Source organism: Henckelia pumila, chromosome 3 (assembly GCF_033568475.1).
Source record: "Henckelia pumila isolate YLH828 chromosome 3, ASM3356847v2, whole genome shotgun sequence".
Lineage (NCBI taxonomy): Eukaryota > Viridiplantae > Streptophyta > Magnoliopsida > Lamiales > Gesneriaceae > Henckelia > Henckelia pumila.
Genome location: NC_133122.1, coordinates 67,038,305 through 67,110,393, shown reverse-complemented (window position 1 = coordinate 67,110,393; position 72,089 = coordinate 67,038,305). Strand labels below are relative to the sequence as shown.

The 72,089-nt window shown below is 37.9% G+C and overlaps 3 protein-coding genes and 1 long non-coding RNA gene across 5 annotated transcripts; 2 read left to right on the top strand and 2 right to left on the bottom strand.

Annotated features, from left to right (window-relative positions):
* Positions 1–8,301: 8,301 nt before the first annotated feature.
* LOC140887495 (uncharacterized) lies at positions 8,302–9,786 on the bottom strand. The gene is made up of 3 exons (XR_012151907.1): positions 9,730–9,786; positions 9,559–9,633; positions 8,302–8,319 (listed from the first exon to the last, which is right to left on the bottom strand). It is a non-coding gene; the product is annotated as an uncharacterized lncRNA (long non-coding RNA).
* A 3,382-nt stretch (positions 9,787–13,168) lies between these two features.
* Positions 13,169–22,913, top strand: LOC140888946 (uncharacterized). The gene is made up of 3 exons (XM_073296640.1): positions 13,169–13,212; positions 13,786–14,012; positions 22,483–22,913. The coding sequence occupies exons 1-3, from the start codon at positions 13,169–13,171 to the stop codon at positions 22,911–22,913; spliced, it is 702 nt and encodes a 233-aa protein (XP_073152741.1).
* Positions 22,914–60,706: 37,793 nt separating this feature from the next.
* On the bottom strand, positions 60,707–66,005 carry LOC140890637 (suppressor of mec-8 and unc-52 protein homolog 2). 2 transcript variants are annotated; one of them, XM_073298561.1, is made up of 11 exons: positions 65,733–66,005; positions 65,337–65,475; positions 65,196–65,245; positions 63,556–63,670; positions 63,288–63,336; positions 63,082–63,171; positions 62,898–62,966; positions 62,697–62,820; positions 62,001–62,353; positions 61,490–61,873; positions 60,707–61,180 (listed from the first exon to the last, which is right to left on the bottom strand). In XM_073298561.1, exons 1-11 carry the CDS (start codon positions 65,794–65,796, stop codon positions 60,902–60,904), a joined length of 1,716 nt encoding a protein of 571 aa, XP_073154662.1. In that variant the 5' UTR covers positions 65,797–66,005; the 3' UTR covers positions 60,707–60,901. The 2 variants fall into 2 exon arrangements, with proteins under 2 accessions (XP_073154662.1, XP_073154663.1); XM_073298562.1 differs by having other exon boundaries at positions 60,708–61,180; positions 65,337–65,480; positions 65,750–66,003.
* Positions 66,006–66,409: 404 nt separating this feature from the next.
* LOC140891383 (uncharacterized) lies at positions 66,410–69,628 on the top strand. The gene is made up of 4 exons (XM_073299842.1): positions 66,410–66,536; positions 66,607–69,117; positions 69,188–69,292; positions 69,370–69,628. The coding sequence occupies exon 2, from the start codon at positions 66,613–66,615 to the stop codon at positions 68,029–68,031; it is 1,419 nt and encodes a 472-aa protein (XP_073155943.1). The 5' UTR covers positions 66,410–66,536; positions 66,607–66,612; the 3' UTR covers positions 68,032–69,117; positions 69,188–69,292; positions 69,370–69,628.
* Positions 69,629–72,089: the final 2,461 nt, after the last annotated feature.

Here is a 72,089-nt window from a genome sequence, read left to right as displayed (position 1 = left end):
CCAACGACGCTGCCTCATGTTCAACTCAGCCTGAGTGAATAGATACTTCAAACTCTTATGATCGGTGAAGATCTCAAATCGTTCTTCGTACAAATAGTGACGCCATATCTTAAGAGCAAAGACAATGGCTGCAAGCTCTAAATCATGTACGGGATAGTTCTCCTCGTGAGTCTTCAGCTGTCTAGAGGCATAAGCAATCACGTGGCCGTTCTGAGTCAACACACACCCCAAACCCTGGAGAGAAGCATCAGTGAAGACTACAAAACCACCTGATCCAGACGGTAAAGCAAGAACTGGAGCTGTCATCAAACGACGTCTCAACTCACAAAAACTGTCTTCACAAGCATCAGACCAAACGAAAAAAACTTCTTTCTTCGTCAACTGAGTCAAAGGATTAGCTATCTGAGAGAAATTCTCCACAAAACGACGATAGTATCCTGCTAAACCAAAGAAACTACGAATCTCAGAAGCTGTAGTCGGTCGTGACCAATTCAGAATAGCCTCTGTCTTGCTAGGATCAACAGATATGCCATCCTGAGAAATGACATGACCAAGGAACACAACTCGGTCAATCCAGAAGTCACACTTATTTAGCTTCGCGTACAACTGTCTCTCCCTCAAGACCTGAAGTACAGTATAGAGATGGTAGGCATGCTCATCCATGCTGCGAGAATACACCAAAATGTCATCGATGAACACCACCACGAACCTATCCAGAAAGTCGCGGAAAACTCTGTTCATCAGATCCATAAAAACAGCTGGAGCATTCGTCAAACCAAACGGCATCACTAGAAACTCATAGTGTCCATACCGCGTACAAAATGCTGTCTTAGGAACATCCTCTTGTCGAACTCGCAACTGATGATACCCAGACCGAAGATCAATCTTCGAATAGACAGAAGTACCCTGCAACTGATCAAAGAGATCATCTATCCGCGGAAGAGGATACTTATTCTTCACTGTCACCTGATTCAACTGACGGTAGTCAATACACAACCGCATTGAACCATCCTTCTTCTTGACAAACAGTACTGGGGCTCCCCATGGCGAAACACTAGGTCTAATATAACCCTTATCAAGAAGTTCTTGCAATTGCTTCTGCAACTCTTTCATTTCTGACGGTGCCAATCGGTAAGGAGTTCTTGAAATCGGTGAAGTCCCTGGCACTAACTCAATGCCAAACTCAATCTCTCTTACTGGTGGCAAACCTGGAATCTCCTCCGAAAACACATCTGGAAAGTCACGAACCACGGGTATCTCTTGGATATCTGGCTCTCCTAAGGATGCGTCAATGGCGTAGATAAGGTAGCCTTCCCCGCCATACTCTAAAGCACGTCGGGCCTTCAGAGCTGAAACCACTGGCATCGGGGGTCGCGCTCCCTCACCATAGAAATACCATGACTCGTCATCCTCTGGACGAAACTGGACGAACCTCTGATAGCAATCCACTATCGCTCGGTAGGTAGTCAATAGATCTATCCCAATGATGCAATCGAAATCCTCCATCGATAGAATCATTAGGTTAGCACTAAGCTGATGTCCCTCAAAATCTAGAACACAACCCACAACTAGACGCTTGGCTAACACCTCGCTCCCCATAGGAGTAGAAACCACTAGCAACACGTCTAAAGGAATAAACGGAAATCTATACTTCTTAGCAAAACGTGCTGAGACAAAAGAATGAGATGCATCGGTATCAATTAAAACATATGCAGGAAAACCACATAAAATACAGATACCTGCAATCATCCGATCGGTGTCAGCCTCTGCCTGCTCCTGGTTAAGTGCAAAGACCTGACCCTGGGCACGTGGCCTCAAAGATGAATAACCCCGAGAAGGAGTCTGAGTAGGCTGTCTCTGAGACTGCTGCGGATGCTGGCGCTGCTGCGAATACTACTGCTGGAAAGGTGGCTGCTGGTACTGAGGTGGCTGAACCGATGCCTGAGAACCTCCGGAACCACTCTCTGCCCCAATCAGCATAGGACAATCTCTCTTCATGTGACCCTCCTGGCCACACTGGAAACATGCAGTGGTCGATCGACCACACTGCCCTGGCGGATGTCTGCGTCGGCATTGATTACACCGGTTCGGTCTCTGTCCACCAAAACGATGCACCCCACCAGATCCAGAGGAAGAAGAAGAAGTACCTCCTGGCTTTTTGAAGGACTGTTCTCTCGGACCCAAAGGACTAGAGCTCGCTGGCCTGGAAGAAGAAGAGTAAAGTCCCCTGTTCCTCTGAATACTGTCCTCGGCCTGGCGACAACGGTCCACCAAATCCTCGTAAGTCCCATCGCCGCCCACAGCAACCATACGATGAATGTCAGGGTTCAGAACCTGAAGGAAATGATCAAACTTCGCCATAGAACTATCAGCAATATGAGGACAAAAGGGTAGCAGATCAAAGAACTTCTGCTGGTACTCCTCGATCGTCATCGTCCCCTGTCGCAAACTCAACAACTCACTGGCTTTCGCCTGATGAAGAGCTGGAGGATAATAAAATCTCTGATAGGCAGTACGGAACTCAACCCAAGTAGCTGCACCTCTAGCTTCTATGAACGGTGCGGAAGTAGATCTCCACCACTTCCTCGCCCTGCCCTCAAGCATAAAGGCAAGGATCTCCATCCTATCCTCAGCCGTGCAAAGGAACTCCTGGAAGCACTGCTCCATCCTCTCCATCCAATCCTCCGCCTCTTCGGCTGTCTCACCACCCGTCAAAGGCTTCGGGCTAACTTCCTTAAACCTACGCATGCTCACTCGCCTGCGCTCCTCGTGCTGTCCCCGACGTCTACGATCATCTGGATCGCCCCCAACGACCACCGTCTATGCTACCGTGACTCTCGTCGTAATCTGCCATCTGTTACATAAGAACAGATAATTACTTAATCCGCTTTACGATATTCCCAGTGCAATGCGTCGCTCTGATACCAAAAATGTAGTGATCCAACCCGGATCCACTACCTAATCAGAGTTATAGTAAAAGCGCACGCAATAAAAGCTTAAAGCGTAAAGAGCGGATAATTAAAATACAACAAATCCAATCGGCAGAATACAACCGACGCTATCACAAGTGTATAAGTACTGTTATACAACCAAATCGAAGGTTTAGGGTAAATAAATCTCTACCCTCTACAACCTCGCACTCTCCAAAGCTCAATCCTGCTGAGAGCCGCCTGGACCGTCCAGCCTCAAACCTTCCCCACCACAACGTACACAATACCCAAACACAGGGGCGTGAGCTAGAACGCTCAATACGAAGCAATGATATAAATACAAATATGCGCACACAAATGATTTAAAACTCAAGTGAAAACACTTGCTCATGGCGCCGAGAATATACAGTACCGGCTAGAGAGCTACTCCGCGGGGTACTCGTATACTCCATATCAGGGCTGAGCCAACCCCATCCTGACCGGAATCCAAAACAGGATACAAGCCTCATATGAAAACTGTCATACTTGACTCGAGTCCAAAATAAGATCATTGTTCCCTATGGAGACTGTCAATGACTCACATATCTCCGGATACAATCACACGTAAAATCATGTATGTGCTAAGAAGGTAAAACATGCTAAAACATGATAAATAGCACATACTCATGCAACATATAAGCAAATATATCATGCCGGCTATCTCGGTCAGTACTTACGTACCTCTAACACTGCTGGTCAAACCTAGCTCCACTGACCTAGACTCTAAGCCTACTAGTCCAGTCTACTGCTACTACAATGAAAATATCCATGCATCAACAATTAAGCTCTAAAAGTCTTAACTAAGCTATTGCATACTCCTAAATATTTTTAGGATTCCAAAGCTATACCTGCGTCCGTCGTTAGCCCTTTGCTGTCAATAGCCTCAAAACTAGGCCGTAGCTCCGCGACGACGTCTAGATCACTAAGCCACTTCCGGATTCCCCATAGGACACCTAGATCTCCCTAGATCTGAGTTAGAAGGCTTAGGATTTGAGAGAGAAGAGAGGAAATTGGTGCGAGAAAATAAATTCTCGGACCCTCTATTTATAGGCAACGTTCGGAGCCTCCGAACCTGGTTCGGATAGTCCGAACACGATCGGAACCTCCGATCCCTCCTTCGGAGCGTCCGATCGCCCAATATTACGTCAGCCATGATGTCACCTTGCTGACATAAGCGGTGACGTGTGCCCTGGTCCTGATCGGAACGTCCGATCTTACCGACAGAGCTTCCGATCCACTTCGGAGCCTCCGATCCTGAGTTCGGATCCTCCGAACCCGTTCGGAGCCTCCTGACTTGGTTCGGAGCTTCCGAACCATCCGAACCCTTGGGACCTTCCCGGCTATTTTCGAGTGTCCTGAATCCATTTCTGAAGTCCGTTATCCCAACAGGAACTTACTTAATCATGTTTTACTTAATCTAAACATGATCACGTGATTAATTACTCATTAATCACTAATTAGAAATGCTGGTTACTACACTAGGCCTGCGAGTTCTTTGGGTTCCCGTGCTCAGTCTTTCAAGAAGTCCGGATCTACTTCTTCTTCCTCTGATTCCACTGGTGTTGTTCGTTTTGGGAAGAAGTACAAGTGCAACCATTGCGAGAAGAACCATCCGTCAGACAAGTGTCGTAGAGCTTCTGGAGCTTGTTTCCATTGTGGAGATGTGGGTCATCTCCGGAGGGATTGTCCACTATCTGGGGGAGGCGGTTCTGGTTCTGGTTCAAGATCGGGTTCTCAGGCCACCGTTCAACAGAGGTCGCAGGGAGAGTCTGCTGGAAGTTCTCATTTGAGGCCGCGGGCTTCTGGCCAGGTGTTTGCCTTGAGGCACGATCAGGCAGTGGAGGATAATGAGAAGGTCATCGCAGGTACATTTTTGTTATATGGTATACCTGCTCTTGTACTTATTGACACTGGTGCATCTCATTCCTTTATTTCTGCACGTTTTGTTAAGAGGCATAAGTTACCATGCATTGCACTAGACGTAGTAGTTTCTGTTTCTACTCCGACGGGCCAATCTGCTTTGGCTAAGCGTCTAGTGATGGGTTGCCCTTTAGAGTTCGAAGGAAACATTCTGATAGCGAATCTCATGGTTCTTGCGATGGATGACTTCGATTGTATTCTGGGGATTGACATGTTGACTACCTATCGAGCTTCAGTGGACTGCTATCAGATATTAATATGCTTTCATCCGGATGGGAGTGATAGCTAGTTTTTCTATGGTAAGGGAGCCCGACCCTCGATATCCTTGGTATCAGCTTTGAGAGCCTGTAGAGCTCTAGAGTCGGGCGGGGAAGGTTACCTCATCTATGCAGTTGATTTGTCCACTGAGAGCGTAGGGATAGAGAGTATTCCGATTGTGGATGAATTCCCAGATGTGTTTCCTGATGAGATTCCGGGTTTTCCTCCTGCTAGGGAAGTCGAGTTTGGCATAGAGTTGATGCCGGATACTTCGCCTATTTCTCGAGCACCATATCGTCTGGCTCCGACAAAGATGCGAGAGTTGAAGAATCAGTTACAGGACCTTTTGGACAAGGGGTACATTCGTTCTAGTGTATCTCCTTGGGGAGCTCCTGTTCTCTTTTTGAAGAAGAAGGATGGGTCTATGCAGCTATGTATTGACTATCGGCAGCTGAACCGAGTTACTGTGAAGAACAACTATTCTTTGCCTCGTATTGATGACTTGTTTGATCAGTTGCAGGGTACTTCGGTTTACTCCAAGATTGACTTGAGATCTGGGTATCATCAGATGAGAGTCCGAGATCAGGACGTAGCCAAGACTACATTCCGTACTTGCTATGGGCATTACGAGTTTCTAGTGATGCCAGTTGGATTGAATAATGTGCCGGCTATATTTATGGATCTGATGAACCGTGTCTTCAGGGAGTATTTAGACAAGTTTGTCGTGGTCTTTATTGACGACATCCTGATGTATTCGCGTAATGCGAACGAGCATTTTCTCACTTGCGGTTGGTACTGCTGACTCTTCGGGGTGAGCAGTTGTACGCCTTACTGAGCAAGTGTGAGTTTTGGATGCATAAGACACATAAGACATCAAATTCCTTTATGCTTCATTATACATCATTCATCACATCATTCCATCATCTTTTAATTGTGTTATCATAACATGTCATTCATTGTGAAGCATCATTGATGCATCATAATTTCCGTCATAACTATAACTTCATGAACATAAAACTTTACTCAATAACTTTATACGTGTCATAGATGATTAAAAATCATACTTTCATACTGAACATAGGTTTCATGAATGAAACTTAAACATGTACATGCATCACATAACGTAATCGGCCCACATAAGTCGTTCTCTCCGTTCTTGACCTTTAAACTTGAAATTTTTGCATAGGAACTCTTAAAAATATTTTATAAGCCTTAAAATATCATAACCATGAAATTAGGACCCTAAAATAACATTTAAAAAAAACTTGAATTTCGAAGGTCCGGCGCGGCCGCTCCACTTCTCGGCGCGGGTGCGCATGACCTGCGCAAATGGGTCTTCTGGTTCGCTCTGAAACTCTATGTTTCAATCCAAATTTGAAAACGTGGTAAAATTAAAAGTTGTAGCTCTTGATCATGTATTTCTAATGCAGAAAACCGCACCTCAATTAGAGTTTTCAGTAAAAATATATGCTCATTATTCCTAGATGTGTCACTGCCGGGAATTCAAAACACTCGACACAATTCGGGGTGATTTTGACCAATCTTCCAAAATGATTTTTACAAAACTCAAAACATGAAAGTTGTCGAAAAATGAGGTATCTTCCAAATACAATTGACCTCATATCATTTGGATTAGTACAGTAGTCTTAACCACCAAAATGGTAACTAGTGCCGCTAATCTGAGACAATCCAGCACATGCAACATTTCAAAGTTTTAACTCAAACTAACTCAATTCTTCAAAATATGATATTTTCCACTACTCTAGCTATATACTTTAAATAAAAAATCCCTTGAAACCTCAAGAACACATAAAAACTTAAATGAAACATGTATCTCTTGATTCAAATTCAAGAACATGACAAGAACGACTTATGCTTCACGATTTCATACCATCACATAACATGCTCTTCAAACCCTTAAAATCAAAATTTCATGCTCTTGAAATTCTTGAAAATCATGCATACATATCTCAACATACATCTTTTCATATCAAAATAATTATATTTTGAATGGTGGTTTCAAAACCTTTAAAATTGTACTTGCCTTCGTTATTTGAAGAACGAAACTATCTTGGACTTTGGTAGAGATATAGCCTTACTCAAATGGAATCGATACATGCTCAAACGGTAGCCGAAAGAAGATGAAATCCAGAAATTGGTTCAATTGTTCCTAAGCTCAAAATAAAACTTTTATATGGTGAGAAGACATCAAGAATCAAAGGCAAAATATTAGAAGAAAGGGAGTAGAAAATTTGTGCAAAAAAATCTTACAAAAAGTCTTTGGTCTAGGCAGAAACGACCACTACAAGAAAAACGGCCAAACACAACGCTTTTTTCGCGTTGTTAATGTCCCCGAAAAAGCGTTGTCGTAGCCAGTGTTGTAAAAGACCACGCTCAAAGACAACGCGAAAAAAGCGTTGTCATTTTTAGATACGACAACGCTTTTTTTGCGTTGTCTTTGTCACAAAAAAGCGTTGTCGTAGCCAGTATTGTGAAAGGTCGCGGTCAAAGACAACGCTTAAAAAGCGTTGTCGTTTTGAGCAAAGACAACGCAGTGATATTTGAAAAAGACAACGCTTAGTAACGACAACGCTTTTTCCACCTACGACAACGTTTAAAAAGCGTTGTCTTTTCTCAAATTAAAAACAAAAAAAAATTTAATTCACAAATTTTCAATATTATCACTCAATATTCAAAATTTTTGAAAATTAAATCTAATATACAATATTTCAATATTAAAAATCATTTAAATATAAAAAAAATCATTCAAATATAACAAACAATCGAATTCTTCATGTTCATCTCGGCCATGTCAAAGTTCATGTCTTATCACTGCAAATGGTAGTTGCTGATCCCATAGTTTCACAAGCTGAAATCCTACGCACCTGTAGATCAATTTGTATCAGCAATTTCTTGAAGAATACAATATCAACACTAAACAAAGCCTGACAGAAAACCATAATTAATGACATACCAAGGCCTTGTCAGCCACCATTTTCTTCATTGAGTACGCTAAGACTGTAGGAAATTAAAGAGAAATCAAGCTCATGAATAACAAGATTGGAGATGGGAAAATGGTAGGTGGCTGATAACAGACAACTTAATGACACACTTACGTCAAGGTTACTGCCAATGGAAGCCCTCCAAGAACCGCAACAACAACAATCGTGACCTATACCAAACTTCAGTCAGTGGACAGAAAAAAACTAAAGCATTACATTCCTTTACATGCCTAATCGATCTTCACACAGAGAAAAAGGAAAATAAATGTAATATTCTTAAGCACAGTTTGGTTTCTTTCTTTGATCTTGAGAAACATGAGAATGTTATTTCACGGTGGTCAAGAGCAAGAACAAGGGCTGCTAAGGTAAGCTTTCAATTAAAACATACATAAGCGTCCACAAAATATACTTTTTCTAATTTTCATTCATAAACTTATGCGATTTATCTTACCGATTCCAGGTTGGAAAAGGATTGTCAAAGAATGGGAAAGCTCAGAAACTTGCCTTACAACATTGGCTTGAAGCTGTTAGTGAATCAATTATCTCTTCTGTCTTTTAAAAACTTATATCAAACTGAAAAATATACTGATTTAACTGAATTGGTAATTGGTATCGAGCAGATTGATCCAAGGCACCGCTATGGGCACAATCTACATTTCTATTATGTGAAGTGGTTGAATTCTCAAAGTAAAGAGCCCTTCTTCTACTGGTAATTATCTTTTAAACTTCCATAAACTATTATTCAAGAGGCTGGCCTTCAATATTATTGTATTTTCTAAACGATGTAAATTCTTTCAGGCTAGACATAGGAGAAGGTAAAGAGCTCAATCTCATGGAGAAGTGCCCTCGGTCAAAGCTTCAGCAACAGTGTATTAAGTATCTTGGTCCAGTGCGTCCTTCATCTTCTTAAATTTTTTAACTTTGATAGAGCAGCCTGTGTAGAATTTAAAAAGTAGTAGAAATCTAGCAAAAATACACGAAACACGGCACGGAATTTACATAAGTTGGTTCTCAACCAATATATCTATGATGCAATGCTCAGATACATAAAACTCTATTAATTTCTCTTCATTTAGAAGACAATGATCACCTTAAAGGGCCTTAAAAACATTTCGGAAGCAAAAGAAAAATACCTACACAACGAGAAGAGAAAAAAGGAAAACCCAATGAAATCACAAAAACAAGCAGAAGTTCGTAAGTTTTGTAAAAACATAAAATGAAAAAAAATAACCTGAAGGAAAGAGTCACGTATATTCACTGTGAGAAGGAATAAATAAGCCATGTTTCTCTTGAACAAATTACCATGTTAACAAATGAACACACAGGCAGGATATTTTATGAGTTTGTAGTTCTCCTCTAGCAAGTTTATCTAGTTCCAGTTAGCAAAAAATTTAACAGAATGGGCTGACCTTTATTGATTTCACTGAGTTCTCGGGCCATAGCTTGGAGCTCCTATTTGTTCTTTTCCATGAATAAGACATGTCCTAGGGAATTCAGGATTAAACAATTCTTAATGTTATATTGTTGAACTGACCTTTTTAAAGTACAAAAAATTTAAATTCCTTTGAAAATGAGGGAACCTGAAAGCATTGGTGTGTGGTAAAACTTCTGATTGATTCGCTGATTCCCTATCGTTATTGATCTCATACAAGTCATTAAATTCATCAGGAAGTTTAAGCCTTCTGTTCCGGATGGCTGCGACACACACCTTTTTCGGACAAACATAAAATAAATTAATCAACTTTAGTCCATGTAAGAATATAAAACAAAGATTATTTTTTCTTTTACTATGTTCACCTGTACTATTTCAAAGAGGGCACTACTCCCATTTGTTACATGGATATGATACCGTGGAATCCTAGAAGCGAATACTACTCGCATGCAATCAGCTAGCTTTCTCCTCCTTCGGAAGCTTTTGTAAACCTTCAGCAAATTTATAACGGCTTCATGTTTGGGGCGTCTGGGATTAGGATAACAACAAACACCCAACAATTATGCACAAGAAAATTAAAGAGGAAAAAAGGCTTTCCTAGTACGTACCCCTCAACCAATTATGAATTCTCCTCCTTGTGGGGCTCGTTTGCTTCTTCCATCCAGAATCAACACCTTGTCCACTGTGGGAACATATTCAACATATCCCGAGAAGCTGCCAACATAATTAGCCATTCCAATAACCTTGCCCTGAAATAAGAGAAATATTTTCACTATAACACAATAAAAGACAAAATAACTTCAGTTTTTTTCCACATATTTTTAATTCCAAATTTTCCAAAATAACTATAATGGAGGAGGGACAGTAAAACATTATGGTTCCATAATTTACGAAAAACTAAAGATTATCAACCACGACAAACAATTAAATTGCATGACCGACAATAGATGAACTTAACATTCATCCACCTAAATAGAAAAGGAAAAAAAGGAAAAATCATTCAATGTTCATTACTTGAAATGAAAATCAGTGAGGTGCATGACTTGGTACTTAAATGAAAACAAATAGAGAGACAGCGAGTACACGTGTTTAATATCTCTTCCGCTTGAGATTTTTCAGCTGCCTGAAAACGTAGTGGATGACTTCATTCAAATTCGCCTTTCCGTTCCTTTTAAAGTTTTAAAGTTCAGGAACCTCATAGCATCCACTCAAATTATACTCGCGAAGCTCGATCAAGGCTGAGGTCACAGCCTCATAAACTTCACTGCCCCATTCATTTTTAAGGCTGATCAGCCTTTCTTCATCGTCCTTTAGAAATATCTAAAATGAATACTAGTGACTGTTATGCAAGAAATCAAATGAAAGGTTGTAAATAATATCTCGAAGGCAGTCACATTTAAGATGTTCAGAAAGAATTGGAAAGAGAAAATACCAGAATCTTCTTAAGACCCCTCCCACCAAAATTAGATAGCCAAAATGTTAAATCAAATGGAGTAAACATACTGTACGGTGAATGAAGATCTTTAAAATCAAGCAAACACCAAGATAAAGTGTTATGTGTGTGCATAAGGAACCAACTTGTCTGTACAGCTTTTTAAGGGAGATAGAGGGAAGATTACCTTTGATCCCAGGCACAACAATTTTTTAGGTACTGGTTCAAAAGAAGGCTTTGCTCGTGAGCATAGGACTTTGCTATCAGACAATGGATGAAATGTAACATTTCGATGGTCTATAATCTGTTAATAGGAAAAACGATCTCTATTATTATTTATTCCATCCATTCACCAAGTTTTAGAAAAAAAATAAAATGGGCAACTAAAATTACCACAGCTGGAGTGATATAAGCACTTGGATCTCCAATTTCATATAGAAGCTGTTCAGCACAAGTGCAAAAATTTATAACCCCACCAGTGCCCTATGCCTTTGCTACAGACACAGTCCCATCAAAAGTAACTTCCACAAATGGAAGAGATAAGACAAGCAAATTTTGGAGAAACATGCTTCAACTAAACTAACGAAATCTTGGCATATGTTTGAGACATCGTAGCTTCGGAGTGATTTCTCGGAGATCTCATCTAGACTCTGCAATTACTCGGTTCAGTCAAATGACAGATGAAATTGTGCTAGGAGCATATGTTACATAGCATGAACTTTGAATTAAGGTTTGCACTAGTGTGCCATGTGTGTAGAACAGGGAGTGAATACAGAGCCAAAACCAGTTTGCATAGCCATAACAGATTTTCGAACAATCTTTGAGGTGTAGATGAGAGTTCACAAAAAATTCATTTGCATGAGAAGGTCTTAAAGCGAATATTGTCCCGGCATGCTGCAAAATAAAAGTGAAAAAACACCTAAAACCGGAAGCGTTTCAAGCCAAAATACCTCTAAGCAGCAATGGAGATGTCGAGTACACTGTAAGAAGCATGAAACCAAACACCTTGCGGGCAGAAGTAGGCTACCAGTGCAGCAGCAGTGTAGGATAAATTGAAGGCTAAAAGAATATGAACAGTTGTGAAAAACTTTGTCAAGATATCTACATCAAAAAAACCTTTGTTTCTTTGCATAATTCGATGTCCGAAAACCAGGTCTCATCCATTACAGTACCCGGGCCACGGGGATTTCTGTTGAGTATCACTGCAGCTATAGAAGATGTCACCACAACTCGTTTGATAGACGGCAATTTGGCGCATTACTTGAGCAAGCTAAGCGTCCCGTTCACCGCTGGTTCAATCAGTTGTTCCTGATAAATTTGTGCCACGACTTGAAATATATCCTAGCTGGCTAACGACTGGCAACGAAAACAAAAACAAACAAGAACATATATATATATATATATATATATATATATATATATATATATATATATATATATATGCACGAACGAACCTGTGGATCAGTAATGGAATACAAGACGGGAGATGCACTGTGAAACACACCTACACAATCATGTACGATTGAATCGAAAGACCCTTCTTTTATCAAGTCGGCTTCGAACAGCTGCAGTCTCTCTTTGGCTCCTTCCAGTGCTTTTAGGTGCGCAACTTTGTTAGGCTCCCCTGCGTATTTTTTTGAGATGTCGAGTACACTGTAAGAAGCATAAAACCAAACACCTTGCGGGCAGAAGTAAGTAACCCATGGAGCATCAACAGTGTAAGGAAGAAATCTACCACAAACAAATGTAAAAACACCACCACAAGACTCTAAAAGACCACCAAAACCTACGTTCTAGCAGAAAACAATATCAAAGAAACACAGATCACGCCCTGCACAGATTTGTGCTCCTGCGAAATGGCAGCCCACAACAACTAAGCCCAATAATAGATGGAAAAATTAGCTAATGTAGTGGAAATCAAAACCCACCCTAGTCAAAGCAATCGCAACTTGTTCGTGAATAATAAAAGTTGGAGAATAATAAAAGTTTTCGGGAACATTGGTTACCTTCTTGGCATATTTTGGCATGGCTTGGTGGATGCTCACAACAGTGGAAATCTCTGTGACCCGTCAAAACTTCCCCAACCATTCTCGAAAACAAATCAGTACTCATAATCCCGGTCGTCTTCTTGACTCATTCAGGATGGAACTCGAACATGGAGAGTATTTCAGAAGGCGTACCGATTATTTGCTTTTTCTGGTAATTTTTCGCGGAGCAGCAGACGAATTGAAGATCGAGGGGATGTGACGCGGGCGAATATCGCGAAGACGGTGAGAGCTTTGATGGGGATCTAGGGTTCAATCGATTTCTTTGAGAGCCGGATAGCTGTAGTATATTTAATTATAATTATTTCTTTATATTTTAAACAAATTAAAGAGTTGTAGTATAAAAAACGTTGTAAAATAAAAAAATAATAATAAAAAAACGCACATCCACAACATTTTTGAATAAAGTGTTGTAAAAGAAATAAAAAAAACACTCATCCACAACGCTTTTTAAAAAGCGTTGTGGATGACAAAAAAAATGTTGTCTTTTATATATTAAAAAAACAAAGACAACACTTTCTCATAAAAGCGTTGTGTTTCTTTTTTTAACAATGCTTTTTGTAAAAAGCGTTGTCTTTCAAATGTTGTCAATGATCATTTTTTTGTAGTGGACCCTCAAAAATAGCGGTTCATGATTTAAATCGAAGTACGGACGCAAGGAAGATAACCCTTCAAACGGATTGAAGTTTGGACATTAGATGAAGGAGATATGAGTTATCTACTGCAGCTGCTTAAAGGGAGGCGAGTTGGAGAGTTTGGAGATTGAGAAGTGGAAGGAAGAAGATGGAGGAATCGTTAGGAACCTTGAAGCTTGGAGGAAAGATTACGGGAATCTCTTGAACTTGAGTTTCAGAAATGTAAAATGGAAGAGCATGACAAAACGTAGGATAGGGAGGGGAGACAAGGGACAAGGTATTAGTTGGGATGGGGTAGGGGAGGATAATGATAAGGGAGGTGGTTGGAAATACTACATCAAACGTAGTCTGTTCAACGCACCTCAAACTCGACTAATAAGATTTTCTCCTCTCGATGATTAAAATAAAATCATAACAATATTATACTCAAAATACTCGTAAAATCATTTACTACAATCTCGTGCATAGGCTATTCTCGTTTTATCAGTCCAAGATTAACTAAATCGTGAAAATATTTAGATCTCTTGTAAGAAATAAATATATATTAGGCATATACCTAACATCAATTAATTTAAATCATAAATCTGCACTTCATAAATGAAGTGCACAAAACCATTAAAATCATTTAACAAAATAAATAAACATATATTTTAATACATGAAATATCAACTTTTTTTTTTAAATCATTCACACAATACATAAAATTATTTAGTTAAGAATAACCATTAAATCATGATTAAATAAAATAAAATACTTAAAATTCATTTAAAATTCCTTTAATAAATCATGAATAGATTTATGGATGTTCCGGGTATTACAGTTTGTCTTCTATTTTTCAGCCTTGTACGTGAGAAATAATGGAGGATTTTTCATAAAACTCCAACACGCCATTTCTTTCATCTTTAAAGCTTTGATCCGCATCATCCAACCGGTAGATTTCAAAGATAATTACGAATTCGGAATCCTTGCATTGAGAGCTACGTTTCTACATAAGTATTGTGAAATTCTACCAAGTTCTAATTTTTAGGAGTTGTTTGATTCGAGATTTGATGGTATAAACATGTTCTTGAGTTGATAGAGATGATATATCTAAGATGATTTGAGAAAATACCATTGCTTGAGCATGATTTTCAGTTTTGGAGTATTTTTCGAAAATACCATATATGGGGGCTGCCCAATTTCGAAATTATGATGTTGGTTTGATGATGATATTGAGTTTAGATTGAAGTATAAATGATTTTGAGAATTATGGAAATGTCGGTTTTGGGTCGTTATGTCGCCGGTTCGAGTTTTAAATGATGTTTTGGAGTATTGATTGAATTTAGCATTGAAATGGGATTGTGAAATGATATTGAAATATTATGATATTCATTTCAGTGTTGAATTGGAATTCATCAAAATTTAATGTCAAGAATTCGAGTTTTTGGAACATTCTATCGAGGTTTGATTGATTTTGCCTTGAAATACAATTGTTTGAATCGAATGTATTGATATGAGCATTTACATGAGCCTTGCATTGTATATTTTCAGGGATTTGAACAATTTGGAAATCGATATCGAAGGTATGAATTGACAAGGAAAGAATGGGATTGAGCTTCGAGATGAGTTGATTTCTCGAGTCCCGAGAAAAATCACACACTTTACTAGTTACATGTTATTGCCTGATTTATTTGATTCACGTGATTTAAATGGCATGAGTTATTTTGATGATTTCTCGATGATTATCGGTGTTGTTTTTATGCCATTTACATGAATCAAATGTTATACATATGAGTTTGAGATGATTTGAAATGAGCACAAACTAGATGTATGAGTTAAATCATCGATATTTGTATATTGCATCATTTCATTCATATTGAGCCCGATTTATTTTAGTATTGATTGCATCGGTGGTGAGCTAAAACATCGATGATGAGTTATTGCATCAATGGTGAGTTTTAACATTGATGTCGTGTATCAATGGTGAGCTATAACGTTGATACCGAGACGCCGAGAAAGAGCATCAATAGTGAGTTTTAGCATTGATGCCTAGATTCCGAATTTTAGCATCTATGCCGGGGTCGGATATGAACCTCAATGTCTTGATATCCATCGTTTGGAAGCCAGCATATTCCTGAGCATGCATTTCACGAAAGCATCATATATTTTGAAATAGCATCGATTGAGTTATATAGATTTTGGAAATAGAATCGACGCATTTTATCGATTTCAAATGCATTGGAATTGTGATATTTGATGTTTATATGCTTTCGTTGTTCATACTAAGTTTTTATACTTACTGGTTTTCCGGTTGTTGCTTTGTCTTGTGTGTGTGCATTGCTACAGGTAATCCAGGGCTGAGTTCGAGAGGCCATTGAGGATTTGGTTTGAGTTTAGAAGTGGTACTCCGAGTTAAGCATGTCATGTTGGGATTGATTTGAATAATGTTGCATTATTGTTCGTCTAGTTTGCTTTTGAGACAATGTCGAGTATTTTCCATTATCAAGCATGGTTATATATTCATCTCATTTGCGATGTTTAAGCTCATTTTGAATGTAAGAATTGACCATGTATCGAGTTTGAGTCATTCAGGGTTTTCGTTTGAAAGTTTGGCCAAAATCACCCCGAAGTGTGTCGGTTGTTTCGTAAATTTCTACACTGACACATCTTGGGAGAATAAGTATAACTTTTCACTGAAAATTTAAATTAAGATGAGGCTAACAGCATTGGAAATCCAAGACAAAGATCTACAACTTTTATGTTTACCACTTTTTCAAATTTTACTTGCAAGAAGTCGAACCAGTAGCATCTTTGAGCTGCAACGACATTGTTTGCACCCTAGTGGTCATAAAATACGATAGTTTGGCGCCCGAGCGTTATGTTTTGGGCGCTCCAACGCCAACTTGGATTTTTCAAATTTTGTTCTTTTGGTCCTAAATTCATGTTTATGGTATGTTTTGGGCTTCTAAAAATATATTAAGAGTTCATAAGTGGGAAAAAAATTATATCGGAATTTTGGTATTTTTCATTGTTTGAGTTGTAGTTGAGCCCCGGATTCCCACATCTTATAGGCTTGGACTAGAGGTACAGTGTTGCTAGATTGTTTGAGTTGCTTAATAGAAGTACGAACGTACTATCCGAGATATCCTGGTTGAGTATGCATGTTATATGTTTGCATGGTTTATATGACATGGCTTATGTGCATTTATTATACCGCGGTTATTACTACTACACAAATTATTGTGTTGAGATTATACCTTGATATTACCAGTAGAGGGGTTGCTCAGCCCCGAGTTATTGTGGATGGATTCAATGGATTCGGGTCCAGTTACTTTTATCCACTTATTCTTATGGTATGGGGGTCACCTCATTATGCAACGGCCCAGTATGTTACATATCATGTCGCCATTTGTTTGAGCAAGAGTTTTTTACCGTGATAGGTATGGGGACCTCGGGTGCTAATCTCATCTTAAGGAGCAAATTAACATTTAATCATAAAGGAATCACACTTGAACGAATAAAATCAAAGACTAAATTTTATTTTTTTTTAAATTGCAGCTCACACACGGACCTTGGTCTGGACCCTGCACGGACCATTGCACGGGGTCCGTGCAGCTTCTGGACAAGGGTCCGTGCCTATGGTTGAAATCAAAAACAAAGGAATCGCGGAACAGAGAACACACGGACCCTTACCCGGAGGCTTACACGGGGTCCGTGCCTTCTTTTCTCAAAACAGTTTTAGGACAGAGTCCATCCGGACCTAGGCACATGGCATGCACGGGGTCCATGCCCTGCGTATAAAAATCAGTCTTCTTAAGCTATCAAGTCTAAAAAATGATATAATCTCTCATATAAGCTATCCAACATGATTCTACATAATTGACATGCATTTAAACATCAATATACATATCTGTAGTACATGAAATCTCAAGTATAAATCAATACTCGACAACAACATATACAAAAGTGCTTGTTGTTCTAACATGATTACCAAATTTATAAACTACATGTCATCTGCTTAAAAACCCGAGTCTCCACTTCTAATCTTTCAATCTCGTGCAATCCAAGTCAAGTCTGAATTGCTTATGTCCCAACCTAATGCAATGCACACATACAAACAAAGCAACAGCCGGATAACTCCGGTGAGAATAAATCTCAGTATGAACGACATGCATATACATCATTTAAGCATATTAAATCTATATGCCAAATGAATCTTGAATCTCAAATCATGTAATAACAGGTAAAACATGATAGTATATTTGTTCATCTATGATAACATAAAACCAAGCATATAAACTCATTCAATTCTTGAATGTCAAATACTAATATGCTAGCATTTATAAACGCATATTCTAAACCATAAAAATCTCTAGGTTAATGCATAAATGCAATGCATGTGCCAAGGAATAGGCTATAAAATCTGATATTAATAAATCGTAGTTCTGGGATCCCGGGGAAATAAAATCTTTAACCGACCACCGACTCTCCCCATCGAGGTGGTGTTAAATATCTCAATTTCCCTGACTTTGGTGCAACTATAGTGAGTCATCTAGCTCTGGAAATAAATCTATATTCTGTGCCATGAGTCATCTGACTCTGAAAGTAAATCTACATTCCATGTCACTCAACTACAGTTCTCTAAACGTCATCTGCACTCTAGGCCTTTCAACCCTCTGTGCTTTTCAGGCTTGAGTTCAAGATGAATGCAACATAATCTGGATGCATCAAATCATACATAAGCTAAAACAATATTTTGAACACATCAATCATATAATCATATGATCATATAATCACTCAAGGATACCGACAAATCTGTAAGCATCACATGAAATACGTAAAACATGTTCAATACAAAAAATAATATAAATCAAAGAAGACAAGTAAAAATTTACATAAATATTCTGGGAATTCAAGAAGATATCTATCTTGAATAATCTATCGCATTTATGTAAACGTAAAAAATAACATATATTAAACATGCATGTATGTGATTTTATGCAACTCGATAATCAAAAACAATCTCGAGTTATTCTGCCCATCTTATTAATGTCTATTCATACCTTTCCTTATGAATCTGAGAAGCTCCAATTCTGGACAAATAACATCAAAGAACTTCTATCAAAATCTGCTCAAATCATTACAATCCTTCAAGGCAAACTAGCTTCAAACCTTCTTCAGTCTTTCTCGGTTCAAAGGCTAACTTCTCGAGCTCGCCGACTCGAACTCGATTTCTTGCAATTCAAATCTGAAATGCATTGATATCTAATTCAATATGAGCTTTCAATATCATTTCATTCTTATTTAGGATCAAACAATCTAATAACTTGATCTCGTGACCGGAATTCAAACCGACGGCATAAAGGATTAAAACCGGAAATTCTAAACACATGAACATCATCAATACTATAATCTCAACATGATATCATCTTCAATTATTCAGCTGAATTTCGAAATATGCAGCCCCTAAATTTCAGAATTGCAAATAATCTTCAAAAATTCATAAACAGGTTCAAACGACGATCTTTTCTCAATCCATCTTAGATATACTATCGTCGTTTATGCTACAACATGTTTATACAATCAAATCTTAATTCTAACAACATCATAAAATTCAAATATGGTAAAACTTCATAAAACTTACGTCAAAACGTAGCACTCGGAGCTGTGATCGCAAATATATTCTCAATCGGAAATTCAACCGGGCGGATCAATTTTTATCGGAGTTGAAAGAATCGAAAATGGCTTTGGAATTTTTTCATAACTCTCGGCCACTTTCTGAATTGTGGGCTGAAACCATCTGATTCCCACGTGTAAAAGGAGATATATATAGACTTATTTGCATTTTAGTCCCTGAACTTTGGCATATTCGCAAATTAGTCCTCGGACAAGCGGTTTAATTCAATTTCAATCCTAAATAATTTAAAAATATTAGAATTTAATTCTAAACTCTAAATATTCTCAAATTAAATATTCTCAGATTAAAATTAAATACTTTCGGACTTTATTGCATTCTATTTCTTGAACTTATCAATATTTGCAAATTGGTTCTTGCCTGTATTTCATCCTCAAATTAAATCCTTGATATTTATAATCTTGGAATTTACATCTTAACTTTCATAAATATCAATTTAAATATTTTTAATCTTTTAATTTAAGAATTTCGGATATTAAAATCTTAAAATCCAAAAAATCCTCAAATTAAATATTTTTGACCCGAAATTGAAATCTCTAATTTCCATAAATTCTTAAATTCATATTTTCACTCTTATTCGGAATTTAAATCTTAAATCCCATCATTAAGAACTGAATATTTTTGGGCCTTACAATTCCTCCCCTCTAAGGAATGATTTCGTCCTCGAAATCGCATTCGATCTTACTGCTGATTCTCCTCAGCGGTATAGCTAACTGAAGTAATACTGACTTCAATTCTGTGAGCTTGAGATATTTATTCTGATATCTTCTCTTCAACCGTATCTTAATCTTCTTTCTGATCGCTTCTGCAATCATATCTATTCTCATTAACATAGAATCACTGAGTCAACTTATCTCTCAGTTGCTCTTTCTCGTGATCTAACTCTGCATCAGTTAGTCGGCTTCTCTTAAAATCTTATCTTCTTCTGTTTTATCTGAATTGAATGCACATACATATTCTAGCTGATATTCTTCAGCCAATGCATATGGATAACAAGTCATCTGTCTGATAATTCGAGATTGAGTATTAATCAATAAGCTAGATCAAATACTTATAGCTTCTGAAATCTCTTTCTGAACCTAATGATGCTTGGGAAAGAACTTCTTTGTTGATCATTCTGTTCAGGCTTCAAATCTATATCTGTTACTCATTTGCTAGCTCTGTCAATGCTGCTCTATTTTCATTCTGTTCAAATCAATCTTCACATTCTCTATCTTTTCTTGACTCAAATCTGGTCTGACTGACATATCATTTCAATATATTGGATATTATTGTGATCTTTTATATATTTGGTATTTTAGATATATCATATTCAAAGGATTAGATATATTAATATTATTATCTCATAATATATTATTTGATATAGAATATTTGATATATCAAAGTGCATCCACAGTTTGAGGTGGAATAGAATTCTAGTCATGTCATACTAGGTATTCTATAAATATAGGTAGCCTTCAGTTGGTAGACACACGACGAAGAACGAATTCACAACATACAATACACATAACTAAATATTCTCTCTGGTAATTCTTGGAGCATCGCCAGAAATCTCCAAGGGTTTAAAGTGTGCACGTGATCGAAATATTCTAGTAATATTTCGACGACCGCAAAAGGAACTAAAGATTATTCGTGGGATTTGTTCGAGGGATTGCTTGTAGATCGAGTCAGAGATCCAATAATCGTGTGCCTTATTTTCCGCTTAAAAGGTACACACGATTTATTGCTTATGAGAATTAAATTCTAATAGTGGTATCAAAGTCATTCGCTTGATCTCGCTGATAACTGATTTGCAAAATCTATTATTAATTTACGTGAAAACCTTTTTATCATGCTATACGTAAATTAACAAAAAGCAAACATGGCCCAATTAATATTGAAAAATAATGTCCTTGAATTTTTTTATTTTTTATAAAGTATAAGCCATGTCCATGTTAATCCTTTTACCATATGCTCTTGAGTTCGATACAATTAGAAAAGACTTTGCAATTTAGTTTGCAAGTGCAAGTATAAATCGTAAAACGGAACAAATTGAACAAACAAAATGGTGAAGGGAGCTGTGAGGCCATAATCGCCGGTGGTTCACCGAGACGATGTGTGGCAGCGCACAGAGGCCAAGTGCGATGCACTGTAACAAATCGCTACAATCACATGGGTTTGCGTTCGCGAAGGTGAGGCACCATCGTCGTTTTGCAAGCCACCGACGCAAGCCATGAGCCACCTCTCGTCGAGGCTGCTGCGATGGTCAGAGGCGGTAACGACGAAGAAGCGAAGGGAAGACAAAGTTGCTGAAGAAACGCCGTGTAGTCGCGAGATAGAAGCCACAGAAATCGCAGCAGCATCGTGCGATTGTAATTCGCAACGGCGCGGCGCGGTGGTTTCGGTGCGAAGTGCTAGCGGGAGAAACCCAAATTTTTGGGTACGGCAGCTTGTTCTCTTTTTAGGGCAACCGTGGAATCTGGGCCATAAAAAAAATAAATAAAATAAAAATAAAGTTTTGATCTAATTTTATGTGGATCAATCCTCTAATTGGGCCATGACGTAAGGATAATCAAATTTTGTTTAGATACAAATTAACTTCCACATGCAATAAATTTAGTACACAAATAAAATAAATAAATTATTATATTGCATGAATTGTTATAATAAATGATGATTTGTTTTGTGACATTATTATTGCATGCCACGTTAAACTTTTTAATTATACAATTGATTATGTCAAATTAGAATTGGTAAATTAGACAAAATTTATCCGATTAATAGTTACATATGATTATATTCTTCATTAAATTTGTTTTTTGAGAAAGAATCCTTAAAAAAAAAAAAAAAAAATTACATGGGCCATTATGTGTCATATATGAGTTATTGCATTTATTTGACTATGCAATTTATGATATTATTGTTTAAATTGTTATATCATACATGATATCATGGACACATTTTATTTCTGATATCGATAAATTTATTAGGATTTTTAATTCGGAGGGAGATTATTACTAGCTGATTGCGAAATTTTCGATTCCAATGAATTAAAGAAAATAATACATTTACTTGGATCCAAAATAAAAGTATTTTTTGTGGATAAATACCTTATTTTTTTGTGCATAAAATATAGTTATGGATATTCAACCGGTCTTTCTTGAACTCCATGGTAGTGGCAAACTTGATGGTCAAAATTATGCCATGTGGCATAGAAAAATTCGATTTTTACTTCATAAAGAAAAGTTACTTGATCATCTCACTACTGTTATGGCTAAACCAACTGAACCAAAAGATGGTTCGACTCCTGAATATGTTCGCGATTTGGACGCGTACGATAAGTGGGTGGATCAAGATAAAAGTGCGCGTTTTACTATGCTAAGCTGCATGCACGATAATCTTATCAGAAAGTTTGAGAAACATCGTACGACTAAAGAGTTATGGGAAATTCTGAAGGTCAAGTATGGTAGCACTTCGGTTACTAGATTGAGGGCTCTTACCCTCAAGTTTAATCAGTATGTACTTGACCCAAGCCACTCGATGATCCAACATCTAGATGTGATGTAGGATATGATTCGAGAGCTTCAGAATGTTGGATGTGAGCTCTCTGATGAACAACAAGTGTTGGCAGTCCTTAGATCGCTACCTGAGCAGACTTGGGGACATGTTAAACTTGTTTTAACCCACAATGAGCATATTAAGACGTTCGATAGTGTCGCCAGTCACTTAAGACTTGAGGCTGACCGTAAAGAATCTGAACGTGCACAAACAGATGCTCTTGTCGCACATGCTAGTCAACAAAAACCCCAAAAGGGTGGACGTTGGAACAAGCAAGTAGGTGCGGGACAAAAAAATGAGAGAAATCGAGACCTAGCCCCACGAAGTGGCCAGACCAAAGTGAGTCGCCGAGGCAAAAGGGGTGGAAAACAAAACATAAGCAAAGTAAAGTGTTACAACTGTGACAAAATGGGTCACTTTGCTCGTGATTGCACTGAGGAAAAGAAGGTAACACATATTTCTTGCTCTCATAGTACTTATATAGTAAACATATTTTTCTTGTTGCTAATTCTCTCCATGGTGGATTGTAGAAATCGGAGCAACAAAATATATGACGAGAGATTGAGCAAGATTTGTAGATTATCATCAAGTACAAGAATGTTGCCACTACATTACTATGGAAGTTGGCGCATAAGGGGAGATTCTTGGAGTTGGTTTCGTACCTTCTCGAACTTAGTATTTGATGTAATTTATTTTTAAGTTACTTTGTTTATTGTTATCAGGACTTGATTTTTAATTATGTTTGAGCAATCTAGTTCGTCTATATTTTGGCAAAAAAAATTTTGGTTTGGTTTTATGAATAATGGATATTTATTATCGCATTATTATTTCATATGTTTATTTTCATTTATTATGTTTTATGGCACTAAGATATATTAATATATATTGCGCAAAATTGGATGATTATGTTAGTTCGAGAAAGCTCTTTTATGGGCAATCTTCGCTAAAGTCAATCTCCTAGTGTGTGCAAAGTATTTGGTAGTATGATACTGCCAAAATATATATTTTTTGAGTTAGTTCACTCAGACATATGCGGAACTATGAATGTGAAGGCATGTAATGATGCATCATATTTTCTCACAAATTTTAAATTCATGCTATGTGTTGGTATATATTTTATCTCATCAATCAAAAACGCTTGAATATGTCAAGTGATTTTGAAAGTGGTTGAGAATTAAAAGAAAGTTTTTTTTAAAAAAATTCTATATACCGATTGAGAGCGAGAATATATGTCTGATTAGTTTAGACAAGTACGTGTGAGAAATGGAATGATGATGGCTCAAGTAAATCTTTCAATATTGTTTGCAAAATAATATTTTGATTGTCGCCTACACAATCAATCAGATGTCTTCCAATTTAGTCATTTCGATTCACTTTGAGTTTTGGCATGGCAGACTATCTCGTTTGGAGGCTTTTGCGCCTTAAGTGATAAGTGGGAGTTGTCCTAGTATTCATTACAGAAAAATAAATTTTATAAAATATTTTTTTTAACAAGCCTATGTGATGTACTATGAACACCACAAGTAGAGGAATGACTGAAGTAGAGTTTCGAGATATGTATTTTGTGATTGAAGTCAAATGGGACATAAACTATATGAGTTGCATGAATCATTGGATGACGCTAGAATCTCTAGTTAAGATTCGGCATGAGGCCTTGTCTAGCAAGTAATAGAGAGAAAGAAAGCGATCTCAAATTCAGTGGGAGTATTTCACTGAAAGAAGTCTCTCAACATCCGAAATTATATATATATATATATATATATATATATATATAAATCAAGCGTAAAATAATTCTCTGATGATATTTATCATTGAAGGGGAGTTGTTCGTTAATGCTTGCTTTTATGGATATTGATGAGCCAACTAATTATCAAGTGGTTGTGCTTCACAAGAGACAAAATAAGTGAATTTATGCTATCTAGCAGAATATTGTGCCTAAAATATGTGCAAAGAAAACATATGAACGAAGTTCCATATGAAAGTGTTATAAAGGGTTTGATGTATGCAATAGTGTGTACTCAACTAGACTTATACTTGGCAGTTGGAAGGTGAGTAGATATAAGAGAAATCTAGAGATCGCCTATTAGATGGCAGACACAATGATATTTCTTTGTGTGACCATGGAGATAGTTTGAGATTTGTTGGAAATAATGATGTTGATTGTTCAAGTGATAGAGATAAACGCAAGTCTACATTGGGACATGCATTTATAGTGGGAGATGCAATAATCACTTGAAGTGATGAGAAGCGGCCTTGTAAATATCTATCTTCTACTTGAAAGCAGAATAAAATAGCATGCACATCAACAGTACATGAGACAATTTGGTTAAAAGGATCTCTACAAAGATTGCGAGTTTCAGCGCATGTAGATGATGTCTCTTTATTTGATACTGTATTGCACAAGTTAATATTTTTCTTATTGAATTGTTGAGGAATTGTGTCCACATGAGAATGTCACCAGACTTTGATTGGCCTACTCACATAGGAAATTGCCCTGGCCACTTGGATAGCGAGCAGGATGAGACTTCAAGATCTTGAGTTCACATAGAGAATATGTGTAAATTATCCCTTCGCGCTTCGAAGAGCGAGGAAGGTTATTATAATAAATTTATAGTCGCCTTAGCATAGAGGCTGAGATGAGATCTGACTAGATCGACAATGAAGTGTGTCCACTTTCATGGAAAGTTTGTTTATAGCCGAACGTGAGGATTGTTGGTAGATTTAGTCTCGCAATACACAGGTCAGTAGCTTTAGTAGCAACTGGACTTAGGTTCGTATGATGTTTTGAGCGTGACATGCCTAAATTGAGTGGGAGCTCCATCATAGCATGTATGCATACTACATGTGCTTCGTAAGTTCGACCACAAAAGCGGAGTGACATAATGGATCCCTGCTTCGTCACTGTGTGAGTGCTTCATTGTTATTTTTGTACCCTTTGAGACTCTGGACCGTGTCATGAGGTGTAAGTTTGATGACGCTACTTTAGCATGTATCTAATGGTCATGGTTGATTCGGCCTGTCGGAGCATGTCTAGGAAAGCGGTCAAGCCCAAGCTAATTGGCATTGGGGCCGAGGAAAAACTAAGATTGTAACACATCCTTTTGTACTATGGCTCATAGGCCGGCCGACTAAGTTAAGATTAGTTCTTGACATAGTCATGAGCATAGATACATAATTGAGAGAGTCAAGCATGCTCTATATTATGAGGGGTCAGAGATGCTTGGTCTGATGCGACCACATGGTTTGGTGTATATGAACCGAGATTTGGAGTTTGATGAGTTATGTTAGTTTGGTGATGACTTAATATAATTCTCCTTAATGTTTGTTATCGTTCGGTCGCACGCTTTACTCCTTGTATGACAGAATGTGCCATAATACGAGAGAATGTGTTGAAGCGAGTGATCTTCACTTACTCAAAATGTGTATGAGTGGGAGTTATTGGATATTATTGTGATTATTTATATATTTTGTATTTTAGATATATCATATTCAAAGAATTAGATATATCAATATTATTATCCCATAATATATTATTTGATATAGAATATTTGATATATCAAAGTGCATCCACAGTTTGAGGTGGAATAGAATTCTAGTCATGCCATACTAGGTATCCTATAAATATAGGTAGCCTTCAGTTGGTAGACACACGACGAAGAACGAATTCACAACACACCATACACATAACTAAATATTCTCTCTGGTAATTCTTGGAGCATCGCCAGAAATCTCCAAGGGTTTAAAGTGTGCACGTGATCGAAATATTCTAGTAATATTTCGACAACCGCAAAAGGAACTAAATATTATTCGAGGGATTTGTTCGAGGGATTGCTTGTAGATCGAGTCAGAGATCCAATAACCGTGTGCCTTTTTTTCCGCTTAAAAGGTACACACGATTTATTGCTTATGAAAATTAAATTCTAACACAATATAAAGACAATTCTATTTTTCTTATCATCTAAACGCAAAATACTGTCTCTATGTCTATCAGATAGCTGTCACAGGAATTATAGTAATCAAGTGGCAAATAATCAATCAACTAGTACCGAATCTAGTACTATAGTTCTGAGCATATCCTCGGAAATCTGGATAATCACATCTGATAGTCCATTAATCGGAGGATGGTATAATGAAATCTCATACAACCAAACACGCAGAATATCTGACAATCAGTGCCACAGTCTAGAAAACAAATCTAAAGTCTCTATCTCGACAATAGATTTCAATAATTCTTGTAATCAGATCATCTTGCTAACTTTGTAACAGGTATCTCTGTATGTTTATATCATTCCTAATACAACATATTCTTGAATCTGTCGCAGTCTACTATAATCTAAATCGCAAAATCATGATGATTTGAGTAGATTCGAACTAAAATCTTATGCAAAGTTGATCTTCTTTCAGCTCTTTTGTAACTAATCTGTTACAGACACCACTTGGGTTTTTTTTTTCTGCTTCTTTTACTAGAACTTTGTACTAATCTGTTACATATTCTTGAATCTGTCGCAGTCTACTATAATATGTTTTCATTTCTTTCACCAATACTCATTTCCAAGTAATGACTACATGTAAGTCATACATGTGTAAACAATTGAATGGATATTCAATCTGTTGTCATATGTCTCTTTCAGAATCTGATATTCCATATCTAGAATATCTGGCATACTCAAACGATTATTCACCGCAAAATTTATCTGTTCTGATCTGCTGTCTTATCTCATATCTTAATCTAGAATTCTCAATCGAATTTTCATTGCTTGATCTAATATCAATGTTGCTTTTATCTTTTCAAACCAATCGAGTTTAGCTTGGATTGCAACAATTCTGATTGTTTGAGCATCTGTCTAGAAACTCAAGCACAAACATACAACAAGTACAGATCTGTACTCAATCAATCAAGCAATTATCTAAAACCCATAATTCTTGCTGATGGTCTGAATCTTAATTTCTATCAGTTACAAGCCAAATACTTCAAGATACACTGAATAGACACATCAAATAATCAATAATTCTCAAATTTCAAATCAAAGAAACTCGCTCAAGTCAAGGTCACCCAAAATCAAATATTCTGAATGAAAAAATCTGCACAGTGAAAACAACTCACTTGCATATCAAAACTTAAAGCGAGTAAATCAAATCAGACTCTAGCACAGGAATAAGAGTCAATCAAACTCGATCGAGGTCGAATGCAAAAACCTCAGAATCGATATCAAGAAATTCAAGAATCATGATTTCTATGATGTAATAGCTTCAGCAAAATTGAAGATAAAGCTCAACTGTAACTGATTTTTCTTATTCTATATTGACAAGAGTTTAGCTATTAATTCCCTTTTGACAATAGTCTAATATTATCTTTTCGACTTAACTTATTGTCATAGAATTAATAATCACTTTGGTACTAAATAACTCTTTTCTACTCACTCTTCTAGCTGTTTATGGAGTTCTTCAGTTCAAGTAATGCTCTTCTATATGAGTTGTCATCAGACTTTCATACTAGACATCACTTTCTATAGAACTCCTTTCATTTCGTAGAAAAGTCGGAATATGTCTTCTGAATATTTCTGTATAATCTAACCACTGACATATCTGTCAATTCTAGGTTAGTTCTATACTAATTAAGTACATCAACTAAAATTCTTCCGACGTTTTTATCTTGGTATAACCAGTACCGAAATAATATAAAGTTTATTTTCTAAAACTCATATCAAATAGATCAATATTCATTTCTATTGCTAATCGAACTAAATCACTGCACAGGATCAATCAATTCTTATCTGATACTCAATTATTGCATTCATATCGATAATGCATTCTAGCTTAATATCTCACGCCTGATATCCGCACATTCAATCTTATTTCCTCAATTCTATATTTCATCTTCTATGACTAATCTTGCAAATGTGTTCCATCTACTCAAAGGCAAAATCTCAGCAAATACGATGAATAAAGGCTCATCAGATACGGATTGTAGCATAACAAATCACTGATCTATGAATGTATGCTATGCAATCAATATATAAGCGGTTAACTAGAATTAATTCACTTACCTGTAATATTCTTATCTGATATAACTTGAGCCTTATTTTCTGTATTGGCTTATTTCCTCTGAAATTATCTGCCATTCAAATGTTCTCTTGATCTATTTCAGCTATGGAAGCTATGCTTATATTTCTTCATCTGCTGGCATTTAGGCTAAATTGATCTTTGCTGCAGTTGTCACTATCTCTTGCTTCATAGCTATACTGCTATGAAAGTTATAGTGGAGGTGATGATTATAGTTTTTCACAATTACAGAGGCGTGAATAAAAATTCAACTCTGCCTCGTACTGCCGGTTCGTGATTTCGTTTTTCTATTACTGGCTTGAAATCAACTCATTAAAGTTGTTATGCTTCTATTCTGCAAAGTCTGCTTTTCTATCTTCTTTATCATATACAGAAAAAAACAATTCTGTTTACTTACCTGCCAAACATTTCAATACTTCTTCTGGCAACTTCACCAGCTTCTTGCTAAGTCCTGGAGTTGATATAAAATCAAGCTGATTCTATGTTCATCTGAATATTCTTCTCTTGAACAACTGATCCAGCTCTTCAAATCAACTCCTTTCTAGACATAGCATATTCTGTATCTTTTTGAGTTGATGATTAATAGCTTTGGAGTTGTTCAACTAACATACTCCTCAGTGCAATCATCATATCAATCGGTTCAAAAACGTACCTTAACACTGTTCTGTTCTATCTGCGGTTCTGTTCTGTCTGAGGTTCTCATGCTATCTGCACAATCTGTCTTATTCGATAACAGAAGCAATATATATTGCAGAGATTATAAAATATAATTTACGTATAACATACATATAATCTCATGCTTATGAATAGAACACATACTTGCAAATTCTCATGTTTTTCAAATAATACATGCTTCCAAAGAATTCACTTATTCTGATGAATTCAATAAATCATGCATACATATCAGCATATAAGCATGTAATTCGCATATCGGTGAAGCAAGCAGTGTTCAATCAAGCAATCATAGTCGCATAAAATTCTGTAAAGCAAGTAAAGCATACTCATGCAATACTATAAATGCATGCGACTCAATCTACCCCGCTCAACTTCTATCTTAGTCCAAGGCTTTCCGCTCTGATACCACCTGTTGTGGGGACCTCGGTGCTAATCTCATCTTAAGGGGCAAATTAACATTTAATCATAAAGGAATCACACTTGAACAATTAAAATCAAAGACTGAAATTTTTTTTTTTAAAGTGAAGAAGAAGAAGAAGAAGAAGCTGAAGCTGATGGCTCATCTGCTTCACTTTTTTCTCCCCCTTTTTGTTCAGAAGGGCCAGCTCCACTTAGTAAAGACTCGTAGTGAGCCTTCAACCCTTCATAATAAGCAAGATCAGCCTTAGCCTGTGCAATCTTCTGCTCAGCATGCAATAATTGAGCTTGAACAAATGTAGGATCAATTTCTTGAGCAGTAGAGGGGGGTACAAAAATTGCAGTGGCAGAGGAGTTGTTGGCAACACCTGCCACAACACCTGCAGCAACATCTGATTCAGCCCAGGGAAGATCTATCTTCCTGTTTCCTTTGAGTAATGCAGGTGCGATCTTCAGCAATTCCACAGGCTCAGTGAGTAGTTCATCATCATCCTTCTCAATCTCTGGAAATAGCAGCATGGCATAAATCAGAAAAGGATGTGGCAACTTCAGAGTTGGTTGTGCACAATCAGCAAAGGCCATGACTGTATCAAACACCAGTCGGCCATAATTGAAGTCTGCTCCTGTTCCAATAGCGAATAAGACTGGAGCCTGATGTTTGGTAACCACAGTAGAATTCCCGAAAGGAGTCCAGGTCTTCTCAAAAGTCTTGTGCAAAACATAATAAAGAGAGGTGAGAGTTGCAGCGGATAGCTTCTTGGGGTGTGTTGGAAAAGTTGTGACACGTCCACCAGTGATGACAGATGTCATCTCATCCATGGTAGGAAGGTCAGCATTATCAACAGACGGAATGCAAAGAAAACCATTTATAATAGCAGGACTAAAAGAAAAAATCTGTCCTCGCACATAAACTTTTCCATACTTGGCATACCATGGATCCTTCACTGCTTCAGTAAGGTTGCAGTAGAACTCCCTCATAAGTTCTCTGCAATAAGGACCAGCAATAGTAACTGTTGAAAGCATGTTTCTTACTTCAAAAAATTTGACCATATTCTGAGCTCCATAGATTTCCACATCAATATTGTGTTCCTCCAGGAACTCACGATCATCATATCTATCCCAGCAGTCAGCAACATCCTTTGTATAAAAAAGAGGAGTAAGACTCATTTACCCGATAGTCTTCACCCAAGGTGTTGTCCAAGGTGTCGGCAACACCTTCTTCAACATCTTCCTCTTCTTCAGAGTCATAAAAGTTTGACTCTTCATCCAATTCTTGCTCAGCATCTGAATCTTCACTTGACTCAGTGCTGGAGCTATCAGAGGGATGAGGGCGGTTATCAGCATATTTCTGAATCATCTCTTCATCAGATTCATGAACGGGAGCTGCAACAGCAGGCTTCTTGCTTTTAGACTTTTTCATCTTAGCCATAAACTAGGCTATTGAAATCTCCTCATAATCAGAGAAAACAAGAGGAGCAGCAGTTGATGGTTCCTCAACAGTAGGAATAGAGGCAGATGCATTTTTCTCTTCATCAGCAACAGGTGGAGTTTCGGATTCTGAGGATTCATCAGCAGAAGATGAACTCCCCTTTGATTGTTCCTCATATTCAAACGGAACAGGGATGGTTGGAACAGAGGATTCCATGGCACTAGATTTTCCTCTTTTTCGATGTATCAGCTTGTAATCTTCATCATCACTATCATCACCCGAAGAGTACTCTGTATCTATCATAGAAGGTCTTGATGGTTGACCCTTCCCACGGAATCTCTTCGATGCAGTGTAATCAGGATTGTATCTGGCTTGTCTCTTGGATCGGCGAGTCAAGGGTTTCGTAGGAAACACCTTGTTTAGCATGGACATGTCAGGAAAATTCTCCACATCTATCTCATTGCCTGGCTCTCCTGGAGCGATGGAGTCCAGGGGCACTGGTTCCTCAGCAACTGGAATCAGGGCTTGTTCAATCACGGGGTGTAGTGACTGAGGTGTTAGAACACTTTCCGCAGCATCCCCTGAAAATCCCATCTCAGAGCGGATGTCTTGAGGATCAAAATTCTTTCCTGCCATTAAAATTTCTGAGAGTGAAGGTTCAAAAGAAAAATTTAGGGCAATAGTAAGCAGAGGCGAGAGAGATAAGGAAGAGTGGAAGAAGAAACAAGGAAATAATGTATTTCCTAAAACATATAGATACTCAAACTATATATATCACTCAACCTTTCCTAAACTCACTCGGATTTACAGCCTCTCTAACGGTAATAAAATCCCCAACGGTAACAATCCAAAAACGGTAACAAATTCGATTTAAATTAGGCAATAAATCTTTGAAATTTCACCGATAATCTAGGCCCAAATATTTCACCAAATATTTCCAATTTTAACTCCTCATCGGACTATAACACCACTGAAACAAAATCCAATCCCATTCAAATTCAAAAATTCAGTGGATAGGGCAAAAAATCAAAATTTTCGTTCGATCAGAATTTATAACCTTTCGGCCAAAGATATTCACAAATAAAAAAAATATGCATGTCCTAATTATGTCTAAAACAGAGTGTGACATAAAAATAAAATGCAATTATATGTACAAATATATGTTGACAAGTGAGGTGTTTTCCACGATGTTGACAACATCTTTCAGCAACACTTCAGGATTCAGAAAAATTTTGATATTCACTTTATTATTTTTGTAGAAGTAGTAGCCTGCACACTAAAGAAACGGTCTTTAAATGGACCCCTTTAGGTAGATTTTTCCATTTGCTTCTGATTATCAACCAAATTTGATGATTGACTCAATTCAAGCTTAATCATATTTGTTCTTTTGTTATTCTGATTTTGCAAAATCACTTTTCATTTGGGACAAGATCATGGAATACACAAATGTCCCTCCACTACTTCGTGACTTAGTCAGAACTCTTCTTCGATTAATCCAAATTAAACTTTAAAATATTTTGAAAAGAATTCTGAGTGAAAACTAGTCAATGATTACAAAGTATCCAACACATCACAACACAGAATGAATGCATGAAAGCAATATGCTTAATGAATCTTAATAATGCATATGCATGAAAAGATGTTGTCACAGGGTGTTGGCAACACTCTTGACAACATATATTTTCTGTTTATAATTCATACATACTGAGAGACTTCCTTAGATTGAAGAATCTCTCAAAATCCAAAGCTTTTGTGAATATATCAGCTAATTGGTTATTTGTTCCAACAAACTCAGTTAAGATCATGCTTTTCTCAACCAAATCTCGAATGAAGTGATGTCTAATGTCAATGTGTTTGGTTCGAGAGTGTTGTACTGGATTTTTGGATATATCAATGGCACTAGAGTTATCACAGTACACAATAGAAGTATCACTCTTAATACCATAATCATTTAGCATTTGATTCATCCAAAGGAGTTGTGACCAACAACTACCAACAGCAACATACTCAGACTCGGTAGTAGAGAGTGAAACACAGTTTTGTTTCTTACTATACCAAGACACTAAGTTATTCCCCAAGTAGAAAAATCCTCCCGAAGTGCTCTTTCTCTCATCTAAATCCCCAGCCCAATCAGCATCACTAAATCCTACCAAATTCGAATTGGTTTCTTTAGTGTACCACAAACCCAAATTCAAAGTACCTGCCACATATTTCAGTATACATCTCACAGCCTTTAAGTGAGTAATTTTTGGGTTAGACTGGTATCTAGCATACAGACAAACACTATACATGATATCAGGTCTAGTAGCACTTAAATATAAAAGACTACCATTAATGCTTCTGTAGAGGGTGTTGTCAACACCTTCGGCAACATCCTCCCTAGACAATTTTTCATTAGACCTCATAGGTGTGTGCATGTGTTTAGTGTTTTCATTCAAAAACTTTTTCACAAGATTTTTAGCATACTTGCTTTGACATAAAAATATACCATCATGCATTTGTTTTACTTGCAATACCAAGAAATAAGTTAACTCACCAACCATGCTAATTTCAAATGTAGAAGACATGCACTTCACAAAATCATCAACAAGTTTATCACTTGAAGCACAAAAGATTATATCATCTACGTAAATTTGGCAAATTAAGATATTACTTTGAGACTTTTGCACAAATAAAGTCTTATCAACTTCACCTTTTTGAAGCCAATATTGAGCAAGTACTCGGTTAGTCTCCCATACCATGCACGTGGCGCTTGCTTCAATCCATACAATGCCTTTTTCAACTTATACACATAATCAAGATGATTTGGATCCTCAAGCCCTTTAGGTTGTTTCACATAAACTTCTTCATTTAGGATCCCATTTAAAAAGGCACTTTTTACATCCATTTAAAAAAGTTTCATTCTCACGTTACATGAAATAGCAAGCAAAAGTCGGAGTGACTCAATGCGGGCTACAGGAGCAAAGGTTTCATCAAAATCCACCTCTTCAACCTGTGTATACCCTTGAGCTACCAACCTAGCTTTATTTCTAATGATGTTTTCCGACTCATCAGTTTTATTTTTGAAAATTCACTTAGTTCCTATAACATTACCATGAGCAAGACACGGTACCAAGTACCACACATCATTCCTAACAAATTGTTCTAACTCTTCATGCATAGCATTGACCCAAAATTTATCTTTTAAAGATTCTTCAACCTTTTTGGGTTCAATGTTTGACACGAAACAAGAAAATCTTACCTGAGAATACGTAGAACTCATGCACATTAGACCTGCCATTTTTTGATAATCCACTTTCTCTTTCCTCCGATTTTGCAAGTCTCCATGAAGCCTCCAATGACTTGTGAGGTTGGGTGATTCTTCTGAATTCTGCTAGGAACATTCTTTCCAGCTTTGTTTACCTCACTGTCCTCATCAGTATTCTCATCACTAGGCTTTTCATCTTTTGTTTTTGGAATTTCTGCAGGAGGTGTTGTCGGAGGTGTTGGAAACACTCCTTGGACAACATCTGAATTTCCAGAATTATCCAGCAGATCATCAACTTCATCCTCAGCTGTTTTCTTCTTTAGATCTGCAAAATCATCAAATACAACATTAATTGACTCAAAAACAGTCATTGTTCTCAAGTTATACATCATATAGGCTCGGCTATTTGATGAATATCCTAAGAACATACACTTATTACTTTTAGCGTCAAACTTAGCAAGATGATCCCTATCATTCAAAACGTGACATACACATCCAAAAACATGAAAATATTTAAGGTTTGGCCTCTTTTCCATGAGAATTTCATAGGATGTCATAGTAGTACCACTTCTCAAATAAACTCTATTTGAAATAAGACATGCAGTTTCAAGGCTTCTGCCCAAAAACGTTTTGACATATTTTTCGAACTCAACATCACTCTTGCCATTTCTTGCAAAGTCCTATTTTTTCTTTCAGCAATTACATTCTGTTGTGAAGTATTAGGAGCAGAAAATTCATGAGAAATACCTTTCTTATCACACAAACTAGCAAAAGAAGAGTTTTCGAACTCCTTACCATGATCAGTGTGAATTCTAATTACCTTCAGATTGTATAGCTTCAAATCTTAGTGAGCAGTTTCTTGAAGGAATCAAATGTGTTTGATTTTTCTCTCAAAAAATTTACCCAAGTATATCGAGAAAAATCATCCAAACAAACAAAAGAATATTTCTTACCACCAAAGCTTTCAACATCCATTGGACCCATCAAGTCCATATGTATAAGCTCAAGACAGCGTGTTGTCACAGATGTTGGCAACACCTCGTGTGACACCCTAGTCTGCTTCCCTTTCTGACATGCTTCACACACAAATGGAATACCAGATTTTAAGTGTAGTAGCCCGAACCCAATTGAGTTAATTAAGGGATTCATCAACACTAATCAAACGTTTTGAACTGTTGAAGATTGGAAGCTCTGAAGATAGGATTGGAAGCTCCGATGTACGATCGGAAGCTCCGATCGAATTACGTCAGCCATGGCGTGTGGTTGATCGGAAGCTCCGAATAGGATCGGACGTTCCAATCACCCCTATCCAAAGTCAACCAGTGAGATTTTGACACGTGGCAGATGAGGATGTTCGGAAGCTCCGATGTCAGGATCGGATGTTCCGATCGAGGATCGGAGGTTCCGATAACTGTCTATAAATAGAAGGCCGAGGCTTCACTTTCATTTGCCAATTCCGGAAATTCCCTCTCCTTCTAGTCTTATTAGAGTTGTTCTAACCTTCCTAGGCTTGACCCGGAGGTCTGCGAGGCATTCAGGAGTCACAACGGAGTTGTGCCCAAGTTCTGGAGGCATCGACATCAAAGGGCTAACGACGGACGAAGGTATAGTTTTTGCTTCCTAAAAATATTTAGGAGTATGATTTATCTTAGTTAAGGCTTCTGGAGCACTTTAATGATAGTAGTATCATTTGGCAGTGAAGTGCGGACTGTAGGCGTGAACCTAGAGCTGGTAGCATTTGCCTAGTATTTGAGGTACGAAAGTACTGTTCGAGATATCCTGACTGAGTAAGCATGTATTATGTGACTGCATGATTTATATGACATGATTATATGCTGCATACATTTGTATATTGAGCTATCTCTTTTGAGATGTCTGTTAGTAGGGTTTTACCCTATCCTATTAGTGGACGAACTTCCATCGATTTGGGTCCGGCAATCCACTGTTATACCGGTATGGGAGCCACCTCCTGCAGCGACGGCACAGCGTGCTACATACCAGGGCCCGATCTGTCTTTGTATCTGATTCTTGACCTCTAGTCAGTAGGCGGTTCACTTGCATTCATGTATACTCATACTCTCGTGCTGAGCGTTTTATGCTCACGTCTCATACTCTGTATTTCTGGACACCCTATTCCATGGGGCAGGTTTGCGATTGGACATGGGGCAGGTTTGCGATTGGACAAGGCGGGTGGATCCAAGAGAGGCTAGGAAGTGGTTGGCTAGCTGGAGCTTCGCCTAGGTTTTATTCTGTTGTTATTGGGTTGATACAGCTATTCGATCTGGTTGTATAATTTTGGTTTTTTTACAGATTTCTTTACTTGGAATTTTTTAAGGTTTATGGTTTCCGCAGTTTAATTCTGATTACTGTTTCGATTAAGTTAATTGCATGCCTAAGTTTTGTTTAGTAGGTGATCTCGGTAAGGGTCATTACATTTATGGTATCAGAGCATGCATAGTATTCTTGGGATTTAGATTCTGCATTAAGGTAACCGCGAGGTTGATTTTGTAGATGGTGGACGGTAATGATCAAAGTTCTCATGGTAGTTATGGTGGACGTTGGGGCGATGCCGACCGGGAGCTCCGTCGGGAACGCCGTCATCGTCATCATGATGATCAGCGTTTCACTGTGCGTCGATTCTTATCCATGGGTCCTAAGCCCTTGGTTGGAGGTGAATCTCCGGAGGATGCGGAGAACTGGTTAGACCGTATGGAGACGACATTTCACTGCACTGAGGACCAGAAAATGGAGACACTTGGTTATCTTCTGGAGGGACGAGCCCGTAGGTGGTTGAGGTTTACTTCTACACCCTTTGTTTTGGCGAGAGGAGTGGCCACCTGGGCCGAGTTCCGCACAGCTTTTCAGAAGCTTTATTTTCCTCCTGCACTCCGTCAGACGAAGGCAAGTGAGTTACTGAGCTTGCGACAGGGAACGATGTCGATCGAGGAGTATCAGCAGAAGTTCTTTGATCTGTTAGCCTATTGCCCCGAGATTGCTGATAGCTCGGAGATGAAGTACAACATGTTCCTTCAGGGTCTCAACCCTGAGATTCATGACCGTGCGGCGGTTGGTGACGACATGTCCTACGAGGGTTTGGTGAGCCGTTGTCACCAGGCAGAGGACAGCATTCGGCGGAACAGGTTTTTTTCTCAGTCTAGGTCTGCGAGTTCTTTGGGTCCCCGTGCCCAATCTTTCAAGAAATCTGGATCTACTTCTTCTTCCTCTGGTTCTGCTGGTGTTGTTCATTTCGGGAAGAAGGACAAGTGCGACCACTGTGGGAAGAACCATCCGACCGACCGATGTCGCAGAGCTTCTGGGGCATGTTTCCGATGTGGAGAGACTGGTCATATCCGGAGGGATTGTCCATTATCTGGTGGAGGCAGTTCTGGTTCTGGTTCAGGATCGGGTTCTTAGGCCACCGTTGATCAGCAGAGATCGCAGGGACAGCCTGCTGGGAGTTCTCATTTGAAGCCGCGGGCTTCTGGTCAGGTGTTTGCTCTGAGGCACGATTAGGCTGTGGAGGAGAATGAGAAAGTCATCGCAGGTACATTTCTTGTTTATGGTATACCTGCTCTTGTACTTATTGACACTGGTGCATCTCATTCCTTCATTTCTGCACGTTTTGTTAAGAGGCATAAGTTATCATGCATTGCACTAGACGTAGTAGTTTCTGTTTCTACTCCGACGGGTCAGTCTGCTTTGGCTAAGCGTCTAGTGATGGGTTACCCTTTAGAGTTTGAAGGTAACATTCTGTTAGCGAATCTCATGGCCCTTGCGATGGAAGATATCGATTGTATTCTGGGTATAGACATGTTGACTACCTATCGAGCTTCAGTGGACTGCTATCAGAGATTAGTACGCTTTCATCCGTATGGGAGTGAGAGTTGGTTTTTCTATGGTGAGGGAGCGCGACTCCCGATGCCTTTGGTATCAGCTTTGAGAGCCTGTCGAGCTCTAGAGTCTGGCGGGGAAGGATACCTTATCTATGCAGTTGATTTGTCCGCTGAGAGCGTTGGGTTAGAGATTATTCCGATTGTGAATGAATTCTCAGATGTATTTCCTGATGAGATTCCGGGTTTTCCTCCTGTTAGAGAAGTTGAGTTTGGCATAGAGTTGATGCCAGGTACTTTTCCTATTTCCGAGCACCGTATCGTCTGGCTCCGTCAGAGATGCGAGAGTTGAAAATCAGTTACAGGATCTGTTGGACAAGGGGTACATTCGTCCTAGTGTATCTCCTTGGGGAGCTCCTGTTCTCTTTGTGAAGAAGAAGGATGGGTCTATGCGGTTATGCATTGACTATCGGCAGCTGAATTGGGTTACTGTGAAGAACAAGTATCCTTTGCCTCGTATTGATGACTTGTTTGATCAGCTGCAGGGTACTTCGATCTACTCCAAGATTGACTTGAGGTCAGGGTATCATCAGATGAGAGTCCGAGATCAGGACGTAGCCAAGACTGCATTTCGTACTTGCTATGGGCATTCCGAGTTTCTAGTGATGCCATTTGGATTGACTACTGCGCCGGCTTTATTTATGGATCTGATGAACCATGTTTTCAGGGAGTATCTGGACAAGTTTGTCGTGGTTTTCATTGACGACATTCTGGTGTATTCTCGCAATGCGGAAGAGCATGTTTCTCACTTGCGGTTGGTACTGCAGACTCTTCGGGATGAGCAGTTGTACGCCAAACTGAGCAAGTGTGAGTTCTGGATGGATCGAGTGGTCTTTCTTGGCCATATCATATCCAGGGAGGGGATTTCTGTTGATCCGAGCAAGATTAAGGTTGTGCTTAACTGGTCGCGTCCGACGACAGTTGCTGAGATCCGTAGTTTTCTGGGTCTAGCAGGTTATTATCATCTCTTTATTTTGAACTTCTCTCAGCTAGCTCGACCTTTGACGCAACTTACCCGCAAGGGTGTGGATTTCGAGTGGTCCTCCAAGTGCGAGGAGAATTTTTGTGAGCTTCGATGGCGGTTGACTTCTGCGCCGGTGTTGGCATTACCATCAGGATCTGGAGGGTATGTGGTGTACACGGATGCTTCTCTTCAGGGTTTAGGTTGTGTCCTGACTCAGAATGGGCATCTGATCGCATACGCTTCTAAACAGTTCAAGTTGCACGAGGACAACTATCCAGTCCATGATTTGGAGTTGGCAGCCATTGTATGTTCGCTTTGAAGATCTGGCGTCATTATCTGTATGGCGAGAAATTTGAGATCTTTACCGACCACAAGAGTCTCAAATATTTGTTCACTCAGGCGGATTTGAACATGAGGCAGAGACATTGGATGGATTTGCTTAAGGACTATGATTGCGAGATTAAGTACCATCCGGGAGCTGCTAATCTCACTGCTGATGCTTTGAGTCGCAAGGTGCGACTATCCGCACTTCAGACTTGTTCGATGTCTAGTGCGATCAATGACTGTTGTACTTCAGGATATACCTTCAAGCATAAGAAAGGTATGCAGAGTATCCAGATGTTTGCGATACTATCTGAGCCAGCTTTGTATTCGAGGATTCGGGATGCTCAGATGTCTGATCCGAAGACCCAGCGTTTAGCTCGCCTAGCTAACGAGGGTAGCTCTTCTGGATTTTACTATCAGTCATATGGTTTTCTGTGTTTGTCTGGTAGGCTTGTGATTCCGGGGGATGAAGATCTGGGGAAGATATTTTATCTCAGGCACACCACACTAAGTTGAGTATTCATCCGGGGAGCAACAAGATGTACAAGGATCTACGTACTCGGTTTTGGTGAAATGGAATGAAACGTAGTGTTTTTCAGTATGTTTCGAGATGTTTGGTGTGTCAGCAAGTCAAGGCAGAGCACCGACAACCTAGAGGCACTACAAGAAAAACGGCTAAAGACAACGGATTTTATCCGTTGTAGTAGGGTGCAGAAAACTGTTGTACTTTTCTGTGTTGTTGAATGTGCGCCCAACGACAATGGATTTTATCCGTTGTCTTTTCTTCCTACGACAACGGATAAAATTCGTTGTCTTTTCTCTCAACGACAACGGATTTTATCTGTTTCCTTTTCTAAAAAAACGTTGTCTTTTCTCACTACGACAACGGATTTTATCTGTTGCCTTTTCTAAAAAACGTTGTCTTTTCTCACTACGACAACGGATTTTATACGTTGTCTTTTCTCTCAACGACAACGGATTTTATCCGTTGCCTTTTCTAAAAAAACGTTTTCTTTTCTCACTACGACAACAGACTTTTAGCGGACTTTTAACAACACCGAAAAATATGACAAAGAAAATGGATAAAATCCGTTGTCGTTTCTCAAATAAAAAACAAAAATAATAAATTTTTATATACAAATTTTCAATATTATAAATAAATCAAAATTTAAAATTTCTAAAATAAAATTTAATATACAATTTTTCAATATTACAAATCAATCAAAATTCTTATTCTAAATCAATCTACAGTAAAATATATATAGTTCGAATTATGAACTAATCTATATAAATTAACTTGAACAATCCTTCCAGCATAGATTAACATCCACCATTATGTTGTAGAACGCGGCTTTCAGATCAAACAAGATTGATACCCGGTGCAGCGGAAGTTTAAAATTTTTGTATGGAACGATTCCATAATGGGTATCAACCTTACGATTAAATTGTGTGTGTAAAAATTTAAATAACAATTATAAATTTTTACCTTTAATCTCGAATCGAGATTTTGGACACCAACAGATTTCTCTGCTCTTGTTGTATATCCCTGGAACTGATGGACGAACTGTTCTTCAATCAGGTCCACGAATAGAGATTTAATCCCTCTGATAGATTGCACTAGAAAATCTATCAGAAGTTTTCTACGAAGAGATTAACGAATTTGATCCGTTAAACCAGACTGTAATTCAAAATCACAGGCTGGATTTTTCTGTCAGACAGAGGGTAGGGGGCGGCCACTCTTTAGAAAAATACTTAGGGTTTTCGAAAATTGTGACCTGTTGTCTCTAATTTTTGTACTGTAATAACTTATTTATAATGTAGGCCACTAACAGCTTAGGGCCCATTAGTCATAAGTTCAAGCCCGACAAGCAAAGCCCGCATGTTCAGAAATTAATATAAAATTCATCGTGACTCCGATTGATAAACCGATTTCACCAATGTGCACAGAAACCATTTCTGCACCTTTTAAAGTCAAGATAAATTTTTCTGAATCCGAATTCAGTGATTTCCAAAAATGGCCATCCCTATGTCATTTTAGGAAATCTTACTCCTCTACTCTTAAATAAGAAGTCCAACTTCTTCGTTCATTAAATTTAACTCTTTAAATTTAACTATCTCAACGGGGATTAAAAATCCATTACACTGTGTGACCCTCAATGGTTCAGGGATACAGCTAGCCGTGGGCTCACGACTCCTTGTGACTCGGAACAACAATTTCCGACTTGCCCATCGAATCATGGTATGAGCGCCTAGCAACATCGCCCCATGATTCCCTAGGTATCACTGATAGTGCCTACAAGAACCAGTAGATTTTGGTTAGCGTACAGTACGGTCCCTTCATCCAAATATCCCGATCGAATCAACAACCATTGGTATATCGAGAGTCGCTCGAGATTCGATAACTATGCAATGCATCTTGAAGATCAAATAGTGACATCGCATGTGCTACTAAGAAACCATTTCTTAAATCACATCATGTACTCTGGCCAGAGATTCGTCACACTAATATCTCCTCAGATCGCATAGGATATCCACACTCGCAAGTATGTGGTGAATCCTTGACAACAAAGCATCGACTCCTATATGTGTTGTAACTGTACCCAATCCCGACACCTGATGACCCCAATAGAGTCGGTAAACGAGTCAAAGCACAGTACTAGCATATAGAGTCTCAATGATGTCTCAAGTAGTAAGGACTAATGGTGTACAACCAAAACCGCGGACTATATCCACTCGATAAGTGATAACCACTTGGAAAGTCCGGATAGGGTAGTTCGATCATTCATCATATGAATATCCATTTGCATGCTTCGAACATCTCTATGTTCCCTACCAATGAAACGTGGTACTCTGCATCGCAAATGCTAGTCTCAAGCTCGAGCGATCCTTATCCTTATTATCAGACGGCTCAATCGACTAGGAACAGTTTAGAATATACAGTGACTATAAGATGTGTTTCATTATAGACATCCTCATGTTCTACCACATCTTACATACACTATAGTATATTCAAGGTCTTTATCAAAACAACAATAGTATATCACAATATAACAATATGAAGAAAGATAAAGTCATTGCCATTAATAAAAGTGTAAATTATATTAAACAAAAGATTGTTTATACAAAGAGTCATCAAAGCCCTTAGCCACAAGTTGGCTCACCGGGCACCCACTCTTTCACATTATCCCCTGCAACAATTCAAAACAAGATTACAACAACAAATGAAAATTATCAAGAAATGGCACAGTCATAGAATAAATGCAGTTTTCACTTGCTACAGCTGTGAGCGAACCATGAGAGCGACATCCTGTAGTATGACAGACATAACTAATTGAGAAAATCTTGAATTGAGTTTCAATAATATGCAACCTTCCGATAATTAAAAAAAATATATGTAAAGCATTTGGCGCTACCTAACTTATAAATTATTCCTATTATTGTTGTTTACAAATGATAAAACTTAAGAGAAACATGGAAGAAGACAATTCACCAAACTGAAGAAGATTAAAAAAAATGAAACATTTAATTTCCAACATGTCGATATTAACCCGTACTACAATCTTAAAAAATTAAAGAAAATGCATCCCAGTAGCAAATTTTGGATTCAACAAAAAATACTTTCGACAATTATTACTTCAATGCCTTGCAAAGGAAGGCTCTCTGATTAATCAAAAATGACTTATGTGAGGCCTCGATTCTAATCATATACTTAGAGTAAAGCAATAGATCAACACAAATAAACAATAAGGATTAAGACATCGAAATATTTTATTTTTTTTTAAAATGAATAGTGCCCGCTCGATCTGTAAATTCTTACCGATCGAGCGGCCAAGGATTCCGAAGTCACTGCCCAGAAATCAGGACGCCCGCTCGATCGATAAAATCTTACCGATCGAGCGGACACAAAAATGTCCCACTCTCTGTTTTGGTACAGGGGTGCTCGCTCAATCGGTGAACTTCTACCGATCGAGAGAGATGCTCTGTACCAGAAATAAAACTGGTTTTTCCTAAAAAATTCAACTCCAACTCTAACAAATACATTCCAAACATCATAATCCCATTCAACAAGATATAAAAGTATTCGATTCTAGATGCATACAATCTTCAACAAAAATCATGCATAAGTTCCAACTAGTTTGACTTATACAAAACAACAGGAGTTCAAAAATACATAAATGACTCCTAACATCTAAGCCTCACTTCTATCATCTCATTCCCGATCTAGCCATGAGGTCTCTGACTTGATCCTGCCCCACCTGTTGCCAAGTACACATACAAACAAAGACAACAGCTGGATAATCCGGTGAGAATAATATTCCCAGTAAAAGAGACTAGCATACAATATCACATAATATATCAAAACATGATATATAATCAAATTCCACATATACCTCAAGTAATTCATTCAATTGCGGAATTAAAATTATATGCATGACTTTAAAACTTCTGGATTATCAGACTCAGATAATCAAAAGGAATTCTTCTTTCTTTCTTCGGTTTGGGATCCCGAGGTTAAAATATCCAACAATCACACCGAACTCCCCTTTCGAGGTGGATGAGGTATATTTTAATCCTCTAGACTCTAGGGCATTATAGTGAGTTAATCAACACTTGTAGTAAATCGCCTACCAAGGCCACTCAACTATAATTTCCAGATCGTCTAATTCAAAATGAATAATCAATCGGCTCAAAATGAATGCATATGAAATCTCATGCATTCAATCATCAATTCAATCATAAGTTCAAATAAGCATATAAACATGCAATATGTGATTTCTTCTAGGACACTCGAATCAATCCGGATTCAAGTTAATCGTCCTATTTCATTCCAAAGTCGTCTTATACCTTCTTGTCGTTCACAATATTCAATCTGTAAAACAACAAATCTCAATTCAATATCCATTCAAGTTCATCAATCGATATAGGAAGACATCGATACTATACCGGCTCAACTCTTCCGAACGGATCGAAGCTGCAATCTCGCAACTCCAAGGACTTCGAATCAATCTAACAGAAGAAGTCACATGATCATTATCGATAGCAAAACCTCATCAAACTCGGTATAATCAAATCAATAGAAACGACATCCCGAAACTCAAACTGACGGCATAACGGCTATAAACTGATCAAACCGAAATTGCAGTCAGCAGAATATCGATTCCAAATACTCAAACCAATCATCTAACATCATTTCCAAGTCAAACCCAACACATCTCAAAAATCTAAGTTTCGAAAATCATAAGAAAAATCATATCAAATCCGATCGTCGATAAATCTCCGAACCGTCTTAGATATACTATCACAGCAACCTCAAGAACATCCTCTCCGAATATCAATCAATTCTAAAGACATCCAAAAATTCAAACCTCGTAGAATTAAGAGAAACTTACTTCCAAACGGAGCACTCGATGATGTGATCGCAGATATCTACTTCAGATCAAATTCCAACGGACGGATCGAGCAAGAATCGAAATCACAAAAGCTTGGAAGCTTTTCTATCGCCTTCAATGGAGATAGGCGACTTGGAGGAGAAAGAAAAGCAATGAGAGACTTAGTCAACAAGTCTAAGGATATAATAAATCTTTTTTTTGCGTTTTAGTCCCTGAAATTTCCAAAAATTTCAAAAAGGTCCCTGATCAATAAAAAGTCGGTTTTCGAATTCTGAAATCACTGATTATCTCAAATAAATTCAATTAAGATAAAAACGAGGCGTTACAATTCTCCCCCTCTAAGAATAGATTTCGTCCTCGAAACCAAAGATATCAACTCATAAGAAAGAATAAAGAATTCAAGAACAGAATTAAGGACTCACATCAAATAAACAAATCCGGAAATCTCTGCCTTATATCAGATTCTGTCTCCCAAGTTGCTTCTTCGACTCCGTGACGACTCCACTGAACTTTCACCAAAGGGATCGATTTGGTTCTGAGCTGTTTCTCCTTTCTGTCAAGGATCTGAATCGGTCTCTCGAAATAACTCAGAGTTTCATCAAGTTCGGCTTCATCAGGTTGAAGAACATGAGAAGGATCGGGGTGATATTTCCTCAATATCGAGACGTGAAATACGTCGTGAATTCCAGATAAAGAAGGAGGAAGTGCTAATCTGTAGGCTAGATCGCCTATCTTCTGCAAAATCTCATACGGACCGATGAATCTCGGTGAAAACTTCCCTCTCTTCCCAAATCTAACAGTACCTCTAAACGGAGAAATCTTCAAGAATACTCGGTCTCCCTGATCGAAAGATAGAGGTCTGCAACGGATATTCACATACTTCGCTTTTCGATCCTGAGAAGTCTTCATTCTCAATCGAATAATCTTTACCTGCTCAGCCATGTCACGAATCATATCTGGTCCCAAGCCTGGGGAATCAGACATCTCATCCCAGTACAGAGGAGATCTGCACTTCTTTCCGTACAACGCTTCGAATGGTGCCATTCCTATACTCGTCTGGAAGCTGTTGTTGTACGAAAACTCAACGAGAGGCAATGAATCTTGCCAAGTAGTGCCAAATTCAAGCACCACTGCTCGTAACATATCCTCCAGAGTCTGAATCGTCCGTTATGATTGATCGTCGGTCTGAGGATGGTAAGCTGTACTCAAGTGCAAACGAGTACCAAGAGCCTCTTGTAGACTGTGCCAGAAATGAGAAGTAAACCGAGGATCTCGGTCTGAAACAATCGATCTCGGCACACCGTGCAATCTGACAATCTCTCTAACATACAACTCGGCCATCTGATCGTGACGATATGTCATCCAATACGGAATAAAACAAGCAGACTTCGTCAAACGATCAATCACTACCCAAATGGCATTGCATCCTCGAACAGATCGGGGTAGTTTCATGACGAAATCCATCGAGATATGATCCCGCTTCCTTTTCGGAACAGATATACTGTGCAGAAGACCACCCGGCCTCCTTCTCTCGGCTTTCACCTGCTGACAGTTCAAACAATGGGATACAAACCTCGCAACATAAATCTTCATCTTCTTCCACCAAAACTGACTCTTCAGGTCGTTATACATCTTTCGGCCTCTTTGATGAACACTGAACCGACTGCAATGTGCCTCTCGCAGAATACTCTGTCTCATCTCAACAATATCAGGCATGACAATACGATTATTCACAAATAAAACATCATCCCTAACCTGAAACTCAGACTGGTGTCCAGATCTCACTTTCTCTATCGAATTCTGAATACTCTCATCGGATTTTTGTGCTTCTCTGATCGACACAAACAACTCTAGCTTGATCTGGATAGCACAAACTCTGATAGGACTCCTATCTGATTCAAATTCCAATCCAGAATTGCAATAGTCGTCAATCAAACGAGACACACCAATGGTCGAAAGAGATAAAGAACAAAGCTTGCGACTCAAGCATCGGCAGCTGCATTCGACTTCCCCGGGTAATACTTAATCTCGCAGTCAAAGTCCTTTAATAAATCTAGTAATCTCCTTTGTCTCATATTCAACTCAGACTGTGAAAACAAGTATTTAAGACTCTTATGATCCAAAAATATTTCAAAAGACTCACCTTACAAATAGTGACGCCAGATCTTCAAGGCAAAAACAATAGCAGCGAGTTCAAGATCGTGAACTGGATAGCGAGTCTCGTGCGGTTTCAATTGCCTCGATGCATACGCTATCACATGCTTCCTATGCATAAGAATACATCCAAGCCCAGAATAAGAAGCATCGCAATACACCGTAAAACCTCCAGAACCTGATGGAATAGAAAGTATCGGAGCACTAGTCAATCTCTTCTTCAACTCAATGAAACTGTTCTCACACTATTCAGTCCAGACAAAAGGCACGTTCTTCTGAGTCAACTGGGTAATCGGCTTCGCAATAGAAGAGAAACCCTGGATAAATCGGCGATAGTAACCAGCTAAACCCATAAAACTTCGAATCTCAGGCACAGAAGTCGGCCTACGCCAGTTCATAACTGCCTCGATCTTGCTAGGATCGACAGAAATCCCATCTCCCGAGATAATGTGACCAAGAAAAATGACTCGGTCCAACAAAACTCGCATTTTGACAGTTTGGCAAACAACTGTTTGGTTCTCAAAATCTGCAAAACAATCCTCAGATGCTCCGCATGATCAGCACGGTTCTTCGAATAGATCAGGATATCGTCAATGAAAATAATTACAAACTCATCTAGAAAACGCTGAAAGATTCGGTTCATCAACCCCATAAATACCGTTGGGGCGTTAGTCAAACCGAACGACATGACAAGAAATTCAAAGTGGCCATACCTCATTTGAAACGCAGTCTTAGGAACATCCTCTTCACGAACTCTCAGTTGATGATACCCAGACCTCAAATATATCTTCGAATAGATACACGAACCCTGCAATTGCTCAAAAAGATCATCTATACGAGGTAAAGGATACCTGTTCTTAACCGTTGCCTGGTTCAATTGGCGGTAGTCAATGCAGAGACGCATATGAAAGAGTGGGTGCCCGGTGAGCCAACTTGTGGCTAAGGGCTTTGATGGCTCTTTGTATAAACAATCTTTTGTTTAATATAATTTACACTTTTATTGATGGCAATTACTTTATCTTTCTTCATATTGTTATATTGTGATATACTATTGTTGTTTTGATAAAGACCTTGAATATACTATAGTGTATGTAAGATGTGGTAGCACATGGGGATGGCTATCATGAAACACATCTTATAGTCACTGTATATTCTAAACTGTTCCTAGTCGATTGAGCCGTCCGTTAATAAGGATAAGGATCGCTCGAGATTGAGACTAGCATTTGCGATACCGAGTACCACGTTTCATTGGTAAGGAACATAGAGATGTTCAAAGTATGCAAATGGATATTCATACGATGAATGATCGAACTACCCTATCCGGACTTTCCAAGTGGTTATCACTTATCGAGTGGATAAAGTCCGCGGTTTTGGTTGTACACCATTAGTCCTTACTACTTGAAACATCATTGAGACTCTATATGCTAGTACTGTGCTTTGACTCGTTTACCGACTCTATTGGGGTCATCAGGTGTCGGGATTGGATACAGTTACAACACATATAGGAGTCGATGCTTTGTTGTCAAGGATTCACCACATACTTGCGAGTGTGGATATCCTATGCAATCTGAGGAGATATTAGTGTGACGAATCTCTGGCCAGAGTACATGATGTGTTTTAAGAAATGGTTTCTTAGTAGCACATGCGATGTCACTATTTGATCTTCAAGATACATTGCATAGTTATCGAATCTCGAACGACTCTCGATTTACCAATGGTTGTTGATTCGATCGGGATATATGGATGAAGGGACCGTACTGTACGCTAACCAAAATCTATTGGTTCTTGCAGGCACTATCAGTGATACCTAGGGAATCATGGGGCGATGTTGCTAGGCGCTCTTACCATGATTCGATGGGCAAGTAGGAAATTGTTGTTCCGAGTCACAAGGAGTTGTGAGCCCACGGCTAGCTGTATCCCTGAACCATTGAGGGTCACCAGAGTAATGGATTTTTAATCCCCGTTGAGATAGTTAAATTTAAAGAGTTAAATTTAATGAACAAAGAAGTTGGACTTCTTATTTAAGAGTAGAGGAGTAAGATTTCCTAAAATGACATAGGGATGGGCATTTTTGGAAACCACTGAATTCGGATTCAGAAAATTTGTCTTGACTCTAAAAGATGCAGAAATGGTTTCTGTGAATATTGGTGAAATTGGTTTATCAATCTGAGTTACGATGAATTTTATATTAATTTCTGAACATGCGGGCTTTGCTTGTCAGGCTTGAACTTATGACTAATGGGCCCTAAGCTGTTAGCAGCCCACATTATAAATAAGTTATTGCAGTACAGAAATTATAAAACAAAGGTCACAAAATAATTTTCGAAAACCCTGTTTTTCTTAAGTGTGGCCGCCGCCCCCTCCCCTCTGCTCAGAAAAAATCCAGTCTGTGAATTTTGAATTACAGTCTGGTTTAACGGATCAAATTCGTTAATTCTCTTCGTAGAAACTTCTGATAGATTTTCTAGTGCAATCTATCAGAGGGATTAAATCTCTGTTCGTGGACCTGATTGAAGAACAGTTCGTCCATCAGTTCCAGGGAGATACAACAAGAGCAGAGCAATCTGTTGGTGTCCATAATCTCGATTCGAGATTTGAGGTAAAAATTTATAATTGTTATTTAATTTTTACACACACAATTTAATCGTAAAGTTTTGATACCCATTATGGAATCGTTCCATATAAAATTTTTAAACTTCCGCTGCACCGGGTATCAATTCTGATTGATCTGATCGCCGTTCTCCAACAGCATAGAGCCATCTTTCTTTCTAACAAATAGCACAGGAGCACCCCAAGGCGATACACTAGGTCGAATGTATCCCTTGGCAATCAATTCTTCCAACTTCTCCTTCAATTCTTTCAATTCAATCGGAGTCATTCTATACAGAGCTTTAGAAATCGGCTGAGTACCTGACGTCAATTCGATGCCAAATTCAATCTCACGAATAGGCGGTAATCTCGGAATTTCATCCGAGAACACATCAGGAAACTCTCTAACCACTGGTATATCAATCAACTCAGGGCTAGACTTCAAAACATCGACCGCATAAATCAAAAATCCCTCAGCTCCTTTCTGCAACAATCTAGTCATAGACAATACAAAAATCAAAGGAATTCTAGAACGAAAATCCTTACCAAAGAATCTCCACTCGTCTGACATCTCTGGTCTGAAATGGACTATCTTCTGAAAACAATCTACTGTAGCCCTGTACTTAGTCAAAACATCTATGTCAACTATGCAGTCAAATTCAGACAAACCAAGTACAATACAGTCGAACTCGATCAAATTTCCTTCAAAACTCAATCCACAATTCCTAACAAAATTCCTCGAAACAATTCCTCCACCCAAAGGTGAAGTAACAGAAACTACAGCAGGTAATGGCTCAAAAGTCAAGGCATGCATCAACACAAATTTCTCAGATATGAAAGAGTGAGAAGCACCTGTATCCATCAAAATATTAGCAGGATAATCAAAGATCATACAATTACCTGCAATCACATCATCAGGTGCAGCCTGAGCCTGATCCTCATTCAGAGCATACACTCTCGCCTGCTGTCTAGGAGGTTGGTTCAAATTCTGGTTGCCTCCTTGACAATTCTGTTGTTGAGGTTGGAAAGAGTGAACTGCATTCAATTGCCTCTGAGGCTTATATGACTGTCGAGAAGCATTTCCACTCTGTGCTTTCTCAGAGCCCCGCTGAGGGCAAAGTCCAGCATAATGCCCCGTCTGCTGACAAATATAACAATTCCCAAATATCCCTCTACACTGGTCACTAGAGTGATGACCTCCACACTTGCTACAAGAAGTACCAGAGGAACCTGAACCTTGGCTGTAACTGTTCTGTTTCGAGCCACCAGAACTTGAAGAACTGCTTCCCGAGTTCTTAAATTGTTTTCCTTTGGGACGAAAGTAATTCTTTTTATTACCTCCACTGCTACCACCTTCAGTCCTCGGTGGTTGATTCTGGTATTGGGACGGTTGGGCCTGAAACTGCCTCTGTTGTTGCTGAGGGGCAAACTGATTCCCTCTCTGCCTTATCAGTCCAGCTTCCGCACCCTTGGCATGATCCATTGCATCAGAAAAGTTATTCGGCCTTCCGGTATTCACCAGAACAAAGATATCAGGGTTCAGATCGTTAATAAAATGGTTAGATTTCGCTTCCTCATTGTCAGAAATGTGTGGAGCAAACCTCAATAGACTGTCAAATTTGATAACATAATCTTCGATACTCAAATTTCCTTGCTTCAAATTTGCGAACTCGGCATTCTAATCCTTACGGTACGAAACTGGAAAGAATCGTTTATAAAACTCAGTCTTGAACATAATCCAATTGATAAGCGTACCTCTGTTCTCCATGGCTTTCTTAGTCGAGGTCCACCATTTCTTAGCCACTCCGTGCAGCTGATAAATAACCAATCTAATTTGCCGATCATCGGAATAGTCGAGAGAATCAAAAAGCTGATCTATATCATCCAACCAGCCCTCGCAATCCACGGGATTCTCCGTACCTTTCAAGATCCGTGGTCGGAAAGACTGAAACCTCTTCAGTAAGGTTTCCATAGGGGTAGCCGTGGCATCCATCTGATTCTCAACCGTATCGCCCTGGTCATTCTGAGGAGTCACTACAGGTGGAGTTTCAGTCGTAGCAAAAATTGGCAGAGTATTCAAGTTCAATCTTCTTCGAGTACCCATCTAAAAACAAGGGATTAGGACACAGATATCTCAATCTCAAAATTCCAGTGTCCCACAACCTCTGATCTTCTAACACAATTAAAAGGATGGAACTCGGATCCAATGAATGATTATAGTTCATATCTCAATCAATTCATGCTTTATACATTAAATCACATAATCATGTAATTCAAATAATTTTCAATCAATAAATCATGCTCGCGTCGTATTTAATAAATCAATTAAATAACTCAAACACATGCGAGAAGCCAATACAATCAGACTCGATCTACCCCGCTCTCTTCTAAATTTAGTCCAATATCTTATCTCTCTGATACCACTTAATGTGAGGCCTCGATTCTAATCATATACTTAGAGTAAAGCAATAGATCAACACAAATAAACAATAAGGATTAAGACATCGAAATATTTTTTTTTTTTTTGAAATGAATAGTGCCCGCTCGATCTGTAAATTCTTATCGATCGAGCGGCCAAGGATTCCGAAGTCACTACCCAAAAATCAAGACGCCCGCTCGATCGGTAAAATCTTACCGATCAAGAGGACACAAAAATGTCCCACTCTCTGTTTTGGTACAGGGGTGCTCGCTCGATCGGTGAACTTCTACCGATCGAGCGAGATGCTCTGTACCAGAAATAAAACTGGTTTTTCCTCAAAAATTCAACTCCAACTCTAACAAATACATTCCAAACATCATAATCTCATTCAACAAGATATAAAAGTATTCGATTCTAGATGCATACAATCTTCAACAAAAATCATGCATAAGTTCCAACTAGTTCGACTTATACAAAACAACAGGAGTTCAAAAATACATAAATGACTCCTAACATCTAAGCCTCACTTCTATCATCTCATTCCCGATCTAGCCATGAGGTCTCTGACTTGATCCTGCCCCACCTGTTGCCAAGTACACATACAGACAAAGACAATAACCGGATAATCCGGTGAGAATAATATTCCCAGTAAAAGAGACTAGCATACAATATCACATAATATATCAAAACATGATATATAATCAAATTCCACATATACCTCAAGTAATTCATTCAATTGCGGAATTAAAATGATATGCATGACTTTAAAACTTCTGGATTATCAGACTCATTAATCAAAAGGAATTCTTCTTTCTTTCTTCGGTTTGGGATCCCGAGGTTAAAATATCCAAAATCACACCGAACTCCCCTTTCGAGGTGGATGAGGTATATTTTAATTCTCTAGACTCTAGGGCATTATAGTGAGTTAATCGACACTTGAAGTAAATCGCCTACCAAGGCCACTCAACTATAATCTCCAGATCGTCTAATTCAAAATGAATAATCAATCGGCTCAAAATGAATGCATATGAAATCTCATGCATTCAATCATCAATTCAATCATAAGTTCAAATAAGCATATAAACATGCAATATGTGATTTCTTCTAGGACACTCGAATCAATCCAAATTCAAGTTAATCGTCCTATTTCATTCCAAAGTCGTCTTATACCTTCTTGTCGTTCACAATCTTCAATCTGTAAAACAACAAATCTCAATTCAATATCCATTCAAGTTCATCAATCGATATAGGAAGACATCGATACTATACCGGCTCAACTCTTTCGAATGGATCGAAGCTGCAATCTCGCAACTCCAAGGACTTCGAATCAATCTAACAGAAGAAGTCACATGATCAATATCGATAGCAAAACCTCATCAAACTCGATAAAATCAAATCAATAGAAACGACATCCCGAAACTCAAACTGATGGCATAACGGCTATAAACTGATCAAACCGAAATTGCAGACAGCAGAATATCGATTCCAAATACTCAAACCAATCATCTAACATCATTTCCAAGTCAAACCCAACACATCTCAAAAATCTAAGTTTCGAAAATCATAAGAAAAATCATATCAAATCCGATCGTCGATAAATCTTCGAACCGTCTTAGATATACTATCACAGCAACCTCAAGAACATCCTCTCCGAATATCAATCAATTCTAAAGATATCCAAAAATTCAAACCTCGTAGAATTAAGAGAAACTTACTTCCAAACGGAGCACTCGATGCTGTGATCGCAGATATCTACTTCAGATCAAATTCCAACGGACGGATCGAGCTAGAATCGAAATCACAAAAGCTTGGAAGCTTTTCTCTCGCCTTAAATGGATATAGGCGACTTGGAGGAGAAATAAAAGCAATGAGAGACTTAGTCAACAAGTCTAAGGATATAATAAATCTCTTTTTTGCGTTTTAGTTCCTGAAATTTCTGAAAATTGCAAAAAGGTCCCTGATCAATAAAAAGTCGGTTTTCGAATTCTGAAATCACTGATTATCTCAAATAAAGTCAATTAAGATAAAAACGGGGCGTTACAACTTACGCATTGCTCGAAGAAGCCCCAATGGCCGAAGCTTGATCCAAGCTATTGGTACTCATTGTATCCGCCGAAATAATCACATAAATCCCACTTCATTCACCACTCCCCTTCGATACACCACAAGAACAGCAGTCAAGGAGGAGAAAAGGCACACAAATCACAAATAAGAACTAAAAACCAGTAGAGTTTCAAGCCAATTACCTCAAAGTAGTAGTGGAAGTGGCAAGAACTCTGGTTGCAGCAAAATATCAAACACACGGTTGGAAGAAGTAAGCAACCCAACCAGGAGAAGAGTAGGAAGTTAGCAGCCTCAAGTGGAGCCTTGAGCATTATCACAGGAATATTTTCACAAACCCTGAATATGGGTAGCAAATCGTATATGTTATTATGCCACCATAATTTTTAATCCAAACATAACACAATTTAAATAAAGAATACAACATACCGACAAAGATCGCGGTGCCATGTGGGGACATTTTTGTAAGTAAGTCGAGCTGTTACATAAAACATGATGATGGAACACTGTCCATGGATGCTGAAACAGTCAACAACACAATATAAACATCATTCTTATATATTCAAATGGTCAGCCAAAAACAAGACAAACAGCGATACCATACTCTACGAAGCCTAAAGTATACCCACATCCAACCGAGTTGAGTTAAAAAAATGGACACTGATTTTTCTCATAAACCAAGTTACTCATGATGCACCATGTGATGCCATACTCTACGAATCCTAAAGTACCCACATCCAACCAAGTTGAGTTAAAAAAAAAGTACATTGCTTTTTCTCATCAACCAAGTTACTCATGATGCACCATGACCTAGAAGCAAAATCACAAAAATTATAGCAACTATAGGAACAGTTCATAAGATCAAAATTCACTTACTAGTATCCATCTCTAAGGCCACCAAATTTCTCCTGTCCAACGTGTCCCAACAGTAAAATCTGATACATTCAAATTCACATAAAAATTGAACCAATCTTCTTACAAAACACAAAAATCACCAATGAATAACATTACATATATTTCAATCATAAACCTAACAGTTGATCTAAAATGCATCATCGTCTGCTTATTTCAAAGTAATCTCAAGGCTTAGAAAGTTCCCTTACTTTTTTTTCTCTTGTTTATGCCTGACAAGTAGTGCAGAACCAAAAGATCCTTTGCCGATCTGCTCCAGTATATCATAGTTTTCCATTTTATACACTTACAAGTTTCAAGTTGCTACTTAATGATATCTCTCGGAATATCGTAATCCAAATCCACCTACTAAAGACAAATATAATCGATTAGCATATTTATTGTCAAAAATCAACAGAGAAGGTATAGGAAACATTGTCACGCAATATCAGCACAAGAAAACAGAAATGACAAACAGAACCTCATCAAGCACAATCTAAGGACTAAGGGGGAAAGAACAACACATGAACCGCAAAAAAAAAACAAAATTTCCTCCGAAAAAATGCTACATTACTCATTTGAGGCTTCCAAGAAAATTAGAAAATAAGTTTACAAATCTGAAACGTCTGCAGTCACTGAAACACTCACCTGATAGCTTATAGGTATGAAATAACCTTCAATAAACAGTTCAAGAATCTCAAAAACACAAAACCCAAACAGCACATAACATCTAAATGTCAAAACAATCAACTACCTCTACCGCATTGTAAATATCAACTCACCACAAACAAAACCCAGGATCTTGCAAAGAAGGCGAGAAAACCCAACCAAGAGCCGAAAAAATGCACAGATCCTGACTCACATTTTCTTCAAGAAACTAACAAAAACACTCCTATAAAATATCTTTGTTTACCTCACATTGAAAAATTCCCAAACGAAATGCAGATCTGTCAACTCCTGAACAACACCAAGCTCATTACCATGTGGAAAACAGACACATTACAATATTACACAAAAAAAACGCACGAGAATTTGAATTATTTGAGATGTGTGCTGCCCAATACACATGAATAAAGTAAGCAAGAACGAGACAGGAACACCAAAAAAAAAAAACAAAATGAGATTGAACATATAAAAGAAATTAATTCAAGAAAGATCTTTCAAAACTTAAAAAACCGATTCCCCCAAAAGCCAAAAACGTGAAAAGGAAAAATTCATGTTCGCACAAACATTGCACCCTTTGAAGATTCAGGTAGAAATTCCATCAAATGCAACTACGGTCGAACATAAAAGTAGAAATGAAAAAAAAAATTAAAAATCAAACTTCTCACGCAATTACAGCCGAACAGGGGCACCACTTTTAAGATTCATGTCGAAATTCCTCGATACATTGGAGTCAACACTATGGTTAGGACAACCTAAGCGTAATTTTACCCCAAACATTTAACGATGAACCGCAAGTGCAGACAGGAGGAGGAGAATTCAAGGGACGACAGTGAATGCTAGGGAGGTAGTTGGCGGCGATGGGTGGGTGGTATTTCAGCTCGGGTAAGGGGCAGAGGTGGGTGGAGGAACGGGAAGGAGCGGGACAGAGAAGAGGGCGGTGAGCTGTGAGGAGAAGCTAGGGTTGGGTTTCGAAGTGGGGCGGCGAAGATGAGTGTGAGAGTGATGAGAGTGAGAGAAAATAAGTGTATTTAATTTTTAATATTAATATTAAAACCAAACCTTAATTTAATAATAATATTAAAATCAAACCACAACGGATTAGTAAAGTGTGGAACAACCGTTGTCGTATACCACAAAATAAATTTTTATAGACAATGGTTAATAAAAACCGTTGTCATAGGTTGAAAAAACCCGCTCATAGACAACGGTTAATAAAAACCGTTGTCGTAGGCTAAAAAAAGCCCGCTCATAGACAACGGTTAATTAAAACCGTTGTCTTTGACCTATTAAAGACAACGGTTTTCAGAAAACCGTTGTGTATGAGCGTGTTTTTTGGACATATTACAACGGTTTTAAATAAAATTGTTGTTAAAGAGTAAACAACAACGGTTTTCGCTGAAATTTGTTGTCTTTATAGTGTTGTGTATGACTATATTTGTTGTAGTGAGTGTTGTTTCACAGTCTGCCTATTCCTGAGTGAAAATGGGAGTTTATCACGATGGACTTTGTGACCCACTTGCCCTTATCTTCGAGGAACTGTGATGCTATCTGGGTTGTGGTGGACCGACTCACCAAGTCAGCTCATTTCATTTCCTATAGCCGAGAGTACAATGTGGATCGTATGGCTCGGTTGTACATTCAGGAGATCGTTCAACTTCATGGAGGGCATGTGAGTATTGTCAGCGATCGAGACCCCAGGTTTACTTCTAGATTCTGGGGGAGTGTTCAGCGTGCGATGGGCACTACTCTCATCTTGAGTACTGCCTATCATCCGGAGACAGATGGTCAGTCAGAGCGCACTATCCGTACTTTGGAGGATATGCTTCGAGCGTGCGTTATGGATTTTGGTTCAGCCTGGCAGGATCATTTGCCTTTGATTGAGTTCGCGTACAACAACAGCTACTATACTAGCATTGGTATGGCACCTTTTGAGGCGTTGTACGGATGACGTTGTCGTACTCCACTTTTCTGGGAAGAAGTGGGGGAGAGACAGGCTGAAGGACCGGAGTTAATCCAGCAGGCAGCAGACATTGTTGATCAGTTCAAGAAACGGATTAAGACTGCACAGGATCGACAGGTCAGCTATGCTAATACCAAGCGTAGGCCTTTGCAGTTTGATGTCGGGGAGAAAGTGTTTCTGAGAGTTTCACCTTTCCGCAGGATTCTCAGATTTGGCCTTAAGGGCAAGTTGTCTCCCAGATTTATCGGTCCGTTTGAGATCTTGGAGAGCATTGGCGATTTGTCTTATCGGCTAGCTTTGCCACCGCATCTGTCCAGTATTCACAACGTGTTCCACGTATCTCTGTTGCGACAGTATGTGGCGGATGAGTCTCATATTCTGCAGTGGTCTGAAGTTAAAGTAGATAAGTATTTGACCTATGTTGAGAGACCTATTCGTATCCTGGATCATAAGGATAAGGTCTTGCGGAATAAAGTCATTCCTCTGGTTTTAGTTCAGTGGCAGCGTTGAGGTACTGAAGAAGCTACTTGGGAGCTTGAGAGCAGGATGCGTTTAGAACATCCTGAGTTGTTTTGATTTCAGTTTGAGTTGTATTCAGTTGTAAACTCTGTAATCGTTTTTAGTTGAATAAAAGGAATGTTTCTGTATCTTGTTTTACATTCAGTACTTAAGATTTGATTTCGAGGACGAAATATCTTAAGTGGGGGAGAATGTAGTAGCCCGAACCCAATTGAGGTAATTAAGGGATTAATCAACACTAATCAAACATTTTGAACTGTTGAAGATCGGAAGCTCCGAAGACGATCGGAAGCTCCGATGTACGATCGGAAGCTCCGATCGAATTACGTCAGCCATGACGTGTGGTTGATCGGAAGTTCCGAACAGGATCGGACGTTCCAATCACTCTTATTCGAAGTCAATCAGTGAGATTTTGACACGTGGCAGATGAGGATGTTCGAAAGCTCCGATGGAAGGATCGGACGTTCCGATCGCTGTCTATAAATATAAGGCCGAGGCGTCACTTTCATTTGCCAATTCCGGAAATTCCCTCTCCTTCTAGTCTTATTAGAGTTGTTCTAGCCTTCCTAGGCTTGACCCGGAGGTCGGCGAGGCATTCGGGAGTCACAGCGGAGTTGTGCCCAAGTTCTGGAGGCATCGACATCAAAGGGCTAACGACGGACGAAGGTATAGCTTTTGCTTCCTAAAAATATTTAGGAGTATGCTTTATCTTAGTTAAGGCTTCTGGAGCACTTTAATGATAGTAGTATCATTTGGCAGTGAAGTGCGGATTGTAGGCGTGAACCTAGAGCTGGTAGCATTTGCCTAGTATTTGAGGTACGAAAGTACTGTTCGAGATATCCTGACTGAGTATGCATGTATTATGTGACTGCATGATTTATATGTCATGATTATATGTTGCATACATTTGCATATTGAGCTATCTCTTTTGAGATGTATGTTAGTAGAGTTTTACCATATCTTGTTAGTGGACGGACTTCCATCGATTTGGGTCCGGCAATCCACTGTTATACCGGTATGGGAGCCACCTCCTGCATTCCAGCGCTTAGGTGCCTCTTCTCGGTGCTTAGGCTCTTCTTTTGCGCTACAAAATCATATCTTGTTTCTCCTCAACCTCCTTTGTATCCTCAACACTTGTTTTTTCATGCAATTCACATATCTTATCCATATCCTGTATTCCACAGAAACAACAGCAAAACACGCATAATACCACTCAATTATAACAAAAATCAAGTCAAACCATATAACAATTAAGTGCATAAATTGCACTTATCAATTTTCCCGCAAAAACAGTCTGATAGTTTTTATATCGATAAATAGGCTAATGAATCAGTAAGGTAAGCAGTAAGAAAGTGCAATAATCAAAATAATAAAATCAAAAATATGAAAGTTTGAAGATTATAAATCCTTCTATATCTCTCATTCTTCCGCTTAAGAAGAAATTCATTAAAAATTGGTTTTTACAACTCCTTGTATAAAACACATTTCAATATTAGGACTTATCCACTACTTAAGTTGAAAGTCTAAGTTACATTGAATGTCGACACAAAAAGAATGTAAGATAGTGAATCCTAATTAATATTCAAAAGGTTGGACAATTGAACAACCATCGAGATTAAAAAATATATCTATCTATGCCATTAATCAAGGAAAACCTCAATACTTAACTAACATTTGGTGAAGCTTATTTTTCATTTCAAAATTACCCCTCAAACATTTTATTATAATGTATATAAATTTTTTTTAACGTGAGAACTCGCAGTCATTATATCCTTCAGTGCACACTTGATAAACTCTCAGACTAACACAATAGCATATAAACTATGCAAGGGAAGTAAGCCGCAGGGACATAATTTTGTCTTTATTAAAAATCTCATGTCATATTTAATTTTGTAAATATCATAAATAAACTTGACAAACAAAATACATACAACACAATATTTTTGTCTAATGTTACACACGGTCGCTAAGTTTATTAAAATGTGATTATAGAGGGTATACAAATTTATCAAAAAAAAAATTAATGACATTTTTATTAAATAAAAATGGAATTTTTTTTTTAATTTGATAAAAGAAGTATCTTTGGTAGCCATTTTGATGCTTAAAACGCTTTAAAGAAAATATTAGTAAGGGGTGTTTTTAATGTTTCAAGAAATTAATAAAAATTTTCATAATTAAAAGTAATTTACTTTAAATCTCCAATCTAAACTTGACTATTTAGCCCCAACATAGGATACAACACAAAATTTCCGCCCTTTTTCCACTGAACCAAAACACTAAATTACACATAAAACGACACAAATTTCAGCAGAATCACAGCCTGGGAATAGCTTCGAACTTCATATTCTAAGCTTCTTTCCAGGATGTGAGTCATCGTCGTATGTCCCTCCATCATCGTTTCTCTCTCCCTTCTCCGAGTTCTTTCTCGCAAGAATCCGGTTTATCTTGTGCAGGTCATTGTTCAGTTTCTGATCTCTATTCTGTTTTCGGGTCTTCCGCCCATCTTGCATTTTAACACCAAACTGGAATGCAGCTTTAGGCATCGCCTCTTTCTGCTCATTATATTTAGCCCATTCTTCTTCTGTCTCAAAGTCCCACCGGTGAAGTCGTCCCTTCGCCTGCAAAAGTTTAAAAGAAAATTCCAAACTTGTTTTACCCTCCCAAAAAGAGTAAAACTGTTTGTTGCACAAATCAAAGCTGAAAATAAAGCCATAACACAGGTTTCTTCTGAATCCAGGAATGCTGAGGGGTTCAAACAAGGGAAAGGGTGATTCAGTGGCATGTGGGAACTTCTAGACAATAATTATTTTCACAATATGCATTAACTAAATAATCTAGAAAATTCTCAGGAAAAAGGAAAAAAAAAAGAATCTAGAAAAGATGTGTTGATTTCTGTCAATATTTGGAAACAGCAGAACAATACTAACCCGTCCTCCCATATCCATTTTGGATAAATCATCTTCATCGTCACTGTCAACAATTGCCCGATTATATTCTTGGTAACCAGGATAGCACTCAGAGTAACTTTCGGAAATAAAATTCGGATCCTTCTCTCGGGCATCTTTCTCCCTTAGTTGTTGAAGCCGCTGATCGTCCCTCTTAAACACGGATCCTAAACCCCTATCCTTCTCTTCCTGAGTCATCAACTGCGGCTCGAGTTGAGCATCTACTCCAACTTGCATTTCATATGCCTGAATTTCTTGCTGTAGATATTGCTCAGGGTACACAAGTTGTTCAGCATATTGGTAGTCCTGCCACTCTCCTTGGTAGCCACCAGCCAATGCTTGAGCTTGCAATGCATCGTATCCGTTCTAGGGACAAAATAAAACTTCTAAGAAAAGTGGAACTTTAAAAATAAAGGGTAAAAAATTTCAGTCAGGCAGATAAGCTATAATAAAGTTTACTATTTCACGCAAAACTAAAACCCAAGTTACTCACTGTTTGTTGCCAGCCATGAGATAGTTCTGAGGGAGGAACTGGGCCATAGGCTGGTTCGGTGAAGTAGGCAGTTCTCTCTTTATTTCGAGGAGATTCTTCCATGTCCTCAGAAATTGGGCTTTGGCTCATATCCTTACCTGGAATAGAGTAATTTACGCCATCCCCAACAAAAATATCCTCCTCTTCTTTCCTAACAGCAGCTGGGACCTGTTTATCTTTCGGATCAATATGGTTCTTTCTAGGAGGTGGGGGAGGTGGTGGTAGAGTTTCCCTTCCATTTTGATTCTTCAGCAAATCAGATTTTGACACTTTCTCGTCTTCCTCGTATCCATTAGAAACAGTTGATGGCTTCCCTGAATATTACAATTCCACATTATAAAAGGCAATTATACCATTAGAAAAATAAGAACATGCATAAAACAAATAAACAGAACAAGGAAGGTGGCAAATAAGAAAATGTTATGCTTCTTCCATGTTGTATATCAAATCATTATTCTGTATTACACTTTTATGCAATCATGATCTAGCTCAGCACTAGCTATAGGAGTATTTAAATAATCCATCAGTGTAGTGAACATTTCAAGACTGAACATTATCGATCAATAATGAACTGCAAAGATAATCTCCAGTAATATCATATCATATGTACAAAAATGTAAAAACTGGGATCACGTTCTGCAAACTTATTTAAAGCACCTTTCGCATCTTTATCTTTCTTCTTCTTTTTGAGTACCTTTCCAGATGATCCTAGACGAAGATATGACATAATTTTCGCAATACGATCTAAGACTGAACCATCAACACTGACAGTAACCATTTCCTGAAAATAAATAAAAAATAATTCTCAAAAAAACATATAAAGAGGATCAACTACCAAGTGAAAAGCAAAACACATACCTCAGGAACAGGACAATCAGCTTTACTTCGGTGCATAGTGGTTGGAATATCATGAGAAAACCCATTGTCCTGCCACATAAGCAATGTTTTTTAGGGATAGATGTAGCCCACAATCTTATTCAAATAGAGAAGGAAAACTTCATAAGCTACAAATAACCAAACATGAAAAAATAGAAATTGTCACCATGTTAAATATGAACATCATTCGTCCAGGGAGGAACATTTCATTGGTTTTGATGGTGGTTTGTGGCTTGACTATCCACTGATAAACTGACTGTAACAAAAAGAATTGCAGTTATTTCAAAAGAACAAAATTATTCAGCAATTCAAAAACAAAAACAAAAACAAAAACAAAAACAAAAACAAAATCTACCAGTAAAAAATGCACACCTTTGCTGATGCAGTTCGGAAAGCTACCGGTCGATCATCTTTTGATCCTCTGTTAGCATGAGATGTTCTTAATCCATAAGTCAATAAAAACAGAAATTTACAAATATTCTATAATTTGCACCTAGAGCGTGTATACAGTACATTCATTTTATCAATTATTTGATTCCAGAAAATGTGCAAATTAAAATCGTCTGTTAAGAGCTCAGACCAAGAAGTAACACCTGCAACAAATTTTCAATGTACTTGGAACTAAAACAAAGACACTTACTTGGATTTCCCATCGGTCTCTTCTCCAACATCAGGCTTCTTGTCTATTTCACTTCGCACTTTGTGAAGCAAAGCATAATCCAACCCCTTCACCAAATGTGTGTGTTCCACATCACCTGATCAGCATAATAACCCAACCATTAGCGAAGTCCACTAAAACTATGAAGTAGCCACATCCAGCTCATTATTTCTATTAGAGAATCAAGAATAAACCAATTATAAGAGTTTTCATGATGACGGAGACGAGCCCGAATTATGAGTCAACGTATCATAAAATAGCATCTTTGGAGATAAAAGTAGTTTTAAAAAACCCCATTACGTTCAAATGCCTAATCACCATAGGAGTTAAAGATTTGAACAAAAACCATTTGAATTTGATCCATAGTTTACAAATTCAATTGTACAAGTAACATAAAGTTGGTATGGAGGGAAATTTAGCAAAGATTTTTGCAAATAAAAAAATCTGTATTACCCGAGAGCTTTGTGACTAAAGCATACAGAAAACCCTCAGAAACTCAAACAGTAGGATTTGAACACTTAAATTTGAAATTTAATATTGGATTTCAGAGACGAAAAAAAAACGGTAAGATACGACCCAGGAATTACTGTAGGAGAATGGAAGGAAAAATAAAACAAATGAAAGGCCGTTCAAAATTATGTTTACGCTCATAAAACTCACTCTAGGTAAAATTAAATAAAATACGTTGAGTTGCTCAAGTCCAACCGCCCAAATTTGGGTATGTTTAGATACAAAACAGTAAGCTTACAAAGTAAATTATTCAGTATGACTTTCAAGGTGTTACTTTAAAAGAAGTAAAAATAGTTTTTTGTTTGGATACAATAGTTCAAATATACCCTTCTCACAAAGCTAAGGCTATCTTCTGTTTCATTTTCTAAAAAATATTATATTTCCAAAAATGAAAAAAAATAAAAAATTACTATCTCGTTTTAACTTTCTTTCGTCATTTCCAATTCACTTTTATCCCTGCCAACATAATCATCACTTTTGAAAACTTTTTATCATATCCAAAAACTCTTGTTCTCATATTAAAAAAGACTAGAGCGCAACATCATTATTTAAAATTTTAAAATAATCCATAAATTTATTTAAAAAATAAGCATATAAAAATGACTCATTCAAAAAACGTGCCAAATAACGTCATACTTTTCAATACATCTACAAGAATACATCGCCCAAAAATACATATCCACAGGCGCTGGAAAAGAAACCAAGCATGGGCAACATTTTTTATCCTACTAATTTTGTGATGCTTAAGTGTCGTTAAAGCTTTTGCAATTACACATCAATATAACATGCAACAGCATTTTTTTATGCATTTCTAACGTTGCCCCATCTTCATCTTATTCAAGATCAATATAAGAAGTAAAAACGTCAAGCTCAACATATTTGTAAGTTTATCCAAAATAAATTTAAGTTTATCCATAGGTCAGACTAACAATCGCCAAGAATGACAAACGGATGGACACTAACAAAAATCATGTGTTCTCTTTATTCTTGCCTGTAGTTTGTAGGTTATTTATCGTCCATAATGAACTAAAATATGAACATGAAAATTCACATACATAGAATTGCATTTTAGCATGCATTCAAGAACTAAGGAACTATCTATAAATTCATACCTCCAAGATACTTGCTCTTCTCAATAGACAACTTATGGGCATCCGCAGACCTTAATATACACAAAAGAAATAAAACAATCATAACATAACAAATAAAATACCGAGACAGGGACTATAGACAAAAATCTGGCAGTGTCTCACAAGAGATCAACAGTTCCTGGAGGTGCAACAGCATGAAAGGAAGTCAATTCAGTTATCTCATAATCAGGATTCTGATCCTCTCTCCGCTCCTTCGCTCTGTCCCTGTACTTTGGAAGCTCCGGCTCCTCCGGCTTCTCCTCTTTGCTGCAAATTTTCGATCCACACTCTCAGAAACGACTATAACTCAAACGAAAAACTCCCTCCCCTCATCCCAACAAATAATTAACCAAAAAAATGAGCTTCCAAAGTTTATTAGGACCCTAAAACAGAAGCATACACCAAAGCCAAAAACCCAAATTTCGCGTCACCAGATCAAACGGAGCATAAGAACAAAACTTAACCGGACACATAATTTTATAAGTCCAAAAATTGGGGGAAGGGGCGAAAGCCCGAAACTGAAGGAAAAAACGTACGGGTGGCGGCGAACGGCTTTCTCCTTGTGATTACGCTTCGAGGACATTTCTGAGAAGGTACAAAGCAGATACAATATTAGCTATTTGATTTTGGATTGGGAATCCTTTCTCTCAATCTCGCAATTAGGGCTTTTGAGACGAAATGGGGCACAGGACTGCTTGAGAGATAAACGTGGCCCCGTTTCATACAAGGATCGGATAATTTCAGGATGAGAAAATTGATTGATAAGTGGTTAATTAGGTAAGATATGCATCTATTTGATAATTTATTTTTATGTTTGATGTCTTTTTTTGAGATGAATAGGTTAATATTTTTTTTTCGTGGACCAAAATACCCTTTCTACCATCCCAAATTTTTTTCCGCAAACCATCGATTATTTCTAAACTCCACCTCCTTTGACCCACTGCTTGGCAAAACTGAAGAGGAGGATTTTAAAGGGGGCAAATTGCACAACGTCCCCTCATAAAATTAAAAAAGAGCACGTTTATACCTTCAACAAAATAAATAGGCTTAGCATCTCCAATATTTTTTAAAAAATAGCACACGTGCCTCAAATTGATTAAATGTAAAAAATGATCCATACATGACCATTTTACCCTTATATTATTATATTGAATTTTCATGACCATTTCACTTTTCTTTCTGACAGACCACTACCACTACCATTCATTTTTTTTTAAGCGCAGTACCATTCACTTTTATTTGCCCTGATGTTTTCAATCGAAGAACCGAGGCTGAGAAACGTATGGAGGGTTGACGAGGAAGAAGCATTCATTCAATAAATTGGTAAGTGTATTTCGTTTGTTGTCTTAGAAAGCTAAGTATTTTTGTTGTTAATTCATATTTTTTTTATCAGGAGTTGATGGATATGCTAATCGATGTTGATGTTTGGTATGGTGGCCGGTTGGAACTTTTTCCCAAATTGCAGTACGTCGGAGGGGATAAGTATGAAGTTAAGAATTTTAATTTGGACAGGTTAAATTTTTCTACTTTGTACGAGTTGTACAAATTGTGTGGGGGAATTATGTTGAATGTTAAGTTTTTCTTTAGGTTGCCTGGAATTGTGAGTGAGAGAGGTCTTATTGAGATTAAGAGGGATGCTGATTTAACAGTGTTGTATGAGCATTACAAAAATGAAGATAATTTGACTTTGTGGATTGAGGAGACAATAGCAATTCCTTTACAAGTTTTAGATCCAGAAGATAACGAAGTACCTGTTATGGAATTTAGAGAACCTATGATAAGAGATAAACTTGTAGGTGATGCTCTTGTACATGATGTGCTTAGAAGTGATGAACCAGAAAGCTTTGGGTTTGGTGTTTTAAGTGACTTTGATGATGATGCCGATGAATCCTACAAAGAATCTGGATATTCAATTTCATCTGATGAAGATAATTTAGATTTAGTTAGTGAAGAGTCTATTGATGAAGGGGTGTTTGACGATCGAAAGAAAAAGAATAAGAGTAAAGAAGTTATTACTGATGATGGATGGTGCAGTGACCCAGTTGATGATGATGATGAGATTTTAAGTGTATATGGATCTGATGATGATGCTCCAAAGCATCCTGTTTATAAAGAGGGACAAGACATGACCAATTTCAAATTAATGGTAGGTATGAAATTCAAATCTGCAAGAGAATTTAAATTTGTGCTGTCTGATGTCAGTGTTAAAGGGGGCATTGAAGTGGTGTTTTATAAAAAGGAAAAAAGTAGGATAACAGCTGTGTGCAAAGAAGAAGAATGTGAGTGGAAGATTCATGCCTCATTAGTAATGGGTGGACCAACTTTTCAGATCAAAACATTGAAAGGTAGGCATACATGTTCTAAAGCAGCAACTAACTGGCTTGCAAACTACAAGTATTTGGCAAAGAAAATTGAACAAGTTGTGAGAGAAAATCCTAATGTTAAGACAAATCAATTGATTAATTACATTAAGAGGGAATGTGGTGTAAATGTTAGCAAGTGGAAAGCAGTCAGAGCTAAGAAATATGCTCTACAGAGTATCAGAGGGGTTGATAATGTGCAGTATGAGATCCTTAGGGATTATTGCGAAACCGTGTTGAAGTACAATCCTGGTAGCCGAATTATAATCAGGACTAGAGAGGATTGTGTTGCACCAACTTTTGGAAAACTATATTACTCTTTGTCTGGTCTGAAAATGAACTTTTTAACTAGTTGTAGACCAATTATAGGTCTTGATGGTTGCTTCCTTAAGACTGTACATGGGGTCAGTTACTTACAGCAATTGGAAGAGATGGCAATGATGGTATGGTGCCAATAGCAATTGCAATTGTTGAGATTGAGAATAGAGATACTTGGACTTGGTTTCTTAGAGAACTGTTGGAGGACATTGGAGGATTGGGGGAAAATAAGTGGACATTTATAAGTGATAGACAAAAAGGCTTAATAGAGGCACCAAAAGATTTGGTTCCCGATTCTGAGCATAGGTTTTGCCTAAGACATATGTATCAGAATTTTAAAAAAAATTTAGTAGTGTTGAACTAAAGGGTCTATTCTGGAAAGCTGCAGCAATTGTGAATAAAAATGAGTTTAATTTAGTGATGAATGAGATTGCCCGACTGGATTAAAGGTTGATTCTGTCCTTGAAATAGCCCATGAGTGGCTTCTAAAAGTCCCAGCTGTTCATTGGGCAAGAAGCCATTTCACAACTCATTGCAAATCTGATGTATTAGTGAACAACATATCTGAATCATTCAACAGTTTCATCTTGGAAGATAGAGAAAAGCCAATTATCTCAATGCTAGAGGGCATTAGAACCAAATTGATGAGAAAAACACAAGAGAGGAAGGCTGGGATGGAAAAATACCCGGGTAAAATCTGTCCCAATATCTTGAAGAAGATCGAGAAATGTCAAGACATATCTAGGAGTTATTTTCCCATCTACTCAGGAGATCTTGAATATCAAGTTCAATATGCGACTGCCTATGGTGTTGTGAGGCAGTATGTTGTTAATTTAAGGAGTAAAACATGCACATGTGGCTTGTTTCAGCTGTGTAGGTACCCATGTTGTCATGCATGTGCTGCAATAGCTCATAATAGACAAAAGATTGAAGATTTTGTGGACATTTGCTACACAAAGGTTGAATATTTGAAAGGATACACACACTTTATTCATGCAGTTCCAGGGGAAATAGATTACTGCAAGTCAGAGTCATAGCCATTAAACCCACCACCATTTAAAAGGAAGCGAGGAAGACCTAAGATAAAGAGAAGAAAAAGTACAGATGAAAGCAGAGGAGTTTCTGTTAAAAAGGGACTAAATCACAGATGTTCTAGATGTTTAGAATTTGGTCACAACAAAGCTACATGTAGCAAACCCATTAATCCAAAATCAAAGTTGTACAAGGTCAGTGAGTTATGTTTTTATTTTTAGAATAAAAGTATGTATAATCTTACTAATTTGATTCTCTTTGTAGGCAACTGCTGATGTCAATAAATCTAATGAACATGATAATGGGATGCCTTCCACACAAGCAAGTAGTACTTTTAGACCAGTTAAACAAGCCAGGAAAAAACACAAGGTATCTTTCAAGATTAAATATTTTAGCAATTAGTAGAATTGCATAATTTTCTGAAAGCAAATATGTTGTGTTTGCAGGATTTGAATGCAAGTACGAGGGATGCAACAAGCTTTAGTGGTGTCGGCAACACATTTGCAATCACAACTATTGCTAGTGCGAATGCAGAATTTGGAAGCACGACCAACTAGAGATACTGCTAATATTTTGTATAAATCTTGAAATATGAAGATATTTATGAGATTTCTTTTGTTAGAATGGACCAACATCATTCCCAACTATTTGGCCTTGTATTAACATAATTTTGACTTTATGTTATTGGCTATAAGAAAATGCTTTTGGGAGTATTAGAGTAAATATTGTTACTTGTATTTAATTCTCCAACTAGTAAATATTGTCAATTCTTAATTTTTTTTCACCAGAATGATTATTAAAAAAATAATGACGAATAATATTATAACAAATATCAGATGACCAATTTAGGAGAATTTTATGATGAATATGTATAAAATGTAAGTTGAATTCCAGTAACAATTTAAGAGACGAGATAAGGGGTAATTTTGTGTTTTCATAATAGAATAGTACAATATATTGATTTTCAGTTGCATTGTATGTGCGTGTTCCAACAATCTCAAGTAAAAAGGGTAAGTATGCTATTTTTGAAAAAACATTGGAGATGCTAAACCTATTTATTTTGTTGAGGGTATAAATATGCTCTTTTTTAATTTTATGAGTGGGTGCCGTGCATTTTGCTCTTTTAAAGGCTCCAAAATTGTAGATGCTATCCAATTCCAGATCTGAATAACGACGAAGCATCTCCACTTTGGTTACCTTCGAAGCGTAGAGGTAAGCCTTTCTCTGGACTAGATGTATTTCGACATCGAAATTTCCGAACACAAAAATCAAGAATTCAACAAATCTTATTCGAACAATTTTTTAAAATATATTTGGGCTAGATCTTATTACTCAATAACAAGATCTACTGCTCCCTATTTTACTGAAAAAATCTTGTAAATGTATTTCGAATTTAAGCTGCATATTTCCGTCATAATAAATACACCATATTTCAGACATAATATATACACCTGCAAACTTCGACGGGAATCACAACAAACGAGTTTGTAATTTTTGCTTGTGTTTTTTAAAATTTCAGAAGAAGAGACAATGTTTACGGGAAATTGGACAACAAACAAACAATTATGTACAATAGAAAATAATTTCATCATGGAATCAGGTATGAAATGGGTCACGATTCCTCCAATTTTCTCCATTTTCCTCGGTGCCTCTCAACACAAGAAGGATGACGGAAGATTAGGTTTACTCACTGAAGTGAGCTATGGTTTCTATTATTTATATTGAAGGGGTAGTTTGGTAAATGAAGTTGTGTAATCCATGAGGACAAAAACAATCCATGGCAAATGAGGTAGATTGGCTGTCAAAATGCTACAGTAAATTTGTATCAATCTGTATCCTTATCTAAGCTCAAAAATTGAGACAAACGTGAGCTTGCAAGATAATCATGTAGTTATCAAGCCTACCAAACGGGGCCTTACATGATAAAAAGAGTTTTCTGCTGAGATGATTCCTTGTTGAATATTTCTTTTTCTATTCTTTTTTTCTAAATTTTAACCAAAATATCACGGGGTTGTACCATCAAATTTTACATATTGTTTCTCGGCCTAAGTACACGATCACAACCGATGATTCGTCATAGATTTCTTCAGCGGCACTAAACACAACCATATTTCGTTTCCTTTCTTGGCCTAAATACACGGTCGCAACCGATGATTCGTCATAAATTCCTTCAGCAACACTAAACACAACCATATTTTGTTTTCTACCTCAAGGCGTATAATAATAAACTTAATTAGTAAATGAAATCAACATGAGAGGGGCAAAACCTGGAATTTTATTTAGACATACTAAATATTATTATATTAGTAACCTACCGTAGAAGAAGAGATTACTGGTTTAGCTACTTATAGTAGTGGAAAATACAAAACACATAAACTTGAAAGAAAATATTACAATTTTATTTTGAAGAAAAATGAAGAGAATGATTGATGCATTCGTCTTTCTTTTGCCTGGTATTTATAGAAGTCCATTTAGGATTTGAAATCTGAACTCCAAACTTGTAAATGCTTTTTTACATTATTGCTTGCCATTTTTCCAGATGATTTATTACTGGCAACGTCTTAGTGGGCGGTCATTAGTGGTCCAACCCTTCTAGTGGTGGTTGAGTCACATGTTTTCTTTTAATTTTGTCGAGGAATATTTGGTCTTTGAGGTACCTGAGAACAATACTTTTTGTGTGGTCCTTCACCACTTAGACTTGTCTCTGCAACATTCTTTCAGTCAGATCTTGGTCGAAAACTTCTCGAATTCTGGATCCTTTTGATTTGGGCAGTTCGGGCAAATTTTTCTATCCATCTTCCGATGTGAGTCATATTGCAAAATTTCCAGCGAGTATTTATTTTCCACGGAAGATTTATTTTCTTTTCAAATGTTTCTTCTGAAAATCCTGTAGTTTTTCTTGTCATGATGTTTAGCAAGAAATATCCGTTAACAGAATTTTGATAAAATTTGAACGAACGCTTGAATTTGTCCATCTCTGTGAGACAGAAAATCATGCACTCCATGTAAAGATTTAGTCTTCATTAAGGGTGGATACCAGGGGTACTTCTTATGATGGAGGGTCCTTAATAAATTTTTGAACATTTACATCCTACCTTCTGTGTTTGATGAAATGAAAGGCCTCATGTGAGCCTTTTTCCAGATGGTTTTGGTACCTTTCTAAAGA

Coding starts and splice junctions, on each gene's coding strand:
- LOC140888946 (XM_073296640.1), top strand. CDS start 13,169: ATGGAGAGTATTTCAGAAGGCGTACCGATTATTTGCTTTTTCTG. Junction 13,213..13,785: donor CCGATTATTTGCTTTTTCTG/GTAATTTTTCGC, acceptor TATCTACTGCAG/CTGCTTAAAGGGAGGCGAGT. Junction 14,013..22,482: donor GGAGGATAATGATAAGGGAG/GTGGTTGGAAAT, acceptor CATAAAATATAG/TTATGGATATTCAACCGGTC.
- LOC140890637 (XM_073298561.1), bottom strand. CDS start 65,796: ATGTCCTCGAAGCGTAATCACAAGGAGAAAGCCGTTCGCCGCCACCCG. Junction 65,476..65,732: donor CCCGTACGTTTTTTCCTTCA/GTTTCGGGCTTT, acceptor TTTGCAGCAAAG/AGGAGAAGCCGGAGGAGCCG. Junction 61,874..62,000: donor CTCATGGCTGGCAACAAACA/GTGAGTAACTTG, acceptor TTTTGTCCCTAG/AACGGATACGATGCATTGCA.
- LOC140891383 (XM_073299842.1), top strand. CDS start 66,613: ATGGATATGCTAATCGATGTTGATGTTTGGTATGGTGGCCGGTTGGAA.